The following is a 70,439-nucleotide window of genomic DNA, read 5'->3' on the forward strand; positions in this document are numbered from 1 at the left end:
CTAGACATAGAGCTCTACTGGGGCCTAGGTCCCCCTATTACTCAAAATGCATCTGTTATCATAAAGATCTGCATTGTTAATGAAACAGATGTTAGGTTCCATCTGCTTCCTTTTCCTAAACTATCACCACACTTCTTTTAGGAACACAACTGATCACAAATGGAGGTGATCACAGAACGTGTTTAACTGAAAACACGAGTGGGATGTTTAACCAGGTCTTCTCTTCAACACCTGCCCTGTCAGGGGCTTCAGCAAATGAGCTTGCTGCTAGTTTTAATGCTAACATGCTAAATATTATGGATGCTATTTCTCCTGTTAAGGTGAAAGTTGTCTCCGGGAGGAAAGTGTCTCTATGGAGAAATTCCACACTAGTAAAAAATGGAAAAAGACAGTGTCAGAAGGCCGAGCACAGATGGATAAAAACACATTTACAGGTTCATTATGACATAAAGAGAAACTTCACTCTTATAATTTACACCTGAGGAAAGCAGGAAGTCCTGTTTCTCTGACATTATTAGCAGAAAGTGTCATGAAGCTCAGGTCTTATTCGATGCTGTCGACAGGTTAACAAACCCTCCTGTGTCAGTAGCACCTGAACTTTATTCCACCAAGGCTGCAATGAGTTCGCCAAATTCTTCACAGACTAAATCCAGAATGTCAGACCAGCAGGAAATATACTGTGTCCATTGAAAACCAGTTTATTCCCATTAACAGCAAAGATCTGGGCGACGCCGTACGTCAGCGTCAGCTTTCTTCAACAAGGTCTCAAAGACTCTGAAGCCAGATCTGGTCCAGGCTGTGAACTGGTCTTTAATTTCAGGCGTCTTTCCAGAACTTCTAAAATAGGCTGTAATCAAACCTCTGCTAAAAAGGGACAAACTAGACACAAGTGAGCAACTACAGGCCGATCTCAGATCTTCTGTTCCGAACTAAGATAATCGAAAAAAACGTTTTTCATCAACTAAATGACTTTTTAAGACAAAACTGCTACGATGTCTTCCAGTCAGGTTTTAACAGCACTGAGATGCTCTGACCCGGCCTATGGCCTATCAGCCAGCGCAGGTAGACTCAGCCCGTGGTGGTGACTTGGCCTGTGGAGGTGGGTGGGTCTATGGAGGCTCAGCCTATGAGTTAGTTTCGCTTCATTCGCTTCTCAAGTCTGGAGATTCAGAAGATTTTTCCAGGCATCAGGTTGTTGCTTCTGTCATTTTGTCTCAAGAGAAGTGGTGAAGGGAGAAAAGAGAAGTGGAAACGATAACGGAAGCAACTGATTCGTGGTGTCTGACCCATGTGAGCTGCAGCAAGGAAATTAAACATCCTTATTTCATTCAGTTTCTTTCACGCTGCAGATAAACATTCATATAAAGACAGGATGGTCCCTCTGGTTAAAGCGTCCATCATGGACTGGAAGCAGAGAGCCTCTGAGCTTAATCTGGTGATAAGAGCTGCCAGCTTCAAACAGAAAAGATAAAAACTACATCTAATCTGCTGCCCAGTGATTCAGGAGGGAAACAAAGAGCGAAAATGAAACTTTCATCATCTAAAATCTGCTCCCACCTCCGGTCTGCAGCTTGGAATGAGTAATGCTGAGGATGGGGATTGAGTGGGTGTGAAGACTGTCAGCAGGACCTGCAGAGTAATTACACATCCTCCATCCTCACTGGCCGGTGGCCGTCCTGCTGGACCCACAGTTGATGACCGAGGACCAGCCGGCCTTCCTGACTCACTCCTGCCCACCACATGGAGCAGCCGATGAGCTGAGGGCCGGCTAGGTCGAGGCCGGCATGTGACACCGAGCTAAGCCTCTAAGATTTCCTCCAGCAGTAATAAATTCATCCTCATGTTGCTACGCTCCAAAGAGAAAAGTTCAACTCCTGCTCACAAACCAGAAACTAAAGCAGCAAACATCCACAATTCTGAGCTGAAACTGGAAGATAAATAATAATAAATGATCAGAGTTTAACTGGCGGCGGATGTTCAGCGTTTACAAATGTCTATAGCCTGCTGATCCCTCCAGTTCCATAAAACGTAAAGCTCAGTTCAGAACAAATGCATAAAAAAGCAGCAGAAAAAAGCTCGTTTGGATGTGAAGCATCCAGGTCAGAGCTCCGCAGAAAAGTCTGATTGTTTGGAGCGAAAGCAGAAGGTCAGAGACCCCGGGAGCTCGTTTGTGTCAGAGTTCAAATACAACGGTTAGAAAATGTAATGAAATCATCTAATTCATAATATTCAATCAGGTAATAACCTTCAGTGATTAGATTTAGTTTGAGTTTCCCGTCTGAGATCTTACACAGGCCGAATTGTTGTGGACGCTGCTTGTAACCAAGAGATTACATAATATTTTAAATCAGAGGAAACCATGACTGAATGAAAGTATTTATGTGGTGAAAAGCAGACAGACGCAGTGTGTGAAGTGTGAAAGGAAGTTTGCTTTTGCAACCCTACGTGCTTCATGGATTTTAGACAAAACTCCAGCATAAGACAGAGATTATTTCTAATATCAGACAATCTCTGGATGAAGGTTTACATGATACATTGGAAACAAAACAGTTATGTCTTGTTCCAGCCAAAGCTGGACTTTTAAATTTCACGTAAAGGCCGATTAACACCAAGATAACACCAACTCCTGGAAGTACACACTGAAGCAGACTCAGACAATCCTCTGTGCTCTGCAGATGCTCCAAAGTTAACAACCACACTCCCAGAAATGTTGGGTTTCTGTTTGAAATATAAATAAAAACAGAATCGCATCAGGTCAAATTTTATTCCCAGTAGAAGATAAAATCATGTCAGAGATGAAACGGAGATGTTTCACCATGAGATGAAAATATGAGCTGATACCAGAAACACCTGGAGGAGCATTGGACAACTAACCAGGTTACCTGGTAACAGGTCAGTAACATGACTGGTATAAAAGGAGCATTTCAGAGAGGCAGAGTCTCTCAGATGGAAAGATGGACAGAGCTTCACCAATCTGAGACAAACTGGATCTAAAACTGGAACAATTTCAGAAAAATGTTCCTCAGATTTTGAAGATCCTCCATCTACAGTGTAGAACATCATCAGGAGAATCAGGAGGAATCTCTGTGTGCATGGGTCAAGGCTGGATGCTGGTGATCTTCTGCATTAAAAGCAGACATGATTCTCTACTGGAAACCACTGCATGGACTCAGGAAGACTTCCAGAAACCACTGTCTGTAAACACAGTTCACCCTGAAACCCACAAATGCAGCTTAAAGCTCCATCATGCAGAGAAGAAGCCAGATGTGAACAGGATCCAGAACCAGCTTCTTCCATCTTCTCTAGACCAAAGCTCATTTAAAATGCTCTGAGGCAAAGTGGAAACCTGGATGAAGATGTGAACTAGTTTGGACGGCGTGTCCTGCAGACTAAAGAGGAGAGGGAGCATCCTCATTGTATTTGAAAGTTAGAGAAAACATCAGCATACAATGAAGACACATTTAAAATGAACAAATTAACCAGTTTAACAACTTTTGTTTTTAAATCTGTGTGAAGTCACGTTCTACGGAGCAGGTAAGTGACGTAGATCCTGTGAGACGGCAGATCAGACCAGGCACGCTCAAACCTTCGGTCAGATAACTCTCGCCAGTCTAATCTAAAAATTTGTGAAAAAGGAAAATATAATCTTTTAAGGTCCACTCTGGAACACAGCGGTTCCGGGTCGGCATCATGCTGCAGGAGCTTGCAGGGCACCACGATCTCTGGACCATCTGGACACGTGAAGCTGGGTCATGTTGTCTCGTGGGGCCAGAAAGCAGGACAACTAAAAGAACCCTGATTAAAATCTGGAGTGACACCTGACAGGTTACCACAGGTAAGAGGCCTGGGAGACGGGAGCGGGTGTCATGTGAGCTGCAGCTGTGAGTGTTGGCTCGGGTTTTTATCTGTAGCTCCGGGTACTTTCTGTTCGGCCGCGCCGCAGACGACTTCCTCTTTCCTGCTACAGAAACCACTTCCTCTAAATGAGGCCTGACTGTCATGTGTCAACCAGGTCAAAACCAGGAGTTCCCCCTGACTCCTCCCCGCTGAACCAACCTGAAACCTTAAACTGAAACACAGACGCTTACTGAGGAATGTAAGAAGTTATGAAAGGAATCTGTCTTGAAACTGTGAGGTAGAGAACATTTCTCCAGCTCTTTATTCTACTTTGTCTCTTCCTTTTATAATCATTTCACCCAAACTCTTGTATGGATCCATTTTCCTTATTATTAAACCAGTGGGCTATTTCATGAAAGCAGCTCAACAAAGAGAAGCTTAGACCTAAACCGGCTCCGTCTCCTCACTAAGCCCGAAGTCAGTCCATGAATGCAGCTCAGCCTTATTTATTCCAGAATGATTCCAGAAAGACCTGCATAGTCTGGCTCATGCAGCACCGGGATGTCTGACAAGCTTGATGATGGATGAGGGAAAAGTGGATGAAATGAGCGGGACTAAAGGTAAAATCAGAGCTGTTTGAAGAAAACAAACGTTTTCACCAAAAACAGGTGAAACTACAGCCATTACCAGAACCAGAGGCAAGGCACTGGTTGCCATGGTTACAGCGATCCACTGGTGATACTCCCGTGATGAGACTGGTAGAACAGTGGTGACAGAGGTGGCTTTGGGCTGGTAGACCCAGGTTCACGTCCGCAGTCTGAGGATTAATAATCTCAGCTGGGACTGATGGCAGAATTCATTTGAACACATTTTAATATTATTACATGAAGTGAGCAGCGTGAGTGGGAATTAGTCTGGAACGATCTGTTGGGAGTCTCGTTTCCACCTGCCCAACATTCTTTGAGACAAGACTTGAATAAGATGGACAGTGGTCCTGGTCCGGATCAAACTGGTTCACCAGCACTAGTTACCATGGTAACTCAGCAGGGACTCATTTAAGCCATGAAGATGGAAGGAAACTCTCACTGTGACGAGCCAGACTTCTCAAACTAAGTCGTGCTTCAGTAAATCCAGGTGGTAGTTTTATTTGGACAGGCAGAGACTCCTTCAGGATCTCGGGGTCATGTTCAGGAGTCCGACCCGGTTCTAAAAGGTGGTCCTGATGAAGAGCCTGGGGAATTTAGATGTTTGATGGGTTTTGCCACATTTGTAGAAAAAGACAAACTCGAGTGGAATGAGCTGCTTTAGTTCTGTTTGCTGCGGTTTAAATGTTAAATCTCTAAATGTGACGCACGCTGACACACAGAGTAAAATTCCATGTGGATGAATTAAACGGAAAGGGATTGATCGTTCCTCTGAACACTTAAATCCATCCGATGACCTCCCTGGTCTCCACCATCCCGCTGCGGCGCCTCCTCTCTGGTCCTCGGGCACGTCGCCATCTGCATTATGGCACAGTTATGTAACTTAGAGGGTTAGTGGACCACATCACCGACAGACGGACCACCGCCAAAGCTCCCACCAGCATGATGTCATCCCTTTTTCTCTGAATTTATATAATTCTGGTGGCACCAGCTTCCTAAGCTTCAGAAATCTGCTGATGTTTCCGTCTGAGGGCAGATTTCTGCTTTCGCTGGACGGCATCAGATGGAGGTTTGGGGGTCTCTGGATGGGATGCTGCAGTCGTGACACAGATTTCCTCCTGCAGGCATCACACAGGCTGGAAACTCGCTGATGAAGAGGCATCCATTCAGAGAAAGTGATGAAGAGGAGGAGGAGGTGGGAGAACGCGCGCCCCCTCCTCCTCTTCGTCATCCCTCCTTCAGCAGAGCTGCTGCAGCGGAATCCCGTGACGTCACGCCCTGGCTCGTTGCCCTTGGTTACAGTACTGACGGAAGAGTGGGCGTCGCCTGAGGGCGGCACCACGTGCGCGGTATAAAGCGCTGCGGCAGGCTCGCGCAGCTGCATTCAAAGAGCGGAGCGCGCTGAGAGAGGACGCGGTTCGGTTCTGTTTGCGTTCTCTGCGTCCTGGTTCGGATTGTTTTGCCCAGCATGGCCGTGACGGAGGCTGGATGTGACCTGACTTACTGCAAGATGAGGGGGATAGTAGCCGTCCTCACCGGTGAGTCCAGCTTCACCACTTCATGAGCAAAAATGAGAAAAATGTCTTTTTTTATTTATTTTTAAATCTGCGCATTTTTTCTGTTTTCGTTACAGTCTGATTAAAAAAACTGATTTAAAGTAAAAACATGAAGAGGATCGTGTCCGTCTTCATTGGTGGGACGACAGTCACAATTATTCTAACAAGGCTTTATTAATTATATCAGAGAAATACTACATGTTTTATAAATATGCCCCTTTTTAAAGCAGGATTATGACAGAAAATTCTAATTTAAAGTAAAAACATGAGGGCGACAGTCCGGTGAGAGCTATTTATTCTAACTGGGTTATAATACGCGCAAATATCAGAAAAGAGCACGTTTTTCTCATGTATGCGCGTTATTTCTTTGGTTTTTGCTCTAATCTGGCAGACTTGTATTCAGAATAAAAACATGAGGTGCGCGCGCGCTGGTGTGCTGCAGGGATGAATGGAAACTGTTGGTGTGAATGGGTTGCGTAACCAATAAACCCGCAGCTTCGGCTCTGTCCTCCACCGCGCGCACAGATATCCTATAATACAGATCAATTGTCTTTATTACTCCAGTGAAGGGAAGTATCGATTGTTGGTTATGTGATCATTATGTGACTTAAAGGTTTTGTTTTTCTCTGCAGCTTTCATCAAGGAGAGAAAAATGGGGCTGAATGACTTCATCCAGAAGCTGGTGTCCACCCCACACATCTGCCAGCAGTGAGTGTCTCTATTAAAATCTCATTTCCGGTCTTTAAATGAGTCTTTTGGGGGAGTTATTTCTGTTTGTAGTATTTATTTCTGATAATTAGTCCATTCATGATCCCATCCAATCATGCGCTGAGTTTGGCAGGACATTGGGTTAATCTGTGTCCAGGAAGGCAGGGTAAGAATAGTTCTGCCATGAGGAGCCAGCTAACAGCCTCACGGCCTAATCACCCAGCAAGCAAATCCCATATGTCCCCTGTTGGAGGATAAAGCTGCTGTAATTCCATTATTACATGATACACAGCTCAGGCCGTCACACAGCCTGAGCTCAGCTCGGAAAATCAGCCAGACGTCGGCTCTGTCCCCGGCAGATGTTCCAGGTGGAGAAGGGCATCTGAGCTGAGTCCTGTTGTTGGCTCAGAGGCTTAAAGCGCCTTCTCAGACAGGTTAGACGGCCATAGTAAACTTGACCTGTCTGCAGTCTCAGACGGTCACTCAACCCCCCGATGAGGCCGTCCTCTCAGCTGTTCAGCCTGGTTCTGGCCTCCAAGGTGGGATCCGCTCGTCCAAACACCAGCTCTGACACGAAGACCCTTTTGTTGTCTTGCAGCGCTGAAGTCAACAACTTCCTGAAGATTGATGAGAATCAGAATGAGGAAGCTGAGGATGATAAAATTCCTGAAAGTCCAGTAAGCTCAAGCTGTTTCCTCACCGCCTCATTTTCCTGGTGAAAACTCGGCCATGTTTTCATGACTTTCCCCTCCTCTTATCTTTCAGCTGCGCCTGAATTCCCGCAGTTCCCTGGCAGAGGACACCCAGTAAGTCTTTTTTATTTCCAGCTTCTGTTCAGAGAAACTCAAACAGATGTCAGATCCTGATGTTTTTCTCCTCTTCTGGTTATCAGGATCAAACCTTGTGACTTTGACTACCTGAAAGTCATTGGTAAAGGCAGCTTTGGGAAGGTGAGTGTGTTTGTGGCTGACGTTTCCTCTCTGCTGGTGTCTGTGGCAACATCACTGATGCAGATCTGTGCACGGCTCAGGTTCTGCTGGCTCGACACAAGGAGACCACTAAATACTACGCTGTTAAGGTGCTGCAGAAGAAGATCATCCTGAAGAAGAAAGAGGTCAGCCATCACCAACGATCCTTCCTGTTAGTAATGTTTAAAACTCTGAAACGGAGACTGATTCATCTTTGAAATCACCTGCAGCAAAAGCACATCATGGCCGAGCGCAGCGTGCTGATGAAGAACATCAAGCATCCCTTCCTGGTGGGGCTGCACTACTCCTTCCAGACCACAGACAAGCTCTACTTCGTGCTGGACTACGTCAACGGTGGAGAGGTGAGGGTAGCGCAGCTCAGGCCTCGGTGGCAGATCTGGGGTCAGGCTGAGCAGATGTTAACAGATGTTTTCCTCCTGCAGCTCTTCTACCACCTCCAGAGAGAGCGGATCTTCCTGGAACCCAGAGCCAGGTTCTACGCTGCTGAAATCGCAAGTGCCCTTGGCTACCTCCACTCTCTGCACATCGTGTACAGGTAAGCTGAGGTCCTGTGGCGCCCTCTGGTGGACACATGGACAAATGACATGAGGAAGGACTTGTGAATAATCCCTTGTGTTTCTTCAGAGACCTGAAGCCTGAGAACATCCTGCTGGACTCGCAGGGCCACATCGTCCTGACAGACTTTGGGCTCTGCAAAGAAGGTCTGGACCCCAATGGAACCACAACAACCTTCTGTGGGACCCCTGAGGTACAGCTCCACCACATGTTCAGACACGCTCAGCTTGCTGGACATGTGATGACGTTTTGTCTTCTTTCGGCTTTGCAGTATTTGGCTCCCGAGGTTCTCCAGAAGCAGGCGTACGACCGCACCGTGGACTGGTGGTGTCTGGGCTCGGTGCTGTACGAGATGCTCTACGGACTGGTAAGTAAAACCTGCTGCCGTCCGTTTCTGTGCAAACGTCTTGTATCTGACTGACTTAGTTTGATCTCTTCCCCCCAACAGCCGCCCTTCTACAGCCGCAACACCGCTGAGATGTACAACAACATCCTGCACAAGGTTCCGGTTCTGAAGCCCAACGTGTCCAACTCGGGCCGGGAGCTGCTGGAGGGGCTCCTGCAGAAGGACCGCACCAAGAGGCTGGGCGTGAAGGACGACTTTGTAAGTGTTCCAGCTGTTCTCAGCCAGAGGAGTTCTCCATCAGTCTGCTCATCCAACTTCTCTTTTCCCTCCAGCTCGAGCTCAAGTATCACTCCTTCTTCTCTCCCATCAACTGGGATGACCTGATGGCCAAGAAGATCACGCCTCCATTCATTCCCTCTGTGGTATGTAGAACTGGTTTTATCAAACCTGAATGTGGAGCTAGTGGAGACTAAATCTGAGGAAACTTTCAGGAAGGAACTTTTATCTTTAGCTGAAAGGGTTCAATAACACTTAAAACTCTGCTAGAAGCCCCCGAGTTCTATACCTTATGTCATCATCAGCTTCTCAGGAATGGTACTTTTAGCTAAGAGACCTCTATTTAGACCTGGACATGATGATGAAGCCACTTCCTGTCAGACTTTCCACCAATCAGAGAGCTTAGATTGACGGTAACGTCCAATCAGGAGCAGCCAAAGATCAACCAGTGAGCAGAAAGTTCTATGTGTGTGTGAAAAGAAGAAAAATAATGCTCCTCTATGGCTGGAATAAAGCCAAGAAGACGTTTCTGATGCACGGTGGCGCCACAAAGCAGCTGAGCTGGAGTTGGTTTAGTGAGGATAGCAGGTAAATAGTAGCAGGAATAACTGGAAATGAGGAAAAAGTGGAAACATGGAAATAGTAATTCATGGCCTCATAATCTGACAGCTGACTGGGATTAAAGCTTAAGCTTTTACAGACTGGTTTATACTGGGATTAAAGCTTCAGCTTTTACAGACTGGTTTATACTGGGATTAAAGCTTCAGCTTTTACAGACTGGTTTATACTGGGATTAAAGCTTCAGCTTTTACAGACTGGTTTAGAGTAGAAAACAAACCAGCTGGACCAAAAATAGGAAGACGTCTTGAAGTTTTAAGGGTTAATGATTTTTCTCATCAGTTCATTCTGACTCCGACTCTTTTTAAAGAACTGTGGAACTTTCTGCTTCATAATTTCCTGTTTTCTTCCAGTCAGGCCCAACGGACCTGCGGCACTTTGACCCGGAGTTCACCCACCTGCCGGTGTCGGCCTCTCTGTGCAGCGACACCCAGATGGTGACGAGCAGCATCAAGGAGGCAGCCGGAGCCTTCCCGGGCTTCTCCTACGGACCCCCGGCGGACCACTCCTTCATGTGAGCGGCAGCGCTCCCACCCCTCCATCATCCTGGGAACAAACAGGAAACCAGCCTGGATCTGACGATGTGATGGTGGTGGTGGAGGGTTCCACCCGACTGACCCCTAACTTCTGCCTCAGCTCCCAAAACAATAAAAACATGTGTGCCAAGTGTGGAGGCAGCGCGGGGTCCTGCAGCCCTGGGCGGCATGGCGTGGAGAGAAGTGCCTGACGCCGGGCGGCATCGTGGGGGGGGCACCGGTTCTGTGTGGACTTCTCACGCTTTTTGTTTTCATGTGGACGCCGACTTGCACAAGAGGAAATATTCAGCTGGAAGCAGCTTTTGGATCTGAAAGGTGCATATCCTTCTTCTTCTTCTTTGATTTTTCCACTTTGGATGAAGAAATGATGGAATTTAAGTCTGAAATGCTTCTGCTGATCCTCAGACCAAAACTATTTACATGTACTTGATTTTTTTGTGTTTTAAAACCACAAACATTGACTGTTTACTTTGAGGGAGTTCCTACACATATTAGAGATAACTAAATACTTCCTTGTGTACATATTTGCACCATTTAGATTTATGAGACGTTGTATAATCTATTTTTCCCACCAGCGATATCAGCTGTTAAGAAGAAGTTCTCGTCTTGATCAACCAGCAATAATTCTTAATTAAGAAGCGCACATGCTCCATGTGGTTAGCATCGTAGCATACTTACCTGTGAGTCATATCTTGATGTTGCTGGCTGTGTAAAACCTGAAAACATGACGGCCGATGCGACACTGATGATATCTGGTTGCTGGTTGCTGTTTTCTTGCAAACGCTCCAGACGACGTGTGTCTTTGTATTTATGCATCATGTAGAGAAGAACCGTGACTGTCTTGTGCCTGATCCATGATTATTATCCATGCATATCTCCTCCCCCGACCCGCTCCCTTTGCTGGAAGGTCATCTATAACGAGAAGAAGTGCTTTGTTGTGTTGGAGAGGAACCGAGCGGTTCTGGAAAGTGCAATAACCGATTAATAATATAGAATATCTTTTTATCGTAGGTGTAAATGATCATTTCTGCTCTGATATTATCGACAAAACATCAAACGGGGATTATTCATGCTCTGGTTTCCACTTTCTTTTTGCTTGAGAACAAATAAAACAAGACAACACGCGGTTCTTGATCATGTTCTTCCACATTTGGAAGCTTTGGTTTTTATTTTTTATGTGTATTTATTTTCATTCCACTTTGTAAGCGAGATGATTTACCAGATCAACTGAAAGACTGAACTGTAAGCTGTCAGAAACGGCAAATAAAAATCAAATCTGAGTCACGTCTGCTGTTTGTCGGGTTCCTGTTAGACAGAGACTTCTTGACACAGGATTACTCTGTGTTAATTCATTTTACAGCAGTATAAAATCACATTAACACAAAATGAACATGCTAATGCAAAGACATGAATCTGTAGAATTAGAAAACCTGGAGAACTAAAGTTCAAGAAACCCTTACAAAAAGTCTGGCTGCTTGGAAGCTAAAGAAGAAACCAGACGTGGATGAAGACCTCCACCCAGTCCTGAAAACTGACACAAGTTTCCTAAATAATAAAAAGATTTTATAGTTTGAATTTGATCTGGAATTTTTCATTCTGTTTCCTGCATGTTTAGGATCATCGGTTCACATTCACTGTTTACATCCCTCAAAACTTTACAGAAACCCCTGAAAAGCTTTAATATCTCAGCTGTTACCTCTGTCTCGTCTGTGGTTATGGGCAGATAGAAGAGCAGGAAGGGGGCCTGGAGGAGGTGGGGTCGCCCTCAGCTGTTTACGGTCCTACAGGAACTCCTCACAGGTGTGGCCTGCAGAGGAGAGCCGAGCCGGCAGAAAGCTGAATTCATGTCAAACTGGAGCTGACGGAGAAACTGGACTCTGCTGGCTGTGATGCAGGGCTGGAGCAGAATGAAGAGTCACTTTTATTCATGTCACCGAAGATTTAAAAATTACATAAAAATGTGAGACTTTTTTTCTTTAATAAACTTTAGTATCATTTAGAGTCTTTTCCAAACTGGAGGTCCCAAGATCATTTCATGGGGGATTGTAAAAAACATAGCCCACATTTATGAAATAAATTTGGGATTTTTATTAGGGTTTTTAAGTTTATTAGGGTTAATTCAACCTGTGGAATTAATGCTTTAATTTTTTTAACACATAAACAACAAAGTTATTACTCGTATTAAAAAGCTGAACGTAGCTTTAACTGCTGTTAAGATAATCCACCAAAAACAGCTTCATCCTCCTTATTTAACAAGTTTCTCATATTTTTCCAGCCGTACATTCAGAGTTTCATATCAGGAGTTGTTACTGGTGCCTTCCTCTCTGATGCAGGAATTAGTTTATATATGAATTTTTATACTATATTTATTTATTCTACAGAGAGCTGCAGTGTATTGGATGGCCCACTTTTGTCCAGTGAAGTAGCCAATTTGCAAATCTACACTCATGCATTTACTAAAATAAACTGATAGTTTTCCAGTTTTATTTTTAGAGGATGTTGCAGGAGGACTCATCTGATTTATCACATAACTTTCATTCCGTACGCACGTTGTGCTGATCTAATGATATGGTTCAGACATGATCTTTAATGGAGAGTAATAATGTTTAGGATTAATTTAGGTTAATTAATTGTGGTGTTTAATACCCTAATAAAAGTTTAAATGTATCATATTTGACAGTTTCTGAGACCTTTTGCATCACTTTGTGGTAAAAAAAAAAGTTTGCTGAAAACCCTGTTGAACACAATGTGATGTTTGTCTTCTGCCCCCTGGTGGACTCCTGCTGAGTGCGGCCTTTGACACCATTTCCCACTCCATCCTTCTGGATAGACTCTCCTCCATCGGCATCACTCACACCCCCCTCAGCTGGTTCAAATCATACCTCTCCGGCCGCACTCAGTTCATCCAGTTGAAAACATTTACCTCCCAGTCATTTCCAGTCACCACTGGTGTGCCCCAGGGCTCTGTCCTTGGGCCCCTGCTGTTCCTCATCTACCTCCTCCCCCTCGGTTATATTTTTAGAAAACACCACATACATTTCCATTGCTATGCGGATGACACCCAGCTCTACCTCTCCACCAAGCCTAACTCTGCCCTCCCACCATCTTCCCTCACAGATTGTCTTCAAGAGATTAAATCCTGGTTCACCTCAAATTTTCTTAAACTAAACAGCAGCAAAACAGAAATTTTACTAGTAGGCACCAAATCCACTCTCTCTAAATCTGACAGTTTCTGCATTCCCATTGATGATTCTTCCATTTCCCCCTCCCCTCAGGTAAAGAGTCTGGGTGTCATCCTTGACAGCACTCTGTCTTTCGCATCACATATCAATAACATAACCCGGTCAGCATATTTTCACCTTCGCAATATCAACCGCCTCCGCCCCTCCCTCACCCCTCACACCGCCGCCATACTCGTTCACAGTCTTGTCACCTCCCGTCTCGACTACTGTAACTCCCTTCTGTTCGGTCTTCCCCAAAAAACTCTTCATAAACTTCAACTGGTTCAGAATGCAGCAGTCCGGGTCATCACAAGAACCGCCTCCACCCATCACATCACTCCTGTTCTGCAGCAGCTCCACCAGCTCCCCGTCACCTACCGCATCCACTACAAAATCCTGCTGTTCACTTACAAGGCCATCCATCACCTCGCTCCTCCCTACCTTTCCGATCTCCTCCATGTCTCCATACCAGTCCGTTCCCTCAGATCCTCCTCCTCCATCCACCTCATCTTCCCCCCAGCCCGCCTTGTTACCATGGGGAGCAGAGCTTTCAGCTGCTCTGCTCCTCATCTCTGGAACTCCCTCCCCCCAGACCTCCGTAACTCTGATTCTATACAACTGTTCAAATCCAAACTCAAAACACATCTGTTCAAACTGGCATACTCACTGTAATATTTCACACTGCTTTTATTATTGTTTTATGAATCCTTTTTAATTTATTAATGTATTTATTGATTTGTTTTATTCTTGTGTTTTATCCTGGAAGGTGACCTTGAGTGTCTAGAAAGGCGCCAACAAATAAAATGTATTATTATTATTATTATTATTAACCCTAACCCTCCACCCCCAGCAACCTCTGCGTCGTCATCCCTTTGCACATGCGCAGCAGAACCCGCTAAGGTCACTTCCTGCCAAATAGTGCTCCTTAACAACAGACAAAGCTTAACTCTAAGGATTCCTGTGAAGACGCTGACTAACGGCGCTCCTGGTTCCCCCCTCAATGGTAAGGCCGCGCTGACCGCTGCGGGGCACCGGGACGCTTTGATCCGCGGGCCGCCGCGCCGGTGGCGGCTGCGCGTGACAGCCGCGTTCACACGCTGCCTCTCCAATGGCTGCTGGTCCCGACTAATCTCTGGAGCGGGAAACGTTCATATCCCTGCCAAAATTCCGTGTTGCTAGTGAATCCGTCAGCACGACCCCCCCGATTAATAAAGTCCCACTAACCCGTGAAAGCAGCAGCTATTGACCCGGATTGTTCTGGAAAGTTGCTTTAAATGTGCGGCTGAAACTCCGGTTGTGCTAGCTAACGCTAGGAGCTAGCGCTCCTGCTCAGCTGCAGGCTACATGTTGGTGTGTGATGCATTGAAAGCTAGTCATGCTAGTTGTGTCAGAGCTTACTTGTTCATGTTTCCTTTATGAGATGGCTTCAGGGCGAGCCTTGTCGGGTCTGAGCTGGAACCAGCTGGTGGGGGACTGCCGTCCAGGGCTGGTTTATCTGCTGGAACCTGTATATTTCTGCCAGCACGCGCAGGTTCCGGCAGAGATGCTGGAATTATTCACACTGTCTTCTGGTCTGGCTACATTTCTGACAAGATCCAGGAATATAACCATGATTACAAAACCGTGTGCGCGCGACGTGAACAAAAACAAACCAGAAAGGTTAAACCTGGGGGGCTTGACACCGGGGACAAACTACTGCTCTTTCACATCACCTGTAGAAAAAAATAGACGTTCTCTCGAAAACTACTTAAAAAAATACAGATTAATATTTTTCTGTAACCAAACAAAATCTTTTATTACTCGTATTATTAGTGGTACAGATTTTCTAGTCATATATTTTTATTTTCATATGTTTATATTCATGAGTGAGTGAGCAGTTTGTGTCTCTGTGTTGTTGCTGCGGTGGACTGGCCACCTGTCCAGGTACACCTGTCCAGGTACAGGTACACCTGTCCAGGTACACCTGTCCAGGTACACCTGCCTCTCACCTGTTAATTGCTGGGATAGAAAAGAAAATGGATGGTCTTTTTGAAAGACCGATCTTAATTATATTACAAATTAATAACATTATAAATTTTGATGCCTCTTTAGGGTTTGTTTGTTTTTGTTTGTCAGGTTTCTAATTTTACTTTTTTCAGGCCGTTGGTGGATAAAAAGGCCTGTATATGTAATTATTCAAATTGTTTTCAACCCTTTAAATGCTTGATTACATGTTTTTCTCCTCTATTACAACAACAACATTGTGTCATTAAACTGGCATTTAAAGAGTTAAAATGATATTGATAATTACATATTTGGTCATTTTGATTAGGACTGATGTTGATTTAGCAAATAAGAAAGAAAATGTGTGTGTGTGTGTTTGTCCACTAATGACAAGGGTAATAAATTAAATGGACCCACAAGGGTTAAATCAGTGATCACCAGCCAGTTCCAGATCATAACTTATTGTATGAACCCCGGCTGTGAAATATTTAGGATTTTCTAGATATTTAGTTTTTATACAGATTGTTGTCATTTAAGCTCATGACACCAGAGGTGCACTGCAGAGTGAAACCACGATGCATCAAGCCTCCAGGAAAGCAACATGAAAACATTTATAGAAGAAGGTGCTAATATGTTGTTGATGAATTTTTAGCTCCAGTCAAGCAGATGTTCTTATAATTATTTAAAAGGGTCCCAAAGTTCTCCAGATGTTCTGCAGGTCTGTCAGGACTACACAAAAGTTTGTTATGGGTATTTTAATTTAATTTAATTTTAATTTAAAGCCTTATAGTCGCTGTGCTTAGATGTTTTTACTCATGCATTGCAGCCCTGAAGACGTTCCAGAGAAGGAGCGAGAACACAAACGTTCAGCTGTTTTGGTAAAAAGTGTTAAAAACAACCAGCAAGTGGGATCGTTGCTGTTTGCACGGGCACGCTGTTAGCTGCTCACATACAGATGTCAGGCTGCAGATGTTTTCCAACAGCTGCAGTGAGGAGCCCACGCGGGCCAGGACGCGATGCAGGCAGTCTGCGTGTGATGAGCAGCTCTGTGGTGAGGAACGAGAGAAAAGCAGGTGATGGGTCAGCAGAAAACATATGAGCAAAACCGCTGTTTGTTTTTTCTCTTTCGTCCACGTTTAGCCTCCAGTTAGAAAGCAGTGTTTATTCCAGCCTTGTGGAGCAGAGTTGGTATAACCTCTGGAAGGAAGCCTGGTGGATGTCGCTGCCCTGAATGCGTCTTTAACGGGTTGCTGGCGCTCACTGGACCAACCAGCATGCAGGAAATGAATCTCCCTGCAGAAACGATGGGCAGTGGTTACAATCCAAAACAAATGTAATCTCCAGCATGAAGTTGTATGTAAGAACGTTTGGTTGTAGACATGATGCATGAGGAGATGAAACCTGCGAGGCTGCCTTGTAGGACAGAAGATCCAGGTCCATAAACGCAGCTGAAGCTGGCAGCTGAGCACACACACGGAGGGAAGTTTGTTTGCTCATAATGAACAGGATTATGTTTACAGGAGAATTCCACCCCCCTGAAACAGAAACCTGGATTCCTTTCAAGCATTTCAGTTCAATTCAGCTTTATTTATACAGCTCCAATTCACAACAAATTCATCTCAAGTCACCTTTACAGACGCAGCCCAATTCAGTCCAGTTCATTGTAGTTCACTTATAATCTGATTAAAAGAAATCCATTTGTCCAGTTTATCTTAACTGTGTTTATAACTGTGTAGCTATGGAAACCAGGTTGATGTCTTTGGCCACACAACAAGTCACAGCGTGGGTCAAATTTTCCCCCGTTTGCCCGCCTGGGCACAAAGCACAGTAACTTCTAGAAAAGTTGAAGAAAAAAAACGTAGCTGTTGAGGGCATCCCCGGTGTTGCGTTGAAAAAAGTGCCCCAGCTGAAGGGTGTGTTTTCACGGTTTCACACATGGTACTTTTTTCAACACAACACCTGCCTCCTGGGCGCGCTTTGGGGAGGGGTCTATGGCAGCGTTGGTCGCTAGTTTAAGTGTCACTAGAAGGATAATATTCGCTAAATATAGCGACAGAATCACTAAGTTCGCAACATGGTGTAGCAATGGAGCTACTGCCGATATTTGCCCGGGTTCAACTTCGAAAGTGGAAGAAGTGTGTTGTCTTTAGGAGCACGTGGCAGAATATGTATTACGGCTAAATTATTCTAATGAGCTGATTTTGTTTCACTTTTTTATTGTTTGTAGCTGAAATCAACCATCAATATTACACCCCTCTGATGTCCACCACAGTTGTTTAACTGCTTCTACTGATTTACAACCACTAACAGCGTGAGCTGTACTGCCCCCCCCCAGTGTGTCCACACACAACGTCATGAATGGACTGAATTAGACAGAAGAACATTTAAACATCACCAGTTACTGAACGTCTCCTTCACTTTGTGCTCCAAGCTGCTGGTTTTCCTGCAGGAGGTGAAACATGATGGACGGACTTCCTGTTTCATGTCCTGCTTTCCAGGCTAAGATGTCCTCCACCAGCACACCTGCCTCATGTTTCATCCTCCCAGTAGGATTTCATCCGTTAGTTTGGAGGGGAAAACTCTTCCTCTGCCGGACTTTTCCATGAAAACACGGAAGCAGTTCCTCATTTGATCACATGGTTCACACATGATCCCACATGGAGAGTCAGGATGTTGATCTTTATGATTAATCATGGAATTTAATATCATCATTCTGGAATCAAGTAATCAGGACATCCCTATTCCTCACAGCCGAGTTTTTACAAGTAGGATTGGTTTGGTCTGTGTGCTTTGCCAGCTTTTAGCACGGTGGTGGTAGCTTCATACTTTGGGCTGTTTGGTTTATCACAGGAAAAACACAAAAGCCAAACTTTAAGTGTAGTCGGTTTATTTCGTTTTTTAATTGCTTCAGATTCTTTATTTTTTCCATTCAGAGGAGCTTAGAACGGAAATCCAGAACATTCCCGTCGCGTCTCTGTCGCCTCCGGACATCGTCCAGCTGTTCGGACTTATCCAGGCTCCGTAATGACCAGTTTCGCTGTTCTGGTTCGTCCGGAGCAGCTCATGTGGCTGCTTCTTGCCTCTGAACCTGCACCGTGAGGAGCCTCCTGCATCCTTTCCATTAATCAATTTATCATCTCACTACGATCATAGTGTGCAGGAAAACCTGCAAGGAGAATTTTTCCGAGTGCAGAGGGGAGGCGTTCCGACTCCAGAGAGGGACCTTTGCAGGTATTGGAGAACAGAGAGGTTGTTTTGAGAGCAAGCAGAACTTCGCAGAGACCAGATTTGAGCTTGAAAGCAACAATTAAAGCTCTCAAATCTACCAGATACGCTGGTGATGAAAGGCAGGATAAAACCGCCATTCTCCTGCCACATCGGTGTGGTTTTAAATTTACCATCTGACCTGTTTTCTCTGTGTGTGTCTGTCAGCTAGATAAATGCTCCTCTCTCCAGCTGTGGAGAAAGGCCAGCTGAGTGAGCAGTGGGCAAATCGAGGTTAGATCTTATCCCTCGTTGCATCTATTGATATGACAGCTTGCACCTGAGCAGCTAATGCTTTGGAGAATATGTTTTCACTGGATGTAGGTTAGGACTCATGTAAGGTGGCCCGCATCCTTAATCCTGTGGTAAACATGGAGTGATGGGGACAATGGTCAACGTCAGCGCCACACGTGCCTCACCTGCGGATCCCGTGCAGGAGATTAGACCAGGGTGGCTCACTTCCTCCATTACCGCTCGCTTCCCTGCTGATGAGCCCGCGATAGGAGCGGGGGGATTCATCGATGAGCCTTTATGGGACTCAGGGAGGGGAGAGGGGCTCGTCTGGGAGCTACATAAAGCATTTATCCTGCATTTGGGTTTGCAGGGACCCGCCGGGCTGTCCAGGTGCAGAGCGTAGGCTGAGCGTGGAGACATGTCGAGTCGCTCGGCTGCAGAGATGGACGACTCGCAGGAGCTGCCGGTGAGTCACAGAGATTCCACTTATTTATTAGGAGGTTTCTTCATTTTAGTGGCATTCAGAGCAGAGACTGCTGGTTCCAGAGACGTCTGTCTCATCACGGCGGGACAAACTCTGGAGCCAGAACCAGAAACCAGGTCTATATTAGCCTCATAATCTGACAGCCGAGACTGGAAACATGTCTGATGCTGACCGGTTTATACTGGGATTAAAAGCTTCTACACACTGGTTTATACTGGGATTAAAAGCTGCTACAGACTGGTTTATACTGGGATTAAAAGCTGCTACAGACTGGTTTATACTGGGATTAAAAGCTGCTACAGACTGGTTTATACTGGGATTAAAAGCTGCTACAGACTGGTTTATACTGGGATTAAAAGCTGCTACACACTGGTTTATACTGGGATTAAAAGCTGCTACACACTGGTTTATACTGGGATTAAAAGCTGCTACAGACTGGTTTATACTGGGATTAAAAGCTGCTACAGACTGGTTTATACTGGGATTAAAAGCTGCTACACACTGGTTTATACTGGGATTAAAAGCTGTTACACACTGGTTTATACTGGGATTAAAAGCTGTTACACACTGTTTTATACTGGGATTAAAAGCTGCTACAGACTGGTTTATACTGGGATTAAAAGCCGCTACACACTGGTTTATACTGGGATTAAAAGCTGCTACAGACTGGTTTATACTGGGATTAAAAGCTGCTACAGACTGGTTTATACTGGGATTAAAAGCTGCTACAGACTGGTTTATACTGGGATTAAAAGCTGTTACAGACTGGTTTATACTGGGATTAAAAGCTGCTACAGACTGGTTTATACTGGGATTAAAAGCTGCTACAGACTGGTTTATACTGGGATTAAAAGCTGCTACAGACTGGTTTATACTGGGATTAAAAGCTGCTACAGACTGGTTTATACTGGCATTAAAAGCTGCTACAGACTGGTTTATACTGGGATTAAAAGCTGCTACAGACTGGTTTATACTGGGATTAAAAGCTGCTACAGACTGGTTTATACTGGGATTAAAAGCTGTTACAGACTGGTTTATACTGGGATTAAAAGCTGCTACAGACTGGTTTATACTGGGATTAAAAGCTGCTACAGACTGGTTTATACTGGGATTAAAAGCTGTTACAGACTGGTTTATACTGGGATTAAAAGCTTCTGCAGACTGGTTTATACTGGGATTAAAAGCTGCTACAGACTGGTTTATACTGGGATTAAAAGATGCTACAGACTGGTTTATACTGGGATTAAAAGGTGCTACAGACTGGTTTATACTGGGATTAAAAGCTGCTACAGACTGGTTTATACTGGGATTAAAAGCTGCTACAGACTGGTTTATACTGGGATTAAAAGATGCTGCAGACTGGTTTATACTGGGATTAAAAGATGCTGCAGACTGGTTTATACTGGGATTAAAAGCTGTTACAGACTGGTTTATACTGGGATTAAAAGCTGCTACAGACTGGTTTATACTGGGATTAAAAGCTGCTACACACTGGTTTATACTGGGATTAAAAGCTGTTACAGACTGGTTTATACTGGGATTAAAAGCTGCTACAGACTGGTTTATACTGGGATTAAAAGCTGCTACACACTGGTTTATACTGGGATTAAAAGCTGCTACAGACTGGTTTGTACTGGGATTAAAAGCTGCTACAGACTGGTTTATACTGGGATTAAAAGCTGCTACACACTGGTTTGTACTGGGATTAAAAGCTGCTACACACTGGTTTATACTGGGATTAAAAGCTGCTACAGACTGGTTTATACTGGGATTAAAAGCTGCTACAGACTGGTTTATACTGGGATTAAAAGCTGCTACACACTGGTTTATACTGGGATTAAAAGATGCTACAGACTGGTTTATACTGGGATTAAAAGATGCTACAGACTGGTTTATACTGGGATTAAAAGCTGCTACAGACTGGTTTATACTGGGATTAAAAGCTGCTACAGACTGGTTTATACTGGGATTAAAAGATGCTACAGACTGGTTTATACTGGGATTAAAAGCTGCTACAGACTGGTTTATACTGGGATTAAAAGATGCTACAGACTGGTTTATACTGGGATTAAAAGCTGCTACAGACTGGTTTATACTGGGATTAAAAGCTGTTACAGACTGGTTTATACTGGGATTAAAAGCTGTTACAGACTGGTTTATACTGGGATTAAAAGCTGTTACAGACTGGTTTATACTGGGATTAAAAGCTGTTACACACTGGTTTATACTGGGATTAAAAGCTGTTACAGACTGGTTTATACTGGGATTAAAAGCTGCTACAGACTGGTTTATACTGGGATTAAAAGCTGTTACAGACTGGTTTATACTGGGATTAAAAGCTGTTACAGACTGGTTTATACTGGGATTAAAAGCTGCTACAGACTGGTTTATACTGGGATTAAAAGCTGCTACACACTGGTTTATACTGGGATTAAAAGCTGTTACAGACTGGTTTATACTGGGATTAAAAGCTGCTACAGACTGGTTTATACTGGGATTAAAAGCTGCTACACACTGGTTTATACTGGGATTAAAAGCTGCTACAGACTGGTTTATACTGGGATTAAAAGCTGCTACAGACTGGTTTATACTGGGATTAAAAGCTGCTACACACTGGTTTGTACTGGGATTAAAAGCTGCTACACACTGTTTTATACTGGGATTAAAAGCTGCTACAGACTGGTTTATACTGGGATTAAAAGCTGCTACAGACTGGTTTATACTGGGATTAAAAGCTGCTACAGACTGGTTTATACTGGGATTAAAAGCTGCTACAGACTGGTTTATACTGGGATTAAAAGCTGCTACACACTGGTTTATACTGGGATTAAAAGCTGCTACAGACTGGTTTATACTGGGATTAAAAGCTGCTACAGACTGGTTTATACTGGGATTAAAAGCTGCTACAGACTGGTTATACTGGGATTAAAAGCTGCTACAGACTGGTTTATACTGGGATTAAAAGCTGCTACACACTGGTTTATACTGGGATTAAAAGCTGCTACAGACTGGTTTATACTGGGATTAAAAGCTGCTACAGACTGGTTTATACTGGGATTAAAAGATGCTACAGACTGGTTTATACTGGGATTAAAAGATGCTACAGACTGGTTTATACTGGGATTAAAAGCTGCTACAGACTGGTTTATACTGGGATTAAAAGCTGCTACAGACTGGTTTATACTGGGATTAAAAGCTGCTACAGACTGGTTTATACTGGGATTAAAAGATGCTACAGACTGGTTTATACTGGGATTAAAAGCTGCTACAGACTGGTTTATACTGGGATTAAAAGATGCTACAGACTGGTTTATACTGGGATTAAAAGCTGCTACAGACTGGTTTATACTGGGATTAAAAGCTGCTACAGACTGGTTTATACTGGGATTAAAAGCTGCTACAGACTGGTTTATACTGGGATTAAAAGCTGCTACAGACTGGTTTATACTATCCTCCATCAGGACAAGGTGGGAAGACGACAACTGTCGGAACCTCTTGATTTATTTAACTTAGTTTACTTGTGGATGTCGGCCTGTTCCCAGTTTTCTTTGGTAATATGGAGGAAATGTGGTAAAATAAAGAGGAATGAGCAGGTTTCCGGGACTAAAGCTGGTCTGTTTGTAGGCGAAGAAGGCGAAGATTGAGACGGAGGACGGCGTGGAACAGCAGAGGTTGGTGTGGTCTACGTTCTTCCACCAAACAACATGATTTTGACGTTGTGACTGACTGATTCTGATCTCCTCTCAGTAATCTGGTCGAGGGTTCGAGCCCGGCCGCTGTCATCGCTTCGTCGGATCAGGACGGGCCGTACGCGACGCTCTCCACAGCGCAGCTCGATGCAGGTGAGCAGGAAACACAAAGAAAAGTCCAGAAACCTTCAGGAATGTTGCTCCATGTTGACGCTGTCCTGGTTTCTGGTTGCAGGTGAACGGAAGCAGCCGAGGGCGGACGGCGGTTCATCAAACCAGCCGCGTGGCGACGCCGTTGCCTCGTACTCACACGCAGGTTGGACCAGAGACGCCGCCGGTCTAATGGATGCTCAAAACTAAAGCCCAATAGAGTCTGATAACGGCTGTTTTTTCTTTCACAGCTGCCGACCCAGCAGCCACGGCCGACTATACCCAGGAGGTCTACCAGGGGAGCGGGTGAGTGTCCCGACCCCATCACCCAGAACTACTCCATCTACTGGGAAAACTTCGACAACTGAAGCAGTTTTTCTGGTTTTTATCTTCAGCTCCAGATCTTTCTCTGAATTTCACCAGCTGGAATATTTTTCCTGGTTTTATACGTTCCAGGTCGACTTTCAGCTAAAATATTAACTAATATTAACTAAAATTATTATTATTATTATTATTATTAGTAAAAACAAAGATTCATCAGTTAATGTCTGAATTACAGCCTCAAATATTCAGAAAAGAAAAAGATTAAATCTGACTTGAAAGGTAGAAAGCTTTTAAATTAACCCAGATTTAGAAGTCAGCTGATGTCCCTTAAAGAAATGAGTTTATGGAATATTCCGGATAAAATCAGTAAAGTCAACGTGTTAAATAAAACGTGGTAAAGGTTTGAGATTAACCGTTAACGTGTTAAATAAAACGTGTTAAAGGTTTGAGATTAACCGTTAACGTGTTAAATAAAACGTGTTAAAGGTTTGAGATTAACCGTTAACGTGTTAAATAAAACGTGTTAAAGGTTTGAGATTAACCGTTAACGTGTTAAATAAAACGTGTTAAAGGTTTGAGATTAACCGTTAACGTGTTAAATAAAACGTGGTAAAGGTTTGAGATTAACTGTTAACGTGTTAAATAAAACCTGTTAAAGGTTTGAGAAAAACCGTTAACGTGTTAAATAAAACGTGGTAAAGGTTTGAGATTAACCGTTAACGTGTTAAATAAAACGTGTTAATAAAGGTTTGAGATTAACCGTTAACGTGTTAAATAAAACGTGTTAAAGGTTTGAGATTAACCGTTAACTTGTTAAATAAAACGTGGTAAAGGTTTGAGATTAACTGTTAACGTGTTAAATAAAACCTGTTAAAGGTTTGAGATTAACCGTTTACGTGTTAAATAAAACGTGTTAAAGGTTTGAGATTAACCGTTAACGTGTTAAATAAAACGTGGTAAAGGTTTGAGATTAACCGTTAACGTGTTAAATAAAACGTGGTAAAGGTTTGAGATTAACCGTTAATGTGTTAAATAAAACGTGTTAATAAAGGTTTGAGATTAACCGTTAACGTGTTAAATAAAACGTGGTAAAGGTTTGAGATTAACCGTTAACGTGTTAAATAAAACGTGTTAATAAAGGTTTGAGATTAACCGTTAACGTGTTAAATAAAACGTGGTAAAGGTTTGAGATTAACCGTTAATGTGTTAAATAAAACGTGTTAATAAAGGTTTGAGATTAACCGTTAACGTGTTAAATAAAACGTAAAGGTTTGAGATTAACCGCTAACGTGTTAAATAAAACGTGTTAATAAAGGTTTGAGACTAACCGTTAACGTGTTAAATAAAACGTGGTAAAGGTTTGAGATTAACCGTTAACGTGTTAAATAAAACGTGGTAAAGGTTTGAGATTAACCGTTATCGTGTTAAATAAAACGTGGTAAAGGTTTGAGATTAACCGTTAACGTGTTAAATAAAACGTGTTAATAAAGGTTTGAGATTAACCGTTAACGTGTTAAATAAAACGTGGTAAAGGTTTGAGATTAACCGTTATCGTGTTAAATAAAACGTGGTAAAGGTTTGAGATTAACCGTTAACGTGTTAAATAAAACGTGTTAATAAAGGTTTGAGATTAACCGTTAACGTGTTAAATAAAACGTGGTAAAGGTTTGAGATTAACCGTTAACGTGTTAAATAAAACGTGGTAAAGGTTTGAGATTAACCGCTAACGTGTTAAATAAAACGTGGTAAAGGTTTGAGATTAACCGTTAACGTGTTAAATAAAACGTGTTAAAGGTTTGAGATTAACCGTTAACGTGTTAAATAAAACGTGGTAAAGGTTTGAGATTAACCGTTATCGTGTTAAATAAAACGTGGTAAAGGTTTGAGATTAACCGTTAACGTGTTAAATAAAACGTGGTAAAGGTTTGAGATTAACCGTTAACGTGTTAAATAAAACCTGGTAAAGGTTTGAGATTAACCGTTAACGTGTTAAATAAAACCTGTTAAAGGTTTGAGATTAACCGTTAACGTGTTAAATAAAACGTGGTAAAGGTTTGAGATTAACCGTTAACGTGTTAAATAAAACGTGGTAAAGGTTTGAGATTAACCGTTATCGTGTTAAATAAAACGTGGTAAAGGTTTGAGATTAACCATTAACGTGTTAAATAAAACGTGGTAAAGGTTTGAGATTAACAGTTAACGTGTTAAATAAAACCTGTTAAAGGTTTGAGATTAACCGTTAACGTGTTAAATAAAACGTGTTAAAGGTTTGAGATTAACCGTTAACGTGTTAAATAAAACGTGTTAATAAAGGTTTGAGATTAACCGTTAACGTGTTAAATAAAACGTGGTAAAGGTTTGAGATTAACCGTTAATGTGTTAAATAAAACGTGTTAAAGGTTTGAGATTAACCGTTAACGTGTTAAATAAAACGTGTTAATAAAGGTTTGAGATTAACCGTTAACGTGTTAAATAAAACGTGGTAAAGGTTTGAGATTAACCGTTAATATGTTAAATAAAACGTGTTAAAGGTTTGAGATTAACCGTTAATGTGTTAAATAAAACGTGTTAAAGGTTTGAGATTAACCGTTAACGTGTTAAATAAAACGTGTTAAAGGTTTGAGATTAACCGTTAACGTGTTAAATAAAACGTGTTAAAGGTTTGAGATTAACCGTTAACGTGTTAAATAAAACGTGGTAAAGGTTTGAGATTAACCGTTAATATGTTAAATAAACGTGTTAAAGGTTTGAGATTAACCGTTAATGTGTTAAATAAAACGTGTTAAAGGTTTGAGATTAACCGTTAACGTGTTAAATAAAACGTGGTAAAGGTTTGAGATTAACCGTTAACGTGTTAAATAAAACGTGGTTAAGGTTTGAGATTAACCGTTAACGTGTTAAATAAAACGTGGTAAAGGTTTGAGATTAACCGTTAACGTGTTAAATAAAACGTAAAGGTTTGAGATTAACCGCTAACGTGTTAAATAAAACGTGTTAATAAAGGTTTGAGACTAACCGTTAACGTGTTAAATAAAACGTGGTAAAGGTTTGAGATTAACCGTTAACGTGTTAAATAAAACGTGGTAAAGGTTTGAGATTAACCGTTATCGTGTTAAATAAAACGTGGTAAAGGTTTGAGATTAACCGTTAACGTGTTAAATAAAACGTGTTAATAAAGGTTTGAGATTAACCGTTAACGTGTTAAATAAAACGTGGTAAAGGTTTGAGATTAACCGTTATCGTGTTAAATAAAACGTGGTAAAGGTTTGAGATTAACCGTTAACTTGTTAAATAAAACGTGGTAAAGGTTTGAGATTAACTGTTAACGTGTTAAATAAAACCTGTTAAAGGTTTGAGATTAACCGTTTACGTGTTAAATAAAACGTGTTAAAGGTTTGAGATTAACCGTTAACGTGTTAAATAAAACGTGGTAAAGGTTTGAGATTAACCGTTAACGTGTTAAATAAAACGTGGTAAAGGTTTGAGATTAACCGTTAATGTGTTAAATAAAACGTGTTAATAAAGGTTTGAGATTAACCGTTAACGTGTTAAATAAAACGTGGTAAAGGTTTGAGATTAACCGTTAACGTGTTAAATAAAACGTGTTAATAAAGGTTTGAGATTAACCGTTAACGTGTTAAATAAAACGTGGTAAAGGTTTGAGATTAACCGTTAATGTGTTAAATAAAACGTGTTAATAAAGGTTTGAGATTAACCGTTAACGTGTTAAATAAAACGTAAAGGTTTGAGATTAACCGCTAACGTGTTAAATAAAACGTGTTAATAAAGGTTTGAGACTAACCGTTAACGTGTTAAATAAAACGTGGTAAAGGTTTGAGATTAACCGTTAACGTGTTAAATAAAACGTGGTAAAGGTTTGAGATTAACCGTTATCGTGTTAAATAAAACGTGGTAAAGGTTTGAGATTAACCGTTAACGTGTTAAATAAAACGTGTTAATAAAGGTTTGAGATTAACCGTTAACGTGTTAAATAAAACGTGGTAAAGGTTTGAGATTAACCGTTATCGTGTTAAATAAAACGTGGTAAAGGTTTGAGATTAACCGTTAACGTGTTAAATAAAACGTGTTAATAAAGGTTTGAGATTAACCGTTAACGTGTTAAATAAAACGTGGTAAAGGTTTGAGATTAACCGTTAACGTGTTAAATAAAACGTGGTAAAGGTTTGAGATTAACCGCTAACGTGTTAAATAAAACGTGGTAAAGGTTTGAGATTAACCGTTAACGTGTTAAATAAAACGTGTTAAAGGTTTGAGATTAACCGTTAACGTGTTAAATAAAACGTGGTAAAGGTTTGAGATTAACCGTTATCGTGTTAAATAAAACGTGGTAAAGGTTTGAGATTAACCGTTAACGTGTTAAATAAAACGTGGTAAAGGTTTGAGATTAACCGTTAACGTGTTAAATAAAACCTGGTAAAGGTTTGAGATTAACCGTTAACGTGTTAAATAAAACCTGTTAAAGGTTTGAGATTAACCGTTAACGTGTTAAATAAAACGTGGTAAAGGTTTGAGATTAACCGTTAACGTGTTAAATAAAACGTGGTAAAGGTTTGAGATTAACCGTTATCGTGTTAAATAAAACGTGGTAAAGGTTTGAGATTAACCATTAACGTGTTAAATAAAACGTGGTAAAGGTTTGAGATTAACAGTTAACGTGTTAAATAAAACCTGTTAAAGGTTTGAGATTAACCGTTAACGTGTTAAATAAAACGTGTTAAAGGTTTGAGATTAACCGTTAACGTGTTAAATAAAACGTGTTAATAAAGGTTTGAGATTAACCGTTAACGTGTTAAATAAAACGTGGTAAAGGTTTGAGATTAACCGTTAATGTGTTAAATAAAACGTGTTAAAGGTTTGAGATTAACCGTTAACGTGTTAAATAAAACGTGTTAATAAAGGTTTGAGATTAACCGTTAACGTGTTAAATAAAACGTGGTAAAGGTTTGAGATTAACCGTTAATATGTTAAATAAAACGTGTTAAAGGTTTGAGATTAACCGTTAATGTGTTAAATAAAACGTGTTAAAGGTTTGAGATTAACCGTTAACGTGTTAAATAAAACGTGTTAAAGGTTTGAGATTAACCGTTAACGTGTTAAATAAAACGTGTTAAAGGTTTGAGATTAACCGTTAACGTGTTAAATAAAACGTGGTAAAGGTTTGAGATTAACCGTTAATATGTTAAATAAAACGTGTTAAAGGTTTGAGATTAACCGTTAATGTGTTAAATAAAACGTGTTAAAGGTTTGAGATTAACCGTTAACGTGTTAAATAAAACGTGGTAAAGGTTTGAGATTAACCGTTAACGTGTTAAATAAAACGTGGTTAAGGTTTGAGATTAACCGTTAACGTGTTAAATAAAACGTGGTAAAGGTTTGAGATTAACCGTTAACGTGTTAAATAAAACGTAAAGGTTTGAGATTAACCGCTAACGTGTTAAATAAAACGTGTTAATAAAGGTTTGAGACTAACCGTTAACGTGTTAAATAAAACGTGGTAAAGGTTTGAGATTAACCGTTAACGTGTTAAATAAAACGTGGTAAAGGTTTGAGATTAACCGTTATCGTGTTAAATAAAACGTGGTAAAGGTTTGAGATTAACCGTTAACTTGTTAAATAAAACGTGTTAATAAAGGTTTGAGATTAACCGTTAACGTGTTAAATAAAACGTGGTAAAGGTTTGAGATTAACCGTTATCGTGTTAAATAAAACGTGGTAAAGGTTTGAGATTAACCGTTAACTTGTTAAATAAAACGTGTTAATAAAGGTTTGAGATTAACCGTTAACGTGTTAAATAAAACGTGGTAAAGGTTTGAGATTAACCGTTAACGTGTTAAATAAAACGTGGTAAAGGTTTGAGATTAACCGCTAACGTGTTAAATAAAACGTGGTAAAGGTTTGAGATTAACCGTTAACGTGTTAAATAAAACGTGTTAAAGGTTTGAGATTAACCGTTAACGTGTTAAATAAAACGTGGTAAAGGTTTGAGATTAACCGTTATCGTGTTAAATAAAACGTGGTAAAGGTTTGAGATTAACCGTTAACGTGTTAAATAAAACGTGGTAAAGGTTTGAGATTAACCGTTAACGTGTTAAATAAAACCTGGTAAAGGTTTGAGATTAACCGTTAACGTGTTAAATAAAACCTGTTAAAGGTTTGAGATTAACCGTTAACGTGTTAAATAAAACGTGGTAAAGGTTTGAGATTAACCGTTAACGTGTTAAATAAAACGTGGTAAAGGTTTGAGATTAACCGTTATCGTGTTAAATAAAACGTGGTAAAGGTTTGAGATTAACCATTAACGTGTTAAATAAAACGTGGTAAAGGTTTGAGATTAACAGTTAACGTGTTAAATAAAACCTGTTAAAGGTTTGAGATTAACCGTTAACGTGTTAAATAAAACGTGTTAAAGGTTTGAGATTAACCGTTAACGTGTTAAATAAAACGTGTTAATAAAGGTTTGAGATTAACCGTTAACGTGTTAAATAAAACGTGGTAAAGGTTTGAGATTAACCGTTAATGTGTTAAATAAAACGTGTTAAAGGTTTGAGATTAACCGTTAACGTGTTAAATAAAACGTGTTAATAAAGGTTTGAGATTAACCGTTAACGTGTTAAATAAAACGTGGTAAAGGTTTGAGATTAACCGTTAATATGTTAAATAAAACGTGTTAAAGGTTTGAGATTAACCGTTAATGTGTTAAATAAAACGTGTTAAAGGTTTGAGATTAACCGTTAACGTGTTAAATAAAACGTGTTAAAGGTTTGAGATTAACCGTTAACGTGTTAAATAAAACGTGTTAAAGGTTTGAGATTAACCGTTAACGTGTTAAATAAAACGTGGTAAAGGTTTGAGATTAACCGTTAATATGTTAAATAAAACGTGTTAAAGGTTTGAGATTAACCGTTAATGTGTTAAATAAAACGTGTTAAAGGTTTGAGATTAACCGTTAACGTGTTAAATAAAACGTGGTAAAGGTTTGAGATTAACCGTTATCGTGTTAAATAAAACGTGGTAAAGGTTTGAGATTAACCATTAACGTGTTAAATAAAACGTGGTAAAGGTTTGAGATTAACAGTTAACGTGTTAAATAAAACCTGTTAAAGGTTTGAGATTAACCGTTAACGTGTTAAATAAAACGTGTTAAAGGTTTGAGATTAACCGTTAACGTGTTAAATAAAACGTGTTAATAAAGGTTTGAGATTAACCGTTAACGTGTTAAATAAAACGTGGTAAAGGTTTGAGATTAACCGTTAATGTGTTAAATAAAACGTGTTAAAGGTTTGAGATTAACCGTTAACGTGTTAAATAAAACGTGTTAATAAAGGTTTGAGATTAACCGTTAACGTGTTAAATAAAACGTGGTAAAGGTTTGAGATTAACCGTTAATATGTTAAATAAAACGTGTTAAAGGTTTGAGATTAACCGTTAATGTGTTAAATAAAACGTGTTAAAGGTTTGAGATTAACCGTTAACGTGTTAAATAAAACGTGTTAAAGGTTTGAGATTAACCGTTAACGTGTTAAATAAAACGTGTTAAAGGTTTGAGATTAACCGTTAACGTGTTAAATAAAACGTGGTAAAGGTTTGAGATTAACCGTTAATATGTTAAATAAAACGTGTTAAAGGTTTGAGATTAACCGTTAATGTGTTAAATAAAACGTGTTAAAGGTTTGAGATTAACCGTTAACGTGTTAAATAAAACGTGGTAAAGGTTTGAGATTAACCGTTAACGTGTTAAATAAAACGTGGTTAAGGTTTGAGATTAACCGTTAACGTGTTAAATAAAACGTGGTAAAGGTTTGAGATTAACCGTTAACGTGTTAAATAAAACGTAAAGGTTTGAGATTAACCGCTAACGTGTTAAATAAAACGTGTTAATAAAGGTTTGAGACTAACCGTTAACGTGTTAAATAAAACGTGGTAAAGGTTTGAGATTAACCGTTAACGTGTTAAATAAAACGTGGTAAAGGTTTGAGATTAACCGTTATCGTGTTAAATAAAACGTGGTAAAGGTTTGAGATTAACCGTTAACGTGTTAAATAAAACGTGTTAATAAAGGTTTGAGATTAACCGTTAACGTGTTAAATAAAACGTGGTAAAGGTTTGAGATTAACCGTTATCGTGTTAAATAAAACGTGGTAAAGGTTTGAGATTAACCGTTAACGTGTTAAATAAAACGTGTTAATAAAGGTTTGAGATTAACCGTTAACGTGTTAAATAAAACGTGGTAAAGGTTTGAGATTAACCGTTAACGTGTTAAATAAAACGTGGTAAAGGTTTGAGATTAACCGCTAACGTGTTAAATAAAACGTGGTAAAGGTTTGAGATTAACCGTTAACGTGTTAAATAAAACGTGTTAAAGGTTTGAGATTAACCGTTAACGTGTTAAATAAAACGTGGTAAAGGTTTGAGATTAACCGTTATCGTGTTAAATAAAACGTGGTAAAGGTTTGAGATTAACCGTTAACGTGTTAAATAAAACGTGGTAAAGGTTTGAGATTAACCGTTAACGTGTTAAATAAAACCTGGTAAAGGTTTGAGATTAACCGTTAACGTGTTAAATAAAACCTGTTAAAGGTTTGAGATTAACCGTTAACGTGTTAAATAAAACGTGGTAAAGGTTTGAGATTAACCGTTAACGTGTTAAATAAAACGTGGTAAAGGTTTGAGATTAACCGTTATCGTGTTAAATAAAACGTGGTAAAGGTTTGAGATTAACCATTAACGTGTTAAATAAAACGTGGTAAAGGTTTGAGATTAACAGTTAACGTGTTAAATAAAACCTGTTAAAGGTTTGAGATTAACCGTTAACGTGTTAAATAAAACGTGTTAAAGGTTTGAGATTAACCGTTAACGTGTTAAATAAAACGTGTTAATAAAGGTTTGAGATTAACCGTTAACGTGTTAAATAAAACGTGGTAAAGGTTTGAGATTAACCGTTAATGTGTTAAATAAAACGTGTTAAAGGTTTGAGATTAACCGTTAACGTGTTAAATAAAACGTGTTAATAAAGGTTTGAGATTAACCGTTAACGTGTTAAATAAAACGTGGTAAAGGTTTGAGATTAACCGTTAATATGTTAAATAAAACGTGTTAAAGGTTTGAGATTAACCGTTAATGTGTTAAATAAAACGTGTTAAAGGTTTGAGATTAACCGTTAACGTGTTAAATAAAACGTGTTAAAGGTTTGAGATTAACCGTTAACGTGTTAAATAAAACGTGTTAAAGGTTTGAGATTAACCGTTAACGTGTTAAATAAAACGTGGTAAAGGTTTGAGATTAACCGTTAATATGTTAAATAAAACGTGTTAAAGGTTTGAGATTAACCGTTAATGTGTTAAATAAAACGTGTTAAAGGTTTGAGATTAACCGTTAACGTGTTAAATAAAACGTGGTAAAGGTTTGAGATTAACCGTTAACGTGTTAAATAAAACGTGGTTAAGGTTTGAGATTAACCGTTAACGTGTTAAATAAAACGTGGTAAAGGTTTGAGATTAACCGTTAACGTGTTAAATAAAACGTGGTAAAGGTTTGAGATTAACCGTTAACGTGTTAAATAAAACGTGGTAAAGGTTTGAGATTAACCGTTAACGTGTTAAATAAAACGTGGTAAAGGTTTGAGATTAACCGTTAACGTGTTAAATAAAACCTGTTAAAGGTTTGAGATTAACCGTTAACGTGTTAAATAAAACGTGTTAAAGGTTTGAGATTAACGGTTAACGTGTTAAATAAAACGTGGTAAAGGTTTGAGATTAACCGTTAACGTGTTAAATAAAACGTGGTAAAGGTTTGAGATTAACCGTTAACGTGTTAAATAAAACCTGTTAAAGGTTTGAGATTAACCGTTAACGTGTTAAATAAAACGTGTTAAAGGTTTGAGATTAACCGTTAACGTGTTAAATAAAACGTGGTAAAGGTTTGAGATTAACCGTTAACGTGTTAAATAAAACGTGGTAAAGGTTTGAGATTAACCGTTAACGTGTTAAATAAAACGTGTTAAAGGTTTGAGATTAACCGTTAACGTGTTAAATAAAACGTGTTAAAGGTTTGAGATTAACCGTTAACGTGTTAAATAAAACGTGTTAAAGGTTTGAGATTAACCGTTAACGTGTTAAATAAAACGTGGTAAAGGTTTGAGATTAACCGTTAACGTGTTAAATAAAACGTGGTAAAGGTTTGAGATTAACCGTTAACGTGTTAAATAAAACGTGGTAAAGGTTTGAGATTAACCGTTAACGTGTTAAATAAAACCTGTTAAAGGTTTGAGATTAACCGTTAACGTGTTAAATAAAACGTGTTAAAGGTTTGAGATTAACCGTTAACGTGTTAAATAAAACGTGGTAAAGGTTTGAGATTAACCGTTAACGTGTTAAATAAAACGTGGTAAAGGTTTGAGATTAACCGTTAACGTGTTAAATAAAACGTGGTAAAGGTTTGAGATTAACCGTTATCGTGTTAAATAAAACGTGGTAAAGGTTTGAGATTAACCGTTAACGTGTTAAATAAAACGTGGTAAAGGTTTGAGATTAACCGTTAACGTGTTAAATAAAACGTGGTAAAGGTTTGAGATTAACCGTGCCTCAGCAGGTAGACGTGAAGGAAATATTTACCTGATTTATTTGAACTCTTGTTTTTGGGGAATAAATGAAGAAGCGTTTTTTCTTTCTGCTCCTGTAGATTCTGGGATTTGGATTTTCTTTAGTTGGAGGTGTTTTGTTTTAAGAATTAAGAAACCAAAGTAAATCTGAACAAACTTGTGATGCGACAGAGAAAAAGTAAATTCTGCTACTTCCTGTTCCCTTTCTCAGAAAGATTACATAATCTGATAAACTAAACCTTTAAGTTCAACTAAATCTGAACTGAAACATGAACTAAATTCCATCTAAAGCTAACCCTAGACTAATATGGTCCTCATGCTCCGGTGGTCTCTTCCAGCCCAGCCGTGACGTCCTACACCGGTCAGGTGGCCTTCCCTAATCTGGCCCAGTCTACTGTGTATTCAGCGTTTCCCCAGACAGGACAGACCTACGGCCTCCCACCCTTCGGTTAGTTCCACCCTCCTCCTCTTCCTCCTGCAGCACCTTCAGCTCACTTTAACCTCAGCTTCACATCTTCGTGCTTCACGGCAGCGCTCTGCTCTCACTCTGCTTTCACGTAGCCCACCTTTCCTCACAGTCCGCCCTGTGTCCTGCTTCCTATGCTCTCTTTCCTCTCCAGGTACAATGTGGCCAGGCATTAAAACTGAGACAGGGCTGCCGGAGGCACCCTCTGGTGGCCAGCCTGGGTTTCTCAGCTTCAGCACCGCATATACCTCAACCCAGCCGGGCCAGCTGCACTACTCATACCCGAGCCAAGGCAAGCTGCCGCCTCACCCTGCCTCACAGATCAGCCTGCATCTACCCGAAGCTCAGCGAATGAAGGGTGTCACCTGCTGTTAGCTTCGGTTTAAAGGCTTGTCTCTGTCTCCAGGCTCCAGCTTCACCACGTCCAGCGTGTACTCCAGCATCCCCCCTGCTACGGCTGTTACCACCGCCTCCACCGCAGCAGGACACCAGGTGAGGACGATGCTTTAGCATCAGCTAAAGCAGCAGCTAAACAGCGTCCAGAAAAAGATGGAAACACAAAGATGGCTCCACCTGTTTCCCCCGCGGCATCTCTAGCTGTTTCCCTCCAAATCACGATTTTCTGCCCGGTGACATGGATCTGATTGGACGATGGCAGGTGTCAGTCATTCTGTGTCCCAGATATTTCCCTTCTTATCGTTGTTGATGGGTGAGGTGGACGCAGCCATGATGACATCTGTGAAATTCTACTGGGTCACATGATTAGAATGAGCATCAACGGCCAATCAAAGCCGGAGTTACGAGGCGATTTACCTCCTAGTTCAGATTTACAGGAAGTATTTTCCGTATTTCCATGTTTCTGCAGAGATCCTCCTGTTTGCAGGGTTTCCCTCCACTTTTTATCTCCTTCTGGATAAAATAGCATCCCATAAGAAACGCTCCACCACAGAAGAAGAGCTGGAGATGAGTTTAAAGACAGCGGGACAGAGCTGTGTGAAGACCTGACTGAAAACCACGGAGCTATCTCTTTAGCTTTAGGCAGCAACATTTCCAAGGGGTTGTATCTATAAAAAGCAAAAAGAAAAAATCCTTCATGTCTCCCTTGTTCCATCCTCGTGTGCTTCACCGTGAGGCGTCTGTGGTGATGTTTCCACCTCTGATGGAATCTCCGTTCAGGTTTGATTTAATACCACGATGCTTTACACTGAGTTTGGAACAACGGTGAAATAATCATTCCTTTTTGGGCCATTTTAGATCAGAAACCTCAAATAAACAGTGAAAGCTAAAGAGGTTAAAATGACAAAGTGCTCTTGATGTAAACAGAACTGGACCAAACGCTCCGGGTTCCGTGTTGGACCAAATCCCGATTAAATCCAGAGCTGGAAGCTCTTCAGGGTGGATTTATTAAAGATATCTGGGGATCGACGTGATCTTTGCAGACCCTGCTGCAGCTCTGATGGATGATGTTGGACCTTCCTGTCCTCACCTTGATCAGTCCTGTTTTTGTCCTCCAGGAGTTCAGCACCTACAACTCTCTGGGACAGAACCAGTTCTCCCAGTACTACGCTCTTCCTCCCAGCTACGTGCCCGCCGGGCCACCCGGCAGCGACGAGCACGGTGCCGGGGTGGGCGTGGTGGGATACTCGGCGGTGAAGTCGGAGGAGGCTGCTTCAGCTGGACTACCTCCCCGAGGTGCATCTCCTGCTTTTTCTCCATCCTTCTGTTTTGTTCCAAAGCTTCAGAAAAGCTGCAGAAACCAAAGAAAATCAGTCAGAGCAGCCCAGGAAACAAAATGCTAAGAAGCTTCAAATAGAAAAAACGTTTGAGCAGATCTGTTCAGAAAGGAAATAAAACCAGTAAAAAGCCGTTTCTACAGTTTTTAATATGAAGGATGAAGTTTCCCAGTTCTGTTTTATTATTATTATTATTATTAATAATATTATTTTTATTATTAATATAATTAGTTTTATTATTATTATTATTATTAATATTATTTTTTAATAATATTATTATTAATATTATTTTTATTAATATAATTAGTTTTATTATTAATAATATTATTTTTTAATAATATTATTAATATTATTATTATTAATATAATTAGTTTTATTATTATTAATAATATTATTAATATTGTTATTATTATAAACATTGCTATTATTGTTATTATGAATATTATCATTATTATTATTAATATTAAAATGGAAAATCTTGGGAAAGCTATGCAGGCGGAAACATTCGAAATCTTACATCTCTCATGTTTCCCAGTCGGATGAAAGACATTAAAACTAGTTGGAAAGTCTGTTTTGATGTAATTATTTTGTTCTCTGGAAGAAATCTTAATAAAACCATTGAAAGAGAATCCTGTAGGAGATGGACTGACTCCATCCCGGCTCCGTAGCTTACAGGATTCTACCTGGAATGAAAAACGGTCCAAAGCTCGGATCTACAGAACTTTGTGAGGGTGAACGTGCTGCTGGTTTAGAATGTTCTGGAACCATCAGACGTTCGATCCCTGGTGTCTCTGCAGAATAAACGCGTCCTGAGCAGAACCGGCTGTAACATGTCGTTCTCCCGTTAGACGCATCTCCACCTGAGAACCTGCCAGCGAGCGCGGCTCTTCCTGCAGGTGTGCCTCCACCTGCCGCCGCCAGAGACCAGGACGAGCTCGGCCGCAGGAACTCCGTGGGAAAAGCCAAAGGAAAGGCCAGGAAGTCGGAGAGTTCCTCGCCGGCCGACAGCGACCTGGAGGTAACGCTGCAGCTCAGGAGCTTTAGATCCGAAAAACTTTGTTAGGACACAAATTCAAACTCTCAACAATACAAGAAAAACACATTACGCAACCTTATACAGCACGAAACACCTAGAGCCCGACCGATTGATCAGCTGATTATTGACCTTATCAATACAATCATGATCAAACCACAGTTGTGCCGATTAAATGCTGATATATTCTTCATTTCTCATAAAAAGGTAAATGTTGTTGAGTGTGGAAGTGGTGCAGAATGATGTACTGCCGTTAGTCCACTAGATGGAGCTCTGTCTCCGTTCAGTCCTTCAGCCCTGCAGCACTACGAGGTGGGCGGAGCCTCATGAAGCCATAGAATCTAATTAAGTGGAGACAAAAGATGAGAATATAAGGGATGTGGAAGATGTTTAATTTAATGGTTTAAAGGCTTCTCCTCCCACTTTACTGCAAACAAGTCAGCCTTCAGGTATCAGTAAACTAACCTTGACCATCATCTACTTCCTGCAAACCGTCTCAGCCTCCTGAGAAACTCGGCATGTTCACACGTTTTCGTGTCTCATCCATCATCATTCCTAACTTCATGTATGAGCAAATCTGATTGATTGGAATGATATTGTATTCCATGAGGAACCCTGAGGAACATTTGTCACCATGCAGCAAACTTGTTGTCAGAACACTTGACGATCAAATAAAATGTATAAAGACGTAAGAAACTGACTGCCTGCAGTTTCACTTGGTATTACTCATGTCGCCACAAGGGGGCACTCCAGAGCGCTAAAACTCTATAAAACAGGGTTTAAAGTATTCCGGCACCGTACCAGATCCCCGGCTTTTCACTATGATTCAGGAAAAAAAAAAAAAGTTAATTATGGGTACAGTGGTTTGAACAAATGAATTGAACAGGGAACAATGTTAAAGTCGGAAATTACATGTATTCATCTTGGAAAATAAGCAGAACTTGCTGCTGCATGTATACACTTCGTTTTCTCCGCCGAGTTCACCTGTAGCGTGAACGTTATCCCCGAGTGGTCTTAAACGCAGCTTCCAAGCTGATGGTTGTTTCACCAAAATCAGAAAAAAAGGAGAGTAAATTCATGAAGCCAGGGAAAGACGTCCTAATTGACAACGGCCTTAGAACCACGTGGCGCTGGGCATGGATAGAAGAAGGGGTGGAGACGGCAAGCTTTTTGGGAGCTGGTGCCAGAAGCTAAGAGAGCAGGTAGGCCTACTAGCTGGTGTATCAACTAGTGGCAAAAAGTTCTATGACGCCACGAAGAAGACCCGGCAGCTCCAGCATACAAGTCGTTTGCCAGGTGTTGTGTCCTAAAGTGAATGTCTGCCAAAAATTGATTATACGGCCGCGGGAGCACGCTGCCTGTTAGCGTTGTTTCGCTCAGGTTCTCTCTGTGTCTGCGGCTCCTCCTCTCGCTGTAAAACCAACATAGTACGAGAATGCAAGTGACAATATGTCTAAATTAACAAAGAAAGAGGTGGGTGTAAGGTACTACTTGGCCAGTAATGTGCACAGTATAACTCTTGATTGATATCAGACCACTTTAATGTAGATTCTGCATTTTATTAACAAGAAATGTAATCTAATAAATAAAAAATCATGAACATCAGTGGAAATTAAACTTTGTAAATCAACACACAAATCATATCCTTACTGGACTTTACATACTTTCAGTAAACAAGCATGAGACAAACGCATAAAACCTAAACAGTGAAGCAGCAACATGCCTGGATATCGTTTCTGGTTACAGCACGTCTTCATCTGCTGTGTTAATAAATCTGTTAAAGCACTTTCTCTGTTAATTTAGACATATTGTCACTTGACTTGTAGTTTAGTGCATTAAATTGCATTTGTTTTGTATTTTCTATAACCTAATTTGAAATTGTTTTGAACAAAAACAATGGAAATGTTGCAATCCATCCATCCATCCATCCATTTTCTTCTGCTTATCTGGAGTCGGGTCGTGGGGGCAGCTGCCTAAGCAGGGAAACCCAGACTTCCCTCTCCCCAGACACATTCACCAGCTCGTCCGGAGGGATCCCGAGGCGTTCCCAGGCCAGCCGAGAGATGTAGTCCGTCCAGCGTGTTCTGGGTCTGCCCCGGGGCCTCTTTCCGGTGGGACGTGCCTGGAACACCTCACCAGGGAGGCGTCCAGGAGGCATCCTAACCAGATGCCCGAGCCACCTCATCTGGCTCCTCTCGATGTGGAGGAGCAGCGACTCTACTCTGAGCTCCTCCCGAATCACCGAGCTTCTCACCCGATCTCTAAGGGAGAGCCCGGCCACCCTGCGGAGAAAACTCATTTCGGCCGCTTGTATTCGCAATCTCGTTCTTTCGGTCACTACCCACAGCTCGTGGCCATAGGTGAGGGTAGGAACGTAGATCGACCTGTAAATTGAGAGCTCTGCCTTTTGGCTCAGCTCCTTCTTCACCACGACAGACCGATGCAGAGTCCGCATCACTGCAGACGCTGCACCGATCCGCCTGTCAATCTCCCGCTCCATCCTTCCCTCACTCGTGAACAAGACCCTGAGATATGTGAACTCCTCCACTTGGGGCAGGACCCTATTGCAGACCTGGAGAGAGCACTCCACCCTTTTCCGGCTGAGGACCATGGTCTCGGACTTGGAGGTGCTGATTCTCATCCCAGCCGCTTCACACTCGGCTGCGAATCGCTCCAGTGAGAGCTGAAGATCACGGCCCGATGAAGCCAACAGAACCACATCATCTGCAAAGAGCAGAGACCCAATCCTGAGGCCACCAAACCAGATCCCCTCGACACCTCGGCTCCACCTAGAAATTCTGTCCATAAAAGTTATGAACAGAATCAGTGACAGAGGGCAGCCTTGGCGGAGTCCAACCCGCACCGGAAAAAAATCTGATTTACTGCTGCTAATGTGGACCAAGCTCTGACACCGGTCGTACAGGGACCGGACATGCTCGTACAAGCGGGTCTGGCACTCCATAGTCCCGGAGTACCCCCCACAGGAGTCCCCGGGGGACACGGTCGAATGCCTTCTCCAAGGGGGCATGAGAGTAGGGTGTAGAGCTGGTCCACTGTTCCACGACCGGGACGAAAACCACACTGCTCCTCCCCAATCCGAGGTTCGACTATCTGACGGACCCTCCTCTCAAGCACCCCTGAATAGACCTTACCGGGGAGGCTGAGGAGTGTGATCCCCCTGTAGTTGGAGCACACCCTCCGGTCCCCCTTTTTGAAGAGGGGGACCACCACCCCAGTCTGCCAGTCCAGGGGAACTGTCCCCAATGTCCACGCGATGCTGCAGAGGCATGTCAGCCCAGAAAGCCCTACAGCATCCAGAGCCTTAAGGAACTCTGGGCGGACCTCATCCACCCCCGGGGCCTTGCCACCGAGGAGCTTTTTAACCACCTCAGCGACCTCAGCCCCAGAGATGGGAGAGCCAGCACCAGCTACCCCAGACTCTGCTTCTTCATCGGAAGACGTGTTGGTGGGATTGAGAAGATCTTCGAAGTAATCCCTCCACCGCCTCACAACGTCCCGAGTCGAGGTCAGCAGCCCCCCATCCTCACTGTACACAGTGTTGACGGAGCACTGCTTTCCCCTCATGAGCTGCCGGATGGTGGACCAGAATCTCCTCGAAGCCGTCCGGAAGTCATTCTCCATGGCCTTGTTGAGGCAAAAAAAGTTACTCTGTCAAGGAATGAGGAGTCTGGTTCTGAAGTGAAGAATGATTACAAGTTTATTCGAACACAGAATAAAATACAAAGAATAGAAAGAATAGGAAGAATAGAAAGAATGGTAAGAAATCCGGAGAGACTGTTCAGAGGTCTGACAGCACAGAGATCTGAACAGAATCTGATAAGAAACACACATGCAGCATCTTTTAAGCAGAATGATCACGTCACAGCACATCATGAAATGAAAAAGGCGTCTGGCTGGTATCAGATAAGTCACACAGGTCAGAGCGAACTGTTCTAAAGAATGCATCCACTTACGATAGCAACAGGCTACTCAGTATTAAACTTAATTACCAAGAACTTAAACAAGCTGTTTACCCTGAGAGTGATCAGTAGACACAGTATAGTAAAGGGAATAATATGAAATTTCCACAACAGCCTCTCCAAACTCCTCCCCTGTCAAACTCTTTCTGACAGGGGACTCTGCCAAACGTTCCCAACAGACCCTCACAACACACTTGGGTCTACCAGGCCTGACCGGCATCCTCCCCCACCATCTGAGCCAACTCACCACCAGGTGGTGATCAGTTGACATGTTGCAATTTAACATTAAAATGTTCACTGTTGCTCTGTAACTGTTTTTTGTTTTTTGTATTTGTTGCCCTTTACTAAATTAAATGATTGCTAAATGAATAATTTAATTTAATTAGTCTGACTGAGTTTCACATGTCCTTATAACATTATTGCCTTTCTAAAAATTTACATTTAAACTGTAGGTCATCTTATGCCATGCCAAGCACAATGGCAAAAAGGTGTTTGCCTGTAGTGTGTATGTATCCGATCCACTGCACCTCCACTCCTCAGTAAAAAGTTCAGGCTCAGGATTTTTTTTTACTTTAAGCCCTGATATAAGAAATATAAGAAAAAAAAAACAGAAATAGAAAATAAACTCAGTAAACACACAAATAAAACACCTCTACACACAGACTAGAACCATGGTGGTGGATGGTGTGTGTGTTTGGGTGAATGCAGAGAGGATGATCAGCGCTCACATGGAGGAGTTATTGATCGGGGTTATTGTGAAAGGAAGGAAGGATTCCTGAACCTCCTGACGGTGACTGTGGATGATGTGGGGAGTCGTCCATAATGGAGACCTGCTGGTTCAGGGACCTCCTGTCTCTGACTGTCTCCAGGTTGTATCCATTGATCTTACCAGCCTTATGGATCAACTTATTGATCCTGCTGCTTCCCTGGAGCTGATGCTGCTCCCCAGCACACCCCAGCATGGCCACCACCGACTGGAAGAACATCTCCAGCAGTTTGCTGCAGACATTGAAGGATGTGAGTTCTCAGGAAGGAGAGTCTGAACACAGCAGCTGTGCTGATCCTCCAGTTTCCAGATCCTTTTGTTTTCAGCCAGTTTAGAATAACCAGGTTGCTGGAGCCCGTTAGGCAGAGATCCATGAACACATAGAGGATGGATGTGAGGCAGCTATAATTTAGAGCTTCTAACCGGGAACTAGGGTGATGTAAACCATGAAAACAGAAAACTACTAAATATGATGGTAGCCACGAGCGAAACAGCAGTCACAAGGACTGAAGTTAAACCCGCCTGATGCTGAGGAACGGAGATGAGTTTCATACCCAAGATCTGGTCAAAGTGGACTGAGTAGAACCTGTTCAACCTGAATCTGTTTTACGTTGTTTCCTTTAACATGAGGTTTAAACACCAGAAGGATTTTGGCTGAACCACCTGATCTCTGATTAGGAGCCGTCAACTTTAACTTTCTGTCATCTGTTGGCTGAATAAGAGGTCCAGCATCGACTCCGAGCAGAACTGCTGTTACCCGTTCAACCAACAGCATGATGATGTGTGTAACTCTGCTTCTTCTCTCCGGATTCAGAGGATTTTCCTGTGGGATCTGGATGAGACCATCATCATCTTCCATTCTTTGCTCACCGGCTCCTACGCGCAGAAGTTTGGGAAGGTTAGTGTCTGAAAAAAGGCCAGAAAAACTTGGATGTAGAAGAAATCTGACCGGGTTGTTTGTTCAGGACCCTGCGACTGTGCTGAACCTGGGTCTGCAGATGGAGGAGCTGATCTTCGAGCTGGCAGATACTCATCTTTTCTTCAACGACCTGGAGGTAAAGAGGAAACCCCACAGTCCCTGTAGAGTCTGACGGTGGTAGTTTAACCTGATTCAGACCTCTAACCATACCAGAGCTGGAGGTCTTATTCCCAAACACGAGTGTTTTCTCCTGCTTAGAAGCAGCTGGTATAATAACGGGTCGCTCTCAGGGTGTTGGTCAGACATCACAGATCGTCAGATTCATCCCGTCTTGTTTTCTGTAAGGAGTGTGATCAGGTCCATGTCGAGGATGTGGCGTCAGATGACAACGGCCAGGACCTGAGGTGAGTTTACAACCGCCATGAGTCCGTCTGTTTGTCTGTCCTCTGATCTAATCGTGAGGGTTTTTCTCCATCACAGCAACTACAACTTCCTGACTGATGGATTTAATGGTCCCAGTGGAGGAGGAGCATCAGGAGCCGCCACAGGAGTCCAGGGGGGGGTGGAGTGGATGCGCAAACTGGCCTTTCGCTACCGCCGGCTAAAAGAGATCTACAACAGCTATAAAGGAAACGTTGGAGGTGAGTTGGCAGCAATATCCTGCTGGAAGGAGCATCAGATGCTGTGCTGGTTAAACCAGGCCACGTTGGTACTAAGGGGCCCAAAGTGGGCCAAGAAAATCTCCCCCCACCATTACACCAGCAGCAGCCTGAAGCGTTGATCCAAGGCAGGATGGATCCATGTTTTCATGATATGAAATGGAGACTCATCAGACCAGCAACGTTTCTCCATCTTCTATTGTCCAGTGTTGGTGAGTGTGTGTGAATTGTAGCCTCAGTTTCCTGTTCTTAGCTGGCAGGAGGCACCCGGTGTGTCTTCTGCTGCATCCTGGTCCAGACAACTGCTGCTCTGGATGTTTTCTCTTCTTCAGACCATCTCTGGAAACCCTGGAGATGGTTGTGGGTGCAGATCCCAGTAAATACTCAGACCAACAACCATGCCACGTTCAAAATCTCTTAAATCCTCTTTCTTCCTCATTCTGATGCTCAGCTTGAACTTCAGGAAGTCGTCTTCACCACGTCTACATGCTGCCCTGTGATTGGCTGGTTGGATATTAGTGTTAACAGGAAGTAGAACAGGTGGAGCTGATGAAGAGGACGGGGGGGTTGTTATATAATTTAGAAAAGAAGATGGTGCTGTATCGATCATCTGAAGATTTGAAGGCTGCTGGCTGGATAATCTGCAGAAAGTCTGAATGTTGTGTTCAGAGGTTTGTTAAACGTTGGTCACCTGTGGTTTATTTTATGTTAGCATATATGTGTGTGTGTGTGCGCTGGTGTACATGTATGTATGTGGATGTGTTGGGTGTGTGTGTATATGTAGTATGTGTATGAGATGACAGCTAAAGTTTTTGAACTGATAAAGGTGCATGTGGTTATCCTGCAGGTCTGCTGAGTCCTATAAAGAGGGAGCTGCTGTTAAGGCTTCAGTCCGAGATCGAGAACGTGACGGACGCCTGGCTCAGCACGGCGCTCAAGTCTCTGCTGCTCATCCAGTCCAGGTCTGAACAGTCGCTATCAACATCAAACCGTGTCTGGAAGTCAGTTCTGGTTCCATGTGCTGCTCCTCCAGCTGCGTTCTTTAACCCTTCAACCTCTAGCAGGTCTCCCCTCCACCACCAGGAGCGGTGGTGTGTGTCTCTGTGGGGTAAATGTGATGGATATTTTACCCTTCAGCTGATCTACAGAAGTTTTCCAGCATTTCTATCCCGTCCAGGAGGTTTACAATCCAGCCACTAAATGTAGTTTTATTCAGAGACTCTATCTGGTAAATCCACCATGATCCATGATAATGGGATTAAAAAGGATTAAAAGCTCCAGCTGCTACAGACTGGTTTATACTGGGACTAAAAGCTGTTACAGACTGGTTTATACTGGGATTAAAAGCTGCTACAGACTGGTTTATACTGGGAATAAAAGCTGTTTCAGACTGGTTTATACTGGGATTAAAAGCTGCTACAGACTGGTTTATACTGGGATTAAAAGCTGCTACAGACTGGTTTATACTGGGAATAAAAGCTGTTTCAGACTGGTTTATACTGGGATTAAAAGCTGCTACAGACTGGTTTATACTGGGACTAAAAGCTGTTACAGACTGGTTTACACTGGGATTAAAAGCTGCTACAGACTGGTTTATACTGGGATTAAAAGCTGCTACAGACTGGTTTATACTGGGATTAAAAGCTGCTACAGACTGGTTTATACTGGGATTAAAAGCTGCTACAGACTGGTTTATACTGGGACTAAAAGCTGTTACAGACTGGTTTATACTGGGATTAAAAGCTGCTACAGACTGGTTTATACTGGGAATAAAAGCTGTTTCAGACTGGTTTATACTGGGATTAAAAGCTGCTACAGACTGGTTTATACTGGGACTAAAAGCTGTTACAGACTGGTTTATACTGGGATTAAAAGCTGCTACAGACTGGTTTATACTGGGATTAAAAGCTGCTACAGACTGGTTTATACTGGGACTAAAAGCTGTTACAGACTGGTTTATACTGGGATTAAAAGCTGTTACAGACTGGTTTATACTGGGATTAAAAGCTGCTACAGACTGGTTTATACTGGGATTAAAAGCTGCTACAGACTGGTTTATACTGGGATTAAAAGCTGCTACAGACTGGTTTATACTGGGATTAAAAGCTGCTACACACTGGTTTATCCTGGGATTAAAAGCTGCTACAGACTGGTTTATACTGGGACTAAAAGCTGTTACAGACTGGTTTATACTGGGATTAAAAGCTGTTACAGACTAGTTCATACTGGGATTAAAAGCTGTTACAGACTAGTTCATACTGGGATTAAAAGCTGCTACAGACTGGTTTATACTGGGACTAAAAGCTGTTACAGACTGGTTTATACTGGGATTAAAAGCTGCTACAGACTGGTTTATACTGGGAATAAAAGCTGTTTCAGACTGGTTTATACTGGGATTAAAAGCTGCTACAGACTGGTTTATACTGGGACTAAAAGCTGTTACAGACTGGTTTATACTGGGATTAAAAGCTGCTACAGACTGGTTTATACTGGGATTAAAAGCTGCTACAGACTGGTTTATACTGGGACTAAAAGCTGTTACAGACTGGTTTATACTGGGATTAAAAGCTGTTACAGACTGGTTTATACTGGGATTAAAAGCTGCTACAGACTGGTTTATACTGGGATTAAAAGCTGCTACAGACTGGTTTATACTGGGATTAAAAGCTGCTACAGACTGGTTTATACTGGGATTAAAAGCTGCTACACACTGGTTTATCCTGGGATTAAAAGCTGCTACAGACTGGTTTATACTGGGACTAAAAGCTGTTACAGACTGGTTTATACTGGGATTAAAAGCTGTTACAGACTAGTTCATACTGGGATTAAAAGCTGTTACAGACTAGTTCATACTGGGATTAAAAGCTGCTACAGACTGGTTTATACTGGGATTAAAAGCTGCTACACACTGGTTTATCCTGGGATTAAAAGCTGCTACAGACTGGTTTATACTGGGATTAAAAGCTGCTACAGACTGGTTTATACTGGGACTAAAAGCTGTTACAGACTGGTTTATACTGGGATTAAAAGCTGCTACAGACTGGTTTATACTGTGATTAAAAGCTGTTACAGACTGGTTTATACTGGGATTAAAAGCTGTTACAGACTAGTTCATACTGGGATTAAAAGCTGCTACAGACTGGTTTATACTGGGACTAAAAGCTGCTACAGACTGGTTTATACTGGGATTAAAAGCTGCTACAGACTGGTTTATACTGGGCTTAAAAGCTGCTACACACTGGTTTATACTGGGATTAAAAGCTACTACAGACTGGTTTATACTGGGCTTAAAAGCTGCTACACACTGGTTTATACTGGGATTAAAAGCTGCTACAGACTGGTTTATACTGGGATTAAAAGCTGCTACACACTGGTTTATACTGGGATTAAAAGCTGCTACAGACTGGTTTATACTGGGATTAAAAGCTGTTACAGACTGGTTTATACTGGGATTAAAAGCTGCTACACACTAGTTTATACTGGGATTCAAAGCTGCTACAGATTGGTTTATACTGGGATTAAAAGCTGCTACAGACTGGTTTATACTGGGATTAAAAGCTGTTACAGACTAGTTCATACTGGGATTAAAAGCTGTTACACACTGGTTTATACTGGGATTAAAAGCTGCTACAGATTGGTTTATACTGGGATTAAAAGCTGCTACACACTGGTTTATACTGGGATTAAAAGCTGCTACAGACTGGTTTATACTGGGACTAAAAGCTGTTACAGACTGGTTTATACTGGGATTAAAAGCTGCTACAGACTGGTTTATACTGTGATTAAAAGCTGTTACAGACTGGTTTATACTGGGATTAAAAGCTGTTACAGACTAGTTCATACTGGGATTAAAAGCTGTTACAGACTGGTTTATACTGGGATTAAAAGCTGCTACAGACTGGTTTATACTGGGATTAAAAGCTGCTACAGACTGGTTTATACTGGGACTAAAAGCTGTTACAGACTGGTTTATACTGGGATTAAAAGCTGCTACAGACTGGTTTATACTGTGATTAAAAGCTGTTACAGACTGGTTTATACTGGGATTAAAAGCTGTTACAGACTAGTTCATACTGGGATTAAAAGCTGCTACAGACTGGTTTATACTGGGACTAAAAGCTGCTACAGACTGGTTTATACTGGGATTAAAAGCTGCTACAGACTGGTTTATACTGGGCTTAAAAGCTGCTACACACTGGTTTATACTGGGATTAAAAGCTGCTACAGACTGGTTTATACTGGGATTAAAAGCTGCTACAGACTGGTTTATACTGGGCTTAAAAGCTGCTACACACTGGTTTATACTGGGATTAAAAGCTACTACAGACTGGTTTATACTGGGCTTAAAAGCTGCTACACACTGGTTTATACTGGGATTAAAAGCTGCTACAGACTGGTTTATACTGGGATTAAAAGCTGCTACACACTGGTTTATACTGGGATTAAAAGCTGCTACAGACTGGTTTATACTGGGATTAAAAGCTGTTACAGACTGGTTTATACTGGGATTAAAAGCTGCTACACACTAGTTTATACTGGGATTCAAAGCTGCTACAGACTGGTTTATACTGGGATTAAAAGCTGTTACAGACTAGTTCATACTGGGATTAAAAGCTGTTACACACTGGTTTATACTGGGATTAAAAGCTGCTACAGACTGGTTTATACTGGGATTAAAAGCTGCTACACACTAGTTTATACTGGGATTAAAAGCTGCTACAGACTGGTTTATACTGGGATTAAAAGCTGTTACAGACTGGTTTATACTGGGATTAAAAGCTGCTACAGACTGGTTTATACTGGGATTAAAAGCTGTTACAGACTGGTTTATACCGGGATTAAAAGCTGCTACAGACTGGTTTATACTGGGATTAAAAGCTGCTACAGACTGGTTTATACTGGGATTAAAAGCTGCTACAGACTGGTTTATACTGGGATTAAAAGCTGTTACAGACTGGTTTATACTGGGATTAAAAGCTGCTACAGACTGGTTTATACTGGGATTAAAAGCTGCTACAGACTGGTTTATACTGGGATTAAAAGCTGCTACACACTGGTTTATACTGGGATTAAAAGCTGCTACAGACTGGTTTATACTGGGATTAAAAGCTGTTACAGACTGGTTTATACTGGGATTAAAAGCTGCTACACACTGGTTTATACTGGGATTAAAAGCTGCTACAGACTGGTTTATACTGGGATTAAAAGCTGTTACAGACTGGTTTATACTGGGATTAAAAGCTGTTACAGACTGGTTTATACTGGGATTAAAAGCTGTTACAGACTGGTTTATACTGGGATTAAAAGCTGTTACAGACTGGTTTATACTGGGATTAAAAGCTGCTACAGACTGGTTTATACTGGGATTAAAAGCTGTTACAGACTGGTTTATACTGGGATTAAAAGCTGCTACACACTGGTTTATACTGGGATTAAAAGCTGCTACAGACTGGTTTATACTGGGATTAAAAGCTGCTACAGACTGGTTTATACTGGGATTAAAAGCTGTTACAGACTGGTTTATACTGGGATTAAAAGCTGTTACAGACTGGTTTATACTGGGATTAAAAGCTGTTACAGACTGGTTTATACTGGGATTAAAAGCTGTTACAGACTGGTTTATACTGGGATTAAAAGCTGCTACGTGAAGGTTTAATGTTTGTCTCCTCGTCCCTCCATCAGGGGGAAGTGTATGAACGTGTTGGTCACCACCACCCAGCTGGTTCCTGCTGTGGCCAAGGTTCTGCTGTATGGTCTGGGAGACGTCTTCCCCGTCGAGAACATCTACAGCGCCACTAAGATAGGTACAGCCACTGAGCACGCTCAGTTCCTCTCTGCTGTGCTTCATACCTGAGCTGCAGGTGACGTTGGTTTCCTTCCCTGCAGGAAAAGAGAGCTGCTTCGAGCGGATCGTCTCCCGCTTTGGGAAAAAAGTGACGTACGTGGTGATCGGTGACGGTCGGGATGAGGAGTTCGCAGCCAAACAGGTAAAGTCCCGCATGTGCTTGTTCTTCCAGACAGAAGGTTACAGCTGAGGTTTCTGGCGTTGTTTGGATGTTGGAAGTGGATCAGTCTGGAGGACAAATCGTTCAGCTGGAGCTGTTTACTCATCTGTGGACAGGTGCAGAAACATCAGATACCGAAATCACCCGATTACAGTGAATGCCTCAAAGGGTTCTGTAACAACATATGAAGCTAAAGAAGCCGTCACTTTTAGTCCTTCAGTCTCCTTCAGAACATCATCATGTTTTACCTTCGAGCTGCGTTCAGTCTCACAAAGCAACTCCAGCCCTGGTCAGAAACATTAAGTCAGCTTGTGTTCTTAAATAAGTGCCTTCTCCAGGTCTGCAATGAGGTCCTGCCCCACGTGGAGGAGTTCACGTATCTCGGGGTCTTGTTCAGCAGTGAGGGAAGGATGGAGCGGGAGATGGACAGGCGGATCGGTGCAGCGTCTGCAGTGATGCGGACTCTGCATTGGTCTGTCGTGGTGAAGAAGGAGCTGAGCCAGAAGGCAGAGCTCTCCATTTACCGGTCGATCTACGTTCCTACCCTCACCTATGGTCATGAGCTGTGGGTAGTGACTGAAAGAACAAGATTGCGAATACAAGCGGCCGAAATGAGTTTTCTCCGCAGGGTGGCCGGGCTCTCCCTTAGAGATAGGGTGAGAAGCTCGGTGATCCGGGAGGGGCTCAGAGTAGAGTCGCTGCTCCTCCACATCGAGAGGAGCCAGATGAGGTGGCTCGGGCATCTGGTTAGGATGCCTCCTGGACGCCTCCCTGGTGAGGTGTTCCAGGCACGTCCCACCGGAAAGAGGCCCCGGGGCAGACCCAGAACACGCTGGATGGACTAAATCTCTCGGCTGGCCTGGGAACACCTCGGTATCCCTTCAGATGAGCTGGTGAATGTGGCCGGGGAGAGGGAAGTCTGGGTTTCCCTGCTTAGGCAGCTGCCCTGCGACCCGTAGCAGAAGATGGATGGATGGATGGATGTTCTTAAATAATTTCATACTTTTAATGGCATTTTGGGAATATCAACCCACTAAATATGAAGTATTTTCTTTATACTACGTACACCCAGGAAATTTTTGGGGAAGGATTATTATATCTTGGGATATGTCAATAACTGTCAGTGACATTATTTTTAAATCAGTCCAGGTCCTCAGGACCCACCACCCTGCGGGATTTAGATTTAGAGGTAAGTTACCCTACTTTAACATGCCTGAATGAGATGAATCTCCTTAACAGGCTGCAAAGAGCTCGATGAAGAAGATCATGAGTCTGAATCAGGTGTATTGGAGTAGGATTTGCGGGGTGGTGGGTCTTTAGGACCTGCGGGGTGGTGGGTCTTGAGGACCTGCGGGGTGGTGGGTCTTGAGGACCTGCGGGGTGGTGGGTCTTGAGGACCTGCGGGGTGGTGGGTCTTGAGGACCTGTGGGGTGGTGGATCTTGAGGACCTGCGGGTGGTGGGTCTTGAGGACCTGCGGGATGGTGGGTTTTGAGGACCTGCGGGGTGGTGGGTCTTTAGGACCTGCGGGGTGGTGGGTCTTTAGGACCTGCGGGGTGGTGGATCTTGAGGACCTGCGGGTGGTGGGTCTTGAGGACCTGCGGGGTGGTGGGTCTTGAGGACCTGCGGGGTGGTGGGTCTTGAGGACCTGTGGGGTGGTGGATCTTGAGGACCTGCGGGGTGGTGGGTCTTGAGGACCTGCGGGTGGTGGGTCTTTAGGACCTGCGGGGTGGTGGGTCTTGAGGACCTGCGGGTGGTGGGTCTTGAGGACCTGCGGGGTGGTGGGTCTTTTATTATTTATTTTTACTAATAATTCTGTAGAACTAAATAAAAGATACCAGCTGATTTTCATGAGTTAATTTTCCGCTTGTTTCTGCGACCGTTAATCAGCTGATCTTCTCTGATCTTCCTGTGCAGCACAACATGCCGTTCTGGCGGATCTCCACCCACGGCGACCTCGTCTCCCTCCATCAGGCGCTGGAACTGGACTTCCTGTAAACAGGGAACCTGTCGTCATGGCGACAACTGGTGGAGTGGCGCAGTTAAAAAACACCAACACACACTCACCTCTCTGCTCTCAATGTGTGACGGCTGGAGGCGGAGCATGAGGAACAAGCCCCTCCCCCTCCTCCACGGCAGCTAAACTCAAAGTGGCACTGATTGGACACTGAAGATGACGTCCATGTTTCTCTCTTTTTTTTGTGAATCATCGTCTGACCCCGGAGACGAGCGGACGGATGATTTATTGTTTTATTTCAGAAAAAGGAAAACATGTTTAGAATCTGAAGCTTCACGTCTCGACCTTCTTAGATTACTGGCAAGAGACGGCATGACATCAGTCAGCTGCTCCACCTCATCACATGTGATGGTGTGTGTGTGTGTGTGTGTGTGTGTGTGTGTGTGTGTGTGTGTGTGTGGTTACTCAGCATGTGTCGAGTCACAAGTTGAACCGCCGTCCTGGAAGACGTTGAGGAAGTCAGGAGGAAAAACTGAGATCAGTCCTCACGTACTCCTCGTCTGCTGGAAGCTTCTTCTGTAATTTACTTAGAAAACTCATCATCTTCATCTTCGTCTTCTTCACCTCCTCCTCACAGAGGTGAAGCTGTGACATCAGTCCTGATGTCACAGCTTCACCTCTGATTTCCACAATCAGCCAAAACTCCCAGAACTATGGGTTTATCCTGGTGTACGCGAGGACGGACCGGATCAGTTTCAGGATTCTTCTCCAGATAAACTCATACTGTCTCTGGAGAGGGGCTGAAGGATTCCAGACATCATCATCATCCAGCATCATCATCATCCAGCTGAGTAAAACAAGATCCAGATGAGACTTCCGTCAGACCCGTTTCATCCACGATCCCGTTTCCATGCCCTAGTTAATGATTAACCCCCCAAAGTGTTGCCTTACACCTCTTCTTTACATCCATATCCATTTAAAACACGATCCAGTTTCTCTTCTGGACCAGGTCTGGTTCCTGATCCGTTAAAACGGGTCCAGAACCAACAGCTGGATTTTAACACCTGGAACATTCAGATTAACGTGACTATCAGTTTGACCTCGAAGGTGATGTGAGCTGAAACGGTCACCATGGTGACCAGGATGGTGGTGAAGCCTGTGTGTGTGTGTGTGTGTGTGTGTGTGTGTGTGTGTGTGTGTGTGTGTGTGTGTGCGCGCAGATGCAGCCAATCCTAAGAGCACATTCAGCCCCAAGTGTCCTTTAAACCCGTCGTCATGGAAACCACTGACCAACAACCTCACGTTTGAGTTTTCAGTTGAACTAAAAAAAAATTCTGGGTTTTAGAGGGTCAGAGAGACGTTTCTGTTGCCATGGAGACCCTGTTTTCCTTTAACACCCGACCCAGATATCTGCTGGCTTCAGCGTGTCCGGCCGCCATCTTGGACAGACGGGGACGCGTCATCTCTGGCGGTCAGCTGCACGTGGAGGAAACTCTGAGCCAGATGAAGATTCCCACTCGTGCAGCTGGACCGTGACGAGTGTTGAGTTCATTTAAGCCGTGCCTTTAACCTCCACCTGGACGCATCCTCCAAGCAAAGCCCCGCCTCCTGCACCGCTGCATCCTTGTATTATCCAAAGTGTTACTTTACTTTTGTAACTGATTTTGTATTTGCGCTGGACTGGTTTTTGTTGATCAGATTGTTCTGCTCTGCACTGCGACTCGGACGCCATCGCGGAGGGAAACGGGCGGCCATGTTTGGAGACCAGATGTTTCTCGTTTCTGCTCCTTTGTGTTTTTGCTGTGAAGCGTTTGAGTGACAATCACGTTGAAATGTTTGAGGAGCTGAAGGAGCTCCTGAACCGATGCTCGACTCCCGATGCTTGACTGCAGGATCTGGTATCTGGTCCCGGACCCAGCATCTGGTTCTGTCCCAGTCGACCCGGGTCCAACCTGCTGCTTTAACGTCAACACAGATCAGCTGATTGAGACGCTGCGAGCCCTAAAATTCAGACGCTTGTAGCAACTGATGCTCCAATAACTTCATCCTTTTCATTTTAATGCAGTAAAGCCAATAATTTAATAATACTAACAAAGTTTTTACGTCATTAAAACTACTTGGAACGTAACAACCGCAGGCCGGAGCGTAGGAGCTGCCGTTATTTGCTGCAGCACCAGGTAGCAACGATGCAACACGAGTCCTTATTAAACCAGAAAAACCAGGTTTTCTTTATTGACCAGGATTCTGATCCGGTTCAGTACGTTTAGTCCATTCCCACAGGCGATCCCTGCGTGGACATGATGGGATGGAGATCCGGATCGATCCTAACTTGTTTTACACCAGGAAGGTCCAGTTCTGGTTCTGGAGGAGCGCCGTCCTGCAGGTTTTAGATGTTCCTGCTCCAGGGAACCTTTGTAGGGACCATCTACCTCAACCTTCAGCTTCCAGTCTGGATGTTTGCCCACATGGAAGGATTTTACCAAAAACTGCTATATAACGTAATTAATTCATGTTAGATTGAGTTTTTCCTTTTGTTAAATAACTCAACTTCCTCCTAATCAGAATGACTGAATATCTGATTATTCACATTATTTTAACCCTTTAAATGTTAAATCACATCACAAAAGTCCCGAGACGGGAGCAAAGGGACCCGCGAGGATTGATGATCAGTTTTATTTCCTTCTGGGATCAATAAAATATTTAATTACAACCCGGTGTGATGGAGGAGAAACCTCAAACCTCCGGGACCAGAGCTGGACCTTCCCGCTTTCCACATGTACCGATGACCCGATCCCCAACCTGACCTGCTTTCTGGTCCCAGTCCTGACCTGCTTTCTGGTCCCAGTCCTGACCTGCTTTCTGGTCCCAGTCCTGACCCGCTTTTTGGTCCCAGTCCTGGCCTGGCCTGCGTTCTAGTCCCAGTCCTCTGATTCCTGCTGGGACGTCTTCTGGTCTCAGATTTCCCTACATCTCCAACATGTTGGTGCAACTGATCTGGATAAAACCGGTTCTGTTGAGGTTCAGAGATGCTGAGCTGAAGCTGGTCCAGGACGCTGGGACCAGTTCCTGGTGGACTCTAAGATCCTGCAGCAGGTTCTGGGAGTTGTGCATTGGTTTGATTTGCAGCTTTAACTGTGTGTGTGAAGGAAGCAGCATCTGTCTGATGTTCTGTACGTCATGTAATCTGTTCTGGTTCTGATCCGATGAGTCTAAACACCACACCCTTCCTCCTCCTCCTCCTCCTCCTCCTCCTCCTGTGTATCTCACATTCACTTCATGTAAATACATTTTAAAATTTCCGACTTTCTTCTTTTCAACTTTATTTAGTTCTGAAATTATTTAAAACAATAAACATGAATGACTTCATCTGCAACAACTCAGCACCAGGAGGCAGTAAATCAGCCAATCACAGATCCATGCTCGCAGATTTGATTGACAGGTTATTTAGCTGGGCTTCTGACATGTTCAATGACACTCTGTGAATGTAAGAACTAACGGAATGCTTTATGTTGGCTGAAGTGATTTAGTGAACACAGGAACTCTGAATGTGACGTCTAAGTTAACAGATCGAAACAGTAAAAACTAGTCTGGCCCTGGAGCTCCAGGGCCGCTCTGGGCCAGTTCCAGGGCTGCTCTGGGCCAGTTCCAGGGCTGCTCTGGGCCGACTCTAGGTTCCTGCCAGCTGGGATTATTGAGGAGAAATAAACAATATTACCTTTTTAACCTCCAGACTTTACATATTTTCTACTTATTTATACCCTGATGAACACATCGGGAGGCAGCGTGGGGTTCAGTGTCTGGCACTTGGGTGTGTAGTTGTGAAAATCAAACTGTCGACCTTCCAGTTGGTGTTCGACCACTCTCCCTGAGCCTCATTGTTGATCTTCTGACAGAGAAAGTCAGGTGTCTCCCTCTGATGAAGAGGAGGACCCGTGGAGCCGAGTGCTGCAGCTCCACCGTTGACCTTGTTTCATATTCGGTCACCTGAATATGCAAATTAGCCTCCTCAGCCCTGTCCGTCAAACCAACGTGGATTTTATTGTGAGACGCCTGAGAGGCCTGTGTTTCTTTTTCTGGCTTTTGCTTTCTAGCTTAGATGTCCTCTAAAATCTAAATATATTAATCTGATAAATAAGACGCAGCTTCAGTGGAACTCCAGCCGTTTAAAGTGTTTTCAGTGACGCAGATCCACGTCCATCCGACCTGGATGAGTTGGAGCCTCGCTGCCTTCACCTGCTCCATCCTGCAGCGGGTCAGAGCCCCATCCCCCTGCAGGTCGGTGTGGAGACCAGCACAGAGTCCAGATCCTCCAGGTCAGCAGCAGGTTAGCTCTGTCAAAGGCGGGGCCTAAAATTTGGATGGCCCCCCAGCTGCCACTCAAAACTAATAAATGTAATTCTAGCAAATATTCAGAGAGACTGACCTTTACCTGGTAAATCTCAGAAGTGTCAGTGAATGCAGCATGTAATGTACTTCTACATGTTCTACATCAGGTCTACCATGATCTAGACCAGGGATCACCACCTCCGGTCCTCGAGGGCCGGTGTCCTGCAGGTGTTGGATGTGTCTAGATTCAGATGACTGGGTCATTAACAGACTGGTGCAGAACTTGACAACAAGCTGCTGGAGATCCATTTTATTTGATTCTGGTTGCAGCAGAGAAACATCTGATACCTGCAGGACTACAGATCTCTGATCTGGATCATGATGCAGTATCACCAGCTGTCTCCATGGTGACGGTCTACATGGGACAAAGAGGGTGGAAAGTTGATGATTTGGGTCAGAGGGAGTTTTTTTGTTGACTTTCTGAAGCAGCGATTAGAGACAAACAGGATCGTCTTCAGATTTTTAACCGAGTCAGAAGGAATCCGTCTTGTAGATTTTATTTGTTTCTTATGACCCGAAAAACCGCAGCTGCAGGACACCAGGTCCGGCTCAGTCTCTGGTGAATGAGGGAGTCCCTGATCAGGACCTGGATGTCCGACCGCCGGGTCAGGAGTAGAAGTTCTCAGCCAGCTTCCTCATTCTCTTGTTGCTGCGCTCTCGTTGGCTGTGCTCTGTGACATCATGGGCAGGCAGTGACCTCATCATCAGCCTTTCAGGACCGTCTATCTGGTCTCCGAGCCTCAGCGTCTCTGTACTCTCCCCTCTCAGCTCGTCTCTGGGGATGCTCGGATGGAAGAACTTGTAATACATGAGCTTCACTAAGAGGCCGAGGATGTAAAGCGTAACCACGGCAACGGCGATGATGGTGGCGTACAGGGGCGGGAACACAAAGTGAGGCGGATCGGTGTTCATCTTCCAGAACCAAACAGCACAGAGGATGGAGATGTCGACCAGGATGTAGGTGTGGTACAGCAGAGTCCTGGTCCTGGTCTTCCCCTCCACCACGTTGAACCAGTCAAAGTACCAGATGAGGGCGACGGTGGCTCTGTAGACCCACTCCCCACCGGGGCTGTCCATGAACTCTGTCTGGCATCGCCAGGCGCAGAAGAAGAGGAGCAGCCAGGAGCAGAGGAAGTGTGTGAAGATGAAGCAAGGCAGCACAGAGGCGAAGAGCGCCATGGCAACGAGGCGAGGCAGCAGCAGCAGCAGGTTCCACAGGAAGTAGACCACCGACGAGCCCACCTGCTGCTTGGTCTTGTCGGGCAGGAAGGAGCGCAGGGACCGGTGGTAGGTGGTCACACAGAAGGCCACGGCCGAGATCGACCCCAAGGCCTTCAGCACTGAGGAAGGAGAGAGAAATGATTCAGAACATCATCACAAACAGAGAAAAAAAAGAAGCTTCACAGCTGTTTTTTCTCAACACAAACAGAAAAGGAACGAAGACCCTCACTGATAAACCTGAGAGCATCCGTTTACTGAGGAAAACTCAACTCTAGAAAAGTTCTGATGCTAAAAACAATCTCAACTCATCAGTTATTCCCAGCAGCAGATCACCAACACGTCAGAGATGAAACGGAGACGTTTCACCATGAGATGAAAATATGAGTCAATCTGATGGAAAAAGTTGGAACAGGAGCAACCAAAGGCTGGAAAAGTACCTGGTACAAACCAGAAACACCTGGAGGAGCATTGGACAACTAACCAGGTTACCTGGCAACAGGTCAGTAACATGACTGGTATAAAAGGAGCATTTCAGAGAGGAAGAGTCTCTCAGATGAAAAGATGGACAGAGGTTCACCAATCTGAGACAAACTGGATCTAAAACTGTGGAACAATTTAAAAAAAATGTTCCTCAGACGTTGAAGATCCTCCATCTACAGTGTAGAATATCATCAGAAGATTCAGAGAATTAGGAGGAATCTCTGTGTGCATGGGACAAGGCTGGACGCTGGTGATCATCTGCATTAAAAGCAGACATGATTCTCTACTGGAAACCACTGCATGGACTCAGGAAGACTTCCAGAAACCACTGTCTGTGAACACAGTTCACCCTGAAACCCACAAATGCAGGTTAAAGCTCCATCATGCAGAGAAGAAGCCAGATGTGAACAGGATCCAGAACCAGCTTCTTCCGTCTTCTCTGGACCAAAGCTTATTTAAAATGGTCTGAGGCAAAGTGGAAACCTGGATGAAGATGTGAACTAGTTTGTGGAAAGCATGGACGGCGTGTCCTGCAGACTAAAGAGGAGAGGGAGCATCCAGCTTGTTATCAGTGGACAGGTGAAAAGCTGCATCTCTGATGGGATGGGGCTGCATTAGTACCTATGGCGTGGGCAGCTTCCACATCTGTGAAGCTCCATCAATGCTGAAAAGTACATGGAGGTTTTAGAGCAACATCTGCTCCCATCCAGACAACGTCTCTTTCAGGGAAGACCTTGCAGATTTCAGCAAGACGATGCTGAACCACATCCTGCATCCATCACAGCAGCATGGCTTCACAGGGGAAGAGTCCAGCAGCTGAACTGGCCTGCCTGCAGTCCAGACCTTTCACCAGTACACAACATCTGGAGCATCATGGAAGCAGAAATCCAGCAACCAGATTTATTCTGGCCTTTAAACGGCATCAGGAGCCGTGGAAGTCTCAGGTTAAATCCCTGCAGCAGAGCAACAAGCCCACCTGTGACCAGGTCCAGCCGTCCCTCCTGGAGGTAGATGGTGATCATGAGCACCAGCTGAGGAGCGCTCTCCGAGAAGGTCTCAATGATTCGGAGCATGCTCAGATCGTGGCTCAGGAACACCGCCACATCTTCAGGGTTGCCATCTCTGGACTTGCAGTTCTTCACAGAAACCTCCAGGACTCCTGCGTGCCTGAGGACGACAAGCTGAAGCTGTCATCACCTGATACCATCAACCTGCTGTCAAGAATTCATGGAGGAAGAAGAGTTCATCCAAAGCAGCTGAGATTCCAGTTTCAACCACCAACGAGTTCAGAGGAAACAAGACAGATAACAGCAGGTTGTCGTCACTCAGGCCAGAGACATGAACACAACCTGGAGTTAACATCAGAAACAAAAGCTTTATATTTGGATTTTTACTTTTCCAATAATGTCTTTGTTCTATAAAAAACAAAGCAGGTGAAATTAATAAATACTTTTCCACCTGAATGCCCACATTTTAGTTTTTCTTTCGCCCCTCGTTTATCTTTCTGATGGTATTTCCTGTTAAAGGAAGTTCTGAGGAATCACCGACCGGCCCACACCACATTGCACTGAAGATAAAGCTGATTTCTCCCACCTTGCCTCAGGCCACTGAACATACCTCAGATAGATTCCCAGTTGCAGCACATGAAGAAGCTTCACACCGTTCACACTCATGCATCTTTCCACCTCCGTCTCCATCTCAAAGTTTTCATAGCTGTACCAGAGCCAGCTGTAGACCTGAACCAGCACTGAGGAGCCCAGGAGCAGCAGCACCAGCACAGCCAGACTAAGGAAGGCCTCCTCCTGGTAGAAGTTCACCGCAGCCCACACGTCCAGGCCGATGTCCAACAGGAACAGTGGCAGCCCCACACAGGTGAAGACAAAGTCCACAGGAGAGTATATGAAGGCTGCCATCGTGCTACATTTCTGCTGTTCACACACGTACTAACACACTCCAGACAGGAAGAAAGAAGAGCCGAAGTTCAGAGTCAGGAACTCCTCCCCTGGTTTGAGTTTCAGCCTTAAAGGAACACTGTACCGCTTTCAGAGACACACAACAAGTCATCATCAGGAGAACTTTAATGGCTGTACAACACGTTTGAGGTCTGAACGGGGGCTTCAAGAGAGTCTAAACAGCCGATTAGAGTCAGAACATTGGATTAGAATCCAAATGTCCGATCAGAGTCCGAACATTCGCTCAGAGTCTGACCGTCCGATCAGAGTCCGAATGTCCGATCAGAGTCCGAATGTCCGATTAGAATCCGGATGTTCGATCAAAGTCCAAATGTCCGATTAGAATGCAAATGTTCAATTAGAATCGGAACGTTCGATCAGAGTCCGAACATTCGCTCAGAGGCCGACCGTCCGATCAGAGTCCGACCGTTGGATCAGAGTCCGAATGTCCGATTAGAATCCAAATGTCCGATCAGAGTCCGAACATTCGCTCAGAGTCCGACCGTCCGATCAGAGTCCGAATGTCCAATTAGAATCCAAATGTCCCATCAGAGTCCGAACATTCGCTCAGAGTCCGACCGTCCGATCAGAGTCCGAATGTCAGATTAGAATCCGAATGTTTGATCAGAGTCTGGATGTTCGATCAAAGTCCGAATGTCCGATTAGAATCCGAATGTTTGATCAGAGTCTGGATGTTCGATCAAAGTCCGAATGTCCGATTAGAATCCGAATGTTTGATCAGAGTCTGGATGTTCGATCAAAGTCCGAATGTCCGATTAGAATCCGAATGTTTGATCAGAGTCCGGATGTTCGATCAAAGTCCGAATGTCCGATTAGAATCCGAATGTTTGATCAGAGTCCGAATGTCCGATTAGAATCCGGATGTTTGATCAGAGTCTGGATGTTCGATCAAAGTCCGAATGTCCGATTAGAATCCGAATGTTTGATCAGAGTCCGAATGTTCGATCAAAGTCCGAATGTCCGATTAGAATCCGAATGTTTGATCAGAGTCCGAATGTCCGATTAGAATCCGGATGTTCGATCAAAGTCCGAATGTCCGATTAGAATGCAAATGTCCGATTAGAATCCGAATGTTTGATCAGAGTCCGAATGTTCGATCAAAGTCCGAATGTCCGATTAGAATCCGAATGTTTGATCAGAGTCCGAATGTCCGATTAGAATCCGGATGTTCGATCAAAGTCCGAATGTCCGATTAGAATGCAAATGTTCGATTAGAATCGGAACGTTCGATCAGAGTCTGACCGTCCGATCAGAGTCCGACCGTTGGATCAGAGTCCGAATGTCCGATTAGAATCCAAATGTCCGATCAGAGTCCAAACATTCGCTCAGAGTCCGACCGTCCGATCAGAGTCCGACCGTTGGATCAGAGTCCGAATGTCCGATTAGAATCCAAATGTCCGATCAGAGTCCGAACATTCGCTCAGAGTCTGACCGTCCGATCAGAGTCCGACCGTCCGATCAGAGTCCGAACATTCGCTCAGAGTCTGACCGTCCGATCAGAGTCCGACCGTCCGATCAGAGTCCGAATGTCCGATTAAAATCCGAATGTTTGATCAGAGTCCGAACGTTCGATCAGAGTCCGAATGTCCGATTAAAATCCGAATGTCCGATCAGAGTCCGACCGTTGGATCAAAGTCCGAATGTCCGATTAGAATCCAAATGTCCGATCAGAGTCCGAACATTCGCTCAGAGTCTGACCATCCGATCAGAGTCCGACCGTCCGATTAGAATCCGAATGTTCGACTAAAATCCGAATGTTCGATCAAAGTCCGAATGTCCGATTAGAATCCAAATTTTCGATTAGAATCCGGATGTTCGATCAAAGTCCGAATGTCCGATTAGAATGCAAATGTCCGATTAGAATCCGGATGTTTGATCAGAGTCCGAATGTTCGATCAAAGTCCGAATGTCCGATTAGAATCCGAATGTTTGATCAGAGTCCGAATGTCCGATTAGAATCCGGATGTTCGATCAAAGTCCGAATGTCCGATTAGAATGCAAATGTTCGATTAGAATCGGAACGTTCGATCAGAGTCTGACCGTCCGATCAGAGTCCGACCGTTGGATCAGAGTCCGAATGTCCGATTAGAATCCAAATGTCCGATCAGAGTCCAAACATTCGCTCAGAGTCCGACCGTCCGATCAGAGTCCGACCGTTGGATCAGAGTCCGAATGTCCGATTAGAATCCAAATGTCCGATCAGAGTCCGAACATTCGCTCAGAGTCTGACCGTCCGATCAGAGTCCGACCGTCCGATCAGAGTCCGAACATTCGCTCAGAGTCTGACCGTCCGATCAGAGTCCGACCGTCCGATCAGAGTCCGAATGTCCGATTAAAATCCGAATGTTTGATCAGAGTCCGAACGTTCGATCAGAGTCCGAATGTCCGATTAAAATCCGAATGTCCGATCAGAGTCCGACCGTTGGATCAAAGTCCGAATGTCCGATTAGAATCCAAATGTCCGATCAGAGTCCGAACATTCGCTCAGAGTCTGACCATCCGATCAGAGTCCGACCGTCCGATTAGAATCCGAATGTTCGACTAAAATCCGAATGTTCGATCAAAGTCCGAATGTCCGATTAGAATCCAAATTTTCGATTAGAATCGGAACGTTCGATCAGAGTCCGAATGTCCGATTACAATCTGAACGTTCGATCTGAGTCCGGATGTCCGATCAGAGTCCGACCATTGGACCAGAGTCCAGACGGCTGAGCGTTCGATCAGAATCTGAGCGTTCTAGAAAATAACGACTTGCCAGAAACTTCAGCGTGTGTTCTTTGGGAAGCAGGAAAAGCAGTAATGAGAGGGAAAATAATTTCCTTCTCTTCTAATAAGAAAAAGAAGGAAACTTTGAGAATTTCAGAGTTAGAACTCAGAATTAAATCCTTAGAGGAGCTTACCATGTCTCCCCAGAAGAACACACACTAAATGCTATAAGGAAAGCTAAACTTGAACTTAATGAGATAAATGATAAAAAGACGCAATTCTTGGTGCAAAGACTTCGCTTGGAGAATTTTGAGCATGGCAACAAATCTGGAAGGTTCCTGGCTAATCAGTTAAAAACAAATAAGGAGAAAACAACCATCTCCTCTGTCAGAGATCCAGAAGGAAACATCAGCCACGACCCTGACAAGATAAATAACACTTTCAAAGAATTCTATAAAACATTATATACATCACAACTAACTACAACAGATGACAATACTGATAAATTTCTTAGTAACATCAACCTTCCACAATTAAAACGTGAAAATCAAATGGTCTTGGATTCCCCCCTTTCAGTTGGCAAACTCCAAGAAGCTCTCCAGCATATGCCCAACAATAAAGCTCCAGGTCCAGATGGTCTAGGCCCACATGGTCTAGGTCTAGATGGTTACCCAGCAGAATTCTACAAAGAATTCTGGACAATGCTGGCACCCATTTTCTACAATATGATATTAGAAATAAGGGAAAAACAAAAAATGCCTTCAAATATGAACCTAGCCAATATTACTCTACTATTAAAACCAGGTAAAGACCCGACACTTCCATCCAGTTACCGTCCAATTTCATTAATAAATGTAGATCTCAAAATAATTAGCAAAGCTTTGGCCAGAAGAAAAGAAAAAATAACCCCTCTAATAATACATCCTGACCAAACAGGCTTTATTAAAGGTAGACATTCCTCTACTAACATGCGTAGATTAATTAACATCATAGATTATTCTACTCTACATAATCTGGAATCCACAGTCATTTCTTTAGACGCAGAAAAAGCGTTTGACCGAGTAAACTGGAAATTTTTATTTGCAACGTTAAACAAAGTTGGGTTTGGGTCATCTTTCATAGATTGGATAAAAATATTATATAACAACCCAAATGCATGTGTGAAGACCAATGATCAAACCTCTCCAAGCTTCTGTTTGCAGAGAGGCACCAGACAGGGCTGCCCGCTTTCTCCTTCACTCTTTGCTATTTTTATTGAACCCCTAGCTGCTGCCATAAGACAAAATAAAGAGATTAAAGGAATCCATGCCAAAAATATAGAACACAAGATAAGTCTTTATGCTGATGACGTATTACTTTTTCTTCAGAACTCACCGACGTCTCTCCCCCAGACAATCACACTTATTAACACATTCTCATCAATATCTGACTACTCTATTAACTGGTCTAAGACTATTATTATGCCCATCAACTGTGACCTACAAAACATACCCAATACTACAATACAGTCTGGAAACATTAGATACCTGGGCATAAACATTTCCCCCAGGTTATCAAAACTAACAAAGCTAAATTATGTCCAGTTACTTAAAATAATAGAGGATGATCTCTCACGGTGGAGGCACTTACCCATATCACTCATGGGGAGGGTTGCCACAGTTAAAATGATGGTTCTATCTAAAGTAAACTACCTGTTTTCAATGATACCCACTAAACCATCCTCCAGTTGGTTTAAGTCACTGGACTCACATATATTTAAATTTCTATGAAAAAACAAGCCATCACGTATCAGTCTAAAAACTTTACAACAGACTAAAGATAGAGGCGGATTGGAGCTACCCGACTTTAATCATGTTTTCTTAGCTAACAAGCTGCAGTATATCTCCAAATGGCTTAAACCTAGCAGTCTGGATGAATCATGGTTAGATGTAGAGCAAGCATTGTGTGAGGATGTGTTTATCTCTGATCTGCCATTCATCAGCTCAACCATCAAAACACATAAGTGTTTTAAAAGCATCAATATCAGTTCCTCCTTAGTGGCTTGGTGGGATTTTCTAAAAATAACCAAATCCTCACTTTTTCCATGTAAGTTTACACCCCATGGAAAAATAAAGGAATAAAACAGTTAGAACATATAATAGAAAATGGAAACTTCTTATCATTTAATATTCTCACTTCACAATATGGAATCAGTAGCAAAACATTTTTAGAATATCACCAGCTTAAATCTATTATATGTTAAAAATATACCATTGATCAATTAAACTTACAGCTACCTATTAGGGTGGCAGAATTCATGAATCTCAATGCCCCAAAGCTATTATCGAAAACATATAGACTATTATCTAAACTAGAAGACTCAATCTGTCTTCCAACTTCAAAATGGGAGGGCTGACTTATCCAGTAACTTTAATAAAGATAAATGGTCACAAATATGTTTAAACACCTTTAAAATGACTAAAAATTCAAATATGCAACTAATACAATTCAGAATTCTGCATAGAACTCATTATACAGGACAAAGGATGTTCAGGATGGGTCTGTCACAATCAAACATCTGCACACACTGCAATGAAAACACACCAGATAACTACGTCCATGCCTTGTGGTCCTGCACACCTGTCCGCAGGTTCTGGCTTCAGGTATGTGTGGACATGTCAACATGGTTTAAATGTAATATTCCTACAATCCCCGCACTATGTCTACTAGGTGACTTGGGTGACATTAATATGGCAATTAACTCTGCACACATGATACACACAGCATTATGCATCGCAAAGAAAACTATCCTTGTGAACTGGAAAAACAAAAATAATCTGTGTATTCAGCAGTTTAGGAATCTCTTAGTTGACCACATCAGTAGTGAGACAATGTCTGCCTCCTCAAAGAATTATTTGGCTGAATCTCATTCCTTCTGGTCCCCTGTGCTTAGTTCCATCACTTAGTGTAGGTGGAGGGCTGTGACCTCGTTGCTGTGGGGGTTGGGAAATGGCCGGGAGTGACTGGTGGTTGTGGGTTCTTTGTGGTTGCCCGTGGTGCGGGACTGGGTTGCTCTGCGGTGGGGGTGGCTCTGGATCTGGCCCCGTCGGGGGCTGTGGGGGCCAGCGATTGGAGTCGCCCCGTGGCGGGGGGTGAGGCCACTGGTGGTGCCTGGGTTGGTGGGCGTCGGTCCTGGGCCAGGCGGCCGCGCTATTCCGGGGCGGGCTGGGCGGGGGTTCTGGGCTCTGGTGCCCGGGGGTGGTCCTCCTCCCTCCAGGGTGGTGGGCTCCGTATGTGCCAGGGGTCTGGGCCTGCCCGGATGTGCTGCCGTGGTGTGGGTTGGTGCATGCCCTGGTGTCTGGTTGACACCCTGGGACCCAGGGTATGGCCCGGCGGCAGGGGGGGTGTGGGGGTTTGAAGGAGGGCTGAGTGGGATTCAGGGGATTATAGGGGGAGGTGCTGGGGTGTGAGACAGGGATGCTTGTATGTTGTGTGTGTCTATACTTTGAATGATGTTTGTGTGGATGGGGGGGTATGTTTGTGTGCGTATGCATGTGTTAGGATGAGTGGGGGTGTGTCTGGGGAGTGAGAGTTGGAGGTATTGGATGCTGTGTGAGTGTTTATATTTTTTGGGTGGGGCTGAGAGGGCATATATGAGTTAGGATGAGCAGGAGTGTGCAAGGAAATAGGTGTGTGCATGTGTTTCTGTGTGTGGTTGGGGCGGGGTTAAGTGCACTTGTGGGGGGGGACCTGGGCGGACCTGGGGGTCTGCCACTGTCCCCATCCTCTCATTCCCCGTTAGGGGTGTGGGAGGGTGGGTATTTTCTGGGGTGGGTGATGGCTCACTGGCTGCGGCCCCTGGGTGGCCCGGTCGTGGGGGGCGGCCTCTCCTGGCCTGTCTTGCCCTGGGGGGCCTCCTGGGGAGCAGGGGTGCCTAATGCCACTAAAGGCTCATCATCCGGAGGGAAGTTTGCTTCCCTCTGGACGTACATCCCCAGACCCCTCTTACTTCCCGCTCTCTCTGTCTCACACACACACGTAGGGAGTTGGGAGGCGTGGAGCCATGCGGGGTGGAACGGAGGAGACCATTCAGTGGTCTCCTTGGATGCACCCCGTGGCGACTCGCCTCTCAGTTTTAATTGCACCGAGACACCAAAACACAAGAAACACAACACACAAACACCTGGGGGGCATGGCATGCGGTGCATGGCGGGCTCATTGCAGTCACTGCCCCTCAATTTTAATTGCACACAACACACACTACATAAACAGTCAGGAGCGGGGAGGGAGAGGGTATTGGGGACCTCTCACACCCCTGGCGGGGGGGGGGGGGTTGCCCTGGGGCCGGGTTCCGGGGTGGCTGCACTGGTGGGCTGCTGGCTCTGTGGGGGTTGGGTCAAGGGGGGATGCTTGGGGCTCGCTGTCCGCTGGTCCGCCTGGGGTGTCCCTCACGGGGCATGGTGGGTGGGTTGTGTGTGGCGTGGCTGTGTGGTGGTGGGTGGTTGTGGGTGCGGCGCGGGGGAAGGTGTGAGTGTGGGGTTATGTGGGGTGCAGATTGAGGTAGGTGGGGGGAGGGGGCTGATAGCACCCTGGTTCCCGGGGTGTGCGGCTGGAACATCGGGGTGTGTGCTGGCCTGCGCCGGGTGGCTGTCTGGGGGGGCCTGGTCCTCCTAGGCATGTTGCGGGCCCTCTGCCTTTGGGGGGTGGGGCGGCTGCCTCTGGGCTCCTGGGGCCCTGGGCCCTTCGCTTGGGCTGCCCTGGGTGGCCGGTCCCTGGGGGGGGGCGGCGGCTGCTGATCTTGGCCCACTGGGGCCTGTGCCCCGGGACCGTGGGGGGCTCTTGCTGGGGCTCTCCTCTGCCGCCCTTCGGGTGGGGCTGGAGTCGTCTTTGTGGTGGGGTGGCATGGGTTGGTGCTCCGGGTCTGCTGCTGAGGGCCCAGCCCAGGCCCTGGTCTGCCTCTGGCCTCCGTGGAGGCGTGGTCGCATTTGCATGATCTCACTCATCACTCTTCATCACTGATCACTCCTTGTTTCTCATGCTCTGCATTCTGACACAGTCACTGAGTTGTCTAGTGGGTTTTTAATACTAAGAGATAATTATTAATATTTTCTTTTTTTTTTTGTATTTTTCCTGTGAGTTAGTATCTGGTCGCTGTTTTGTCTTTTTGATTTGGTTATTATTTAAAAACTCTTAATGACTGGCAGCCCTGTTTTTTCTGTGTGTGTGTTTCTGCTTTTGTAAAAGTTATAGGAAATTTTCTGGTGTGTTCATGTACAGGTGTAACAGTTTGTTGTCTGGTGATGGTGTGGATTGAAGGGTCGTTTCCTTCTGTCTGTGATCTTTTTGTCTCCTTTCTTCTTTCCCTTTTGCTCTTTTTTTGCTGTTTTCCATCTTTTTCTGTCCCCTCCGGTCAGGTCCAGCAAGATTACATAGATTCTGTGATTCAAAGTAAATAAATTAATAAATGAATCAGGTTATCAAGAGGAGCCTTACCCATAGGCCTCCCCTTGGCAGAGCAAATTTGTTCAGCACGATACAGAAACCAGATTATCATTTAGCTGCTATGATGCTGGACAGGACAAGTTAAAAAAAAAAAAAAAAAAGAATCTGAGCGTTCGATAAGGCTGAGCTTCAGCCTTAAAGGAACACTGTACCGCTTTCAGAGACCCACAACAAGTCATCATCAGGAGAACTTTAATGGCTGTACAACACGTTTGAGGTCTGAACGGGGGCTTCAAGAGAGTCCAAAAGTCAGATTAGAGTCCGAACATTCGATCAGAGTCCGACCGTCCGATTAGAGTCTGAATGTTCGGACTGAAGCAGATAATAAAATACAATAAAAAAATTAATCAATAAATCAGCCTGAGCAGCAACATGCAGCAGCTACAACTCTGAGGTACCTGAACATCCATCTGCCTCATGGGACACGTTCACATGGTCTCAGAAAACACACACCATCACACACACACCGTCACACATGTACGTGCACACACGTAACACAATGGGAAAAAACACAGAATAAACATAAAAATAAACCTGTAAACATCCAGATGTGTCTCCGTCTAATACAACATGCTCACACTACCTAAACAAAAGAAAATTAAGACAATAAGGGTTTAAATTTCTACTTTTTTTACTCTGAACTTTTTTCATTTCATATTTAAAAAATGAATTTTTCTTTTTCATTACTTTAAAAACATTTTTTCTTTTAATTTAAATCTTATTGTATGACCATAAATTTATTATTCCAATTTATTCCTTAATTAAATCATCTTAATTATTTTTGTATTTATCTCTGTTTTGAACCTCTATTTATTTCCTTGAGTGTTTTTTAATATAAATTCGACCAAATATTTGAATAATTCTGGGGATATTGTGACAAATCTAAATAAATGTAGTTCAGAGAAATAAGTTTTCCCCAAATTTCAAAGTAAATTATTGTTCATCTTATTTCCATATCAATTTATTTATCGAGCTGTTTATTTTGTATTTTGTTTGTTTTAATTCCTTATTGCAATTTTACAATTTATTCTTTAATAAAATCTTTATTTTCCTTTATAATTTAGGGACGTATTGATCTCTAAATGTAGAATTATTTTATTTCTGTATTTATTTTCATGGGTTTGTTTATTTTTGTTTCCTTTATAAATTGGCCCAAAAACAAAAGAGAAATAATTCAATCAAACAGATAAACTGGGAATGTTGTTTTTATTTCTTCGGGTTTCTTTTTCTTCTGCATTCTTTATTTTTTTCTAAATCCGTTCATCTCTATCATTTATTACTTTTCTTTGTTTCTTTGTTTTTTCCTGGGTGTTTTTATTCTTTCCTTTACACATTTACCAGAAACTGTTATTTGGAAATATATATATATATAAAAAAAATAAATATATTTGGAAAAATAATTTGAAATACAGGGAAATTCTAACAAAATTCAGTTAATTTGTTGAAAGAAATTAAAGAAGAAATAAACTTAATTCTACATTTGAATCTAAATTATTTTCATGTGAATTTATTTATTGAGCCGTTTCTGTTTTTATTTTTCAAGCATGTCTGTTGCTACTTTCCAGGCACCACTAGACACAACTGTCGCCATGGCAACCCAGAAGATGGCGGGCCAGTCACAGCTGTGAGGTCTCTGTTCTGATTGGTTCTGAGTTCCTGTTGATGCGTCTTGGCCGGTAAAAGTGGGTGGCGTGCCAGGCCATGCGTCTGTTGAGCAGCGGGTAGGACGGGACGTTGTCCTGCATGGAGACGTTTCTGAAGGACACTTCTGCGTCAGGCAGGTCGTCGGGCAGCCCGGGCTCCTTGGTCAGTGGCCGCCACAGTTTGGGGTGGAAGCAGCAGTAGTAGAGCGCCTTGAAGAGCAGACCCAGCAGGTAGGAGAGCGGCAGCGCGATGAGCAGTGCCAGGCCGTACGCCTTCGTCTGCACCGGGTCCCGGTAGCTCCACCAGGCCGCCAGCAGGATGCCACCGTCCGTGGTAATGAAGGTGTGGTAGATGAAGCTCCGCCCCCGCGTCCGGCCCTCCGCCACGTTAAACCAGCTGAAGTACCAGATGAGCCCCACCGTGGCCCGGTAGAGCCACTCCCCCCCGGCACTGTCCATGAAGTCCGTCCTCTGTAGCCACGCCCACAGCACCAGGGCGGGCCACAGCAGCAGGAAGTGGACGGCAATGAACCCGGGCAAGACAGAGGAGAAGAGGGCGAGGACCGCCACGCGAGGGCCAATCAGCAGCAGGTTCCACAGGAAGTAGATGAGGGCGGAGCCCCAGCCCTGCTTGGCTTTGTCCGGGAGGAAGGAGCGCAGGGAGCGGTGGTAGTCCACCACCATCCAGGCGATGGACGTGGTGGACGCAGCGATGCTCACGACTGCAGAGACACAGGACAAAGCAAAGACGTCAACACACACGCATGACGTGATGCCTTCATGTAATGTCAGAAATATGGAGAGAAAAGCAACGCAGTAAAAAACAACTTTATAAATATTAAGGCTAGGCCTGTTAACGTGTTATTGTGTTATTATTGTTTTATTGTTATAATTGTGTTATTATCATGTTATCGTGTTATTATCATTTTATAATCGTTTTATAATCATGTTATTTTATAATCGCGTTATGTTATTATTGTGTTATCGTTTTATAATCGTGT

General features: G+C 43.3%; 4 protein-coding genes and 1 long non-coding RNA gene across 6 annotated transcripts in view; 2 read left to right on the forward strand and 3 right to left on the reverse strand.

Moving 5' to 3' along the window:
• Positions 1-5,880: 5,880 nt before the first annotated feature.
• Positions 5,881-11,345, forward strand: si:ch211-195b13.1 (STKc_SGK domain-containing protein). The gene is made up of 13 exons (XM_042012002.1): positions 5,881-6,019; positions 6,670-6,745; positions 7,344-7,422; positions 7,511-7,551; positions 7,638-7,695; positions 7,776-7,859; positions 7,944-8,075; positions 8,157-8,269; positions 8,359-8,482; positions 8,561-8,656; positions 8,738-8,893; positions 8,968-9,057; positions 9,883-11,345. The coding sequence occupies exons 1-13, from the start codon at positions 5,950-5,952 to the stop codon at positions 10,045-10,047; spliced, it is 1,284 nt and encodes a 427-aa protein (XP_041867936.1). The 5' UTR covers positions 5,881-5,949; the 3' UTR covers positions 10,048-11,345.
• Positions 11,193-14,973, reverse strand: LOC121656836. The gene is made up of 2 exons (XR_006013476.1): positions 14,685-14,973; positions 11,193-11,962 (listed from the first exon to the last, which is right to left on the reverse strand). It is a non-coding gene; the product is annotated as an uncharacterized LOC121656836 (long non-coding RNA).
• eya3 (EYA transcriptional coactivator and phosphatase 3) lies at positions 14,153-52,724 on the forward strand. 2 transcript variants are annotated; one of them, XM_042011999.1, is made up of 19 exons: positions 14,153-14,289; positions 19,138-19,233; positions 22,876-22,922; positions 22,999-23,093; positions 23,176-23,256; positions 23,342-23,396; positions 34,371-34,480; positions 34,653-34,790; positions 34,905-34,990; positions 36,013-36,190; positions 37,080-37,249; positions 42,825-42,908; positions 42,976-43,065; positions 43,275-43,333; positions 43,410-43,570; positions 44,436-44,550; positions 49,271-49,392; positions 49,475-49,575; positions 51,509-52,724. In XM_042011999.1, the coding sequence occupies exons 2-19, from the start codon at positions 19,186-19,188 to the stop codon at positions 51,587-51,589; spliced, it is 1,821 nt and encodes a 606-aa protein (XP_041867933.1). In that variant the 5' UTR covers positions 14,153-14,289; positions 19,138-19,185; the 3' UTR covers positions 51,590-52,724. The 2 variants fall into 2 exon arrangements, with proteins under 2 accessions (XP_041867933.1, XP_041867934.1); XM_042012000.1 differs by lacking the exon at positions 34,653-34,790.
• A 2,102-nt stretch (positions 52,725-54,826) lies between these two features.
• LOC121656835 (XK-related protein 8-like) lies at positions 54,827-59,755 on the reverse strand. Its single transcript, XM_042012003.1, has 3 exons — positions 59,253-59,755; positions 58,612-58,802; positions 54,827-57,274 (listed from the first exon to the last, which is right to left on the reverse strand). The coding sequence occupies exons 1-3, from the start codon at positions 59,546-59,548 to the stop codon at positions 56,541-56,543; spliced, it is 1,221 nt and encodes a 406-aa protein (XP_041867937.1). The 5' UTR covers positions 59,549-59,755; the 3' UTR covers positions 54,827-56,540.
• Positions 59,756-67,970: 8,215 nt separating this feature from the next.
• Positions 67,971-70,439, reverse strand: part of xkr8.3 (XK, Kell blood group complex subunit-related family, member 8, tandem duplicate 3) — a 7,413-nt gene continuing 4,944 nt past the window's right edge. Inside the window, exon 3 of the mRNA XM_042012005.1 lies at positions 67,971-70,160. Within this exon, the coding sequence (XP_041867939.1) occupies positions 69,412-70,160 (749 nt within the window). The 3' untranslated portion in view covers positions 67,971-69,411. The remainder of the gene's footprint in view (positions 70,161-70,439) is intronic.

This window comes from Melanotaenia boesemani, chromosome 17 (genome assembly GCF_017639745.1).
Source record: "Melanotaenia boesemani isolate fMelBoe1 chromosome 17, fMelBoe1.pri, whole genome shotgun sequence".
Taxonomy (NCBI): domain Eukaryota; kingdom Metazoa; phylum Chordata; class Actinopteri; order Atheriniformes; family Melanotaeniidae; genus Melanotaenia; species Melanotaenia boesemani.

Bases quoted from the DNA above. Each gene is read 5' to 3' on its own strand.
- eya3 (XM_042011999.1), top strand. From the start codon at position 19,186: ATGTCGAGTCGCTCGGCTGCAGAGATGGACGACTCGCAGGAGCTGCCG. The intron at 34,791-34,904 runs GCAAGCTGCCGC...CTCTGTCTCCAG, and splicing joins CTACTCATACCCGAGCCAAG to GCTCCAGCTTCACCACGTCC. The intron at 34,991-36,012 runs GTGAGGACGATG...TTTGTCCTCCAG, and splicing joins CCACCGCAGCAGGACACCAG to GAGTTCAGCACCTACAACTC.
- si:ch211-195b13.1 (XM_042012002.1), top strand. From the start codon at position 5,950: ATGGCCGTGACGGAGGCTGGATGTGACCTGACTTACTGCAAGATGAGG. The intron at 7,423-7,510 runs GTAAGCTCAAGC...CTTATCTTTCAG, and splicing joins ATAAAATTCCTGAAAGTCCA to CTGCGCCTGAATTCCCGCAG. The intron at 8,270-8,358 runs GTAAGCTGAGGT...GTGTTTCTTCAG, and splicing joins TCTCTGCACATCGTGTACAG to AGACCTGAAGCCTGAGAACA.
- LOC121656835 (XM_042012003.1), bottom strand. From the start codon at position 59,548: ATGGCAGCCTTCATATACTCTCCTGTGGACTTTGTCTTCACCTGTGTG. The intron at 58,803-59,252 runs GTATGTTCAGTG...TGTCGTCCTCAG, and splicing joins CAACTGGGAATCTATCTGAG to GCACGCAGGAGTCCTGGAGG. The intron at 57,275-58,611 runs GTGGGCTTGTTG...CTCCTTCCTCAG, and splicing joins ACGGCTGGACCTGGTCACAG to TGCTGAAGGCCTTGGGGTCG.